The sequence below is a fragment of the Nelumbo nucifera genome, chromosome 7 (genome assembly GCF_055504915.1).
Source record: "Nelumbo nucifera cultivar China Antique chromosome 7, China Antique-T2T, whole genome shotgun sequence".
Taxonomy (NCBI): Eukaryota; Viridiplantae; Streptophyta; class Magnoliopsida; order Proteales; family Nelumbonaceae; genus Nelumbo; species Nelumbo nucifera.
Genome location: NC_142655.1, coordinates 45,443,403 through 45,515,491, shown reverse-complemented (window position 1 = coordinate 45,515,491; position 72,089 = coordinate 45,443,403). Strand labels below are relative to the sequence as shown.

The window sequence follows — 72,089 nt, the reverse complement described above, 5'->3', positions numbered from 1 at the left end:
TCAAAGTTGGAAAAATAAATTTTCCTTTCTCATCTTATTCTTTCTCAGCAATCAAATAGACCATAAATTTCTCCGTACTTTGGACTCCCAAGGAAATGTATAAAAGATTCTTATAAAATAGTTTTTTTTTTCCTAAGGGCTACACAACAGGGTAGCCCATCCCCCAACCCAGGTGCAGGTAGGGTTGGATCCTAAGTCTCTGCTACCACCAGCGACCTTACCAACCAAGTAGTTGGCAGCTTGCCTTATGTAATAGTTATGTGTGGGATTATACATCTTTAAACCTCGAAACTACCCTATATATATATTAAAATCGATCCTGCCATGTCAGCAGCCCTCTCCTTTCAGGAACCCCCCATTCTAATTTTCTGTTTTTTTTCTTATTTTTTTAATCCACATAATTATCTCACAACCATCTTTTGTGAAATAAAGTGGAGCTAGAGATGTTTGGACTTCCCAAGCGTCTCCCGCCCATGTATGCCATTAATTCCACTTATAATATGCTATTTGAAATTTCATATTGGAGTGCTTATTTGAATTCCAAATTTAGTCAAAAATCCATTAATTTTTGGCAGCTTTCTCCATCAATCTCCTTAGGGCCTATTCATTTCTTCTTAATTCTTATCTCTTAAGAGGAATCTTTTAACTTTAAAAGAAAATTGGTTGTTTGTTTCCTCTTATCTCTTATCTCTAAAAGTGCAATCATACAACTTTTTGTTTTCCAATGATACCCCCAAAAAGATAAACAAAAACTCTCATATATGGTGTCAAAATGGATATTTGATAGTTTTCAGAATTCAGAATTCAAAATTCAGAGGAAAGAAAAATTCACCAATACCAATATACCTTTTAATGTAATTATTACACCTTAAGATGTCAGACTTCAGAACAAATGAATAGGCTTTTAATTTGGGCTATAATAGGCAAACCACAAAATATCCATGAATTTATGCGATCTTCGTTATCAATCCCATTAAATTAAACCCCCTCAAATAAACCACAACGCACAAAACTAATATTATAATACTCTATTGGAAAGGATGGAATCCTGCTCAATGCTCACCTGATTGCCCTGATTGATCCTTAGCATTCAATTTGTTGCACACAAACATCAACGAGTCTTTGTTTCCATATGAATTTGGATGCAAAGATTCAGATTCGTTCTCACTTCCATATCTTATCTTTCACACTCGACCCTTTATAGATTAGAGGATGAGCCAAAACAAGGTTTACTGAAAGGGAAGCATGCATGTTTGTAATAATAATAACAAAACCATTTCTCCTTCATTTCTCTACTTTTTTTACAAAATGTTGAAAAATAACCAAAAAGAGTAAAACCGACTCATTAATAACAAAAAAATAGAGAAAACAGCAAAAAAAATAATAAAAAATGAAAATAAATAATCAGGTCGTCATAGAACCCGTTTTAACGGTCGGGCAAAGAAGATGATGAAAACGGGTTTTGCATGACTTGTTTTTGATAGTATTACCGAGTTCATCCGAACCCGAACCGTGTTTCGGATGGTTCACACCAACCGTGAATCATAAGGTATATAATATCAGTAACAGTAATCAGTTAATCAATAATAATAGAATTAACAGTAATTAATAAAAGTTATTATCAGAAAAATACAAAAGTCAAGTGTAGGTCTGTACTTAACAGTAATTCTAATTAACAGTAATTATTTTTAAAAATTACAATTAAATAATTACAGTATTTTTAATAATTAACAGTATTTTAATAAATATAGTGTATACTAATTAAGAATTACAGTATTTATGAATTAACAGTAATTTAATAATTACATTATTTATGAATTAACAGTAATTTAATAATTACAATATTTTTCATAATTTTTAATAATTCTAAAAAAGGCAGCATTTGTCAATTAACAGTATCAATTACTGTATTTAATTCAATTAACAATATTTTCAATAAAACGGTATTTTGTTCATTACAGTATTTATTTAAAAACAATGTATTTATACTATTTTTAAAAACAATGTATTTACAAAAACCAAGCAAATTAACAGTAATTACTTTCTAAACAATACATTTAATGACATTTAAATAATTTAGAGTATTTTACTAATACAGTATTTATTAATTACAAGTATTGATAATTACAGTATTTATTAAAAATAATGTAATTATTAACAGAAATTTAATAAATACAATGTTTTTAAAAACTAAAGTATTTTTCATAAATTTTAATAATTTACATTATTTTAAAAAATATGGTATTGATTAAATAACAGTATTAATTACAGTATTTAATTAAATTTACAGTATTTTCAATAAATTAAGTAAAAATAATGTGTTTATTAAATAACAGTATTTTCAGAAAAATAGCCAAAAACAAAGTAACAAAAATAAACTGTAATTATAAGTAATTATTAAAAAAATAACAGTAATTATTTTTTGTAATTAACATTAGTGTAGAAGATTCAGTATTTATTAATTAACAGTATTGAATACAGTATTTAATTTACACTATTTAATTATAATTATAAGTAATTATCAGAAAATTAATAGTAATTATTTTGTATAATTAACAGTAATAATTTATATAATTAACAAAAATCAACATATGGTAATTGTATAATTAACAGTAATTATTATTAATTAACACTAATTTACAGTATTTTCAATAAATACAGTATATATTAATGACTGTATTTAATTATAATTAAATACTTTAAATGGTAATTATTAAAAATTACAGTATTTATTAATTAAAAGTATTTTCAATAAATACATTACTTAGTTAATTAATAGTAATTATTAATTAATATTAAATACAGTATTTAGTTATAATGAATGGACAGTATTTTTTTACTTAACAGTATTTAATTATAATTAACAGTAATTATCAGAAAATTAACAGTACTTATCAGAAAATTACATTTATCTGCATTTAAATAATTAACAGTATTTACATTTATGTAATTATTTATATAATTATCAGAAAATTAACAGTAATTATTTATAGAATTAAAAAAAAATCAACATATGGTTATTTTAAAATTATCAGAAAATTACATTTAATTACATTTAAATAGTTACTGTATTTTTAGTAATTACAGTATTTATTAATTATAAGTATTAGTAATTACAGTAGTTATTACAAATAATGTATTTATTTTAATAATTAACAGTATTTGTCAATTACAAGTATTGATAATTAGTATTTGTTGAATATAATGTATTTATTAATGAACAGTAATTTAATAATTACAATATTTTTCATAATTACAGTATTTAATTAATTAAAAATATTTTCAATAAGTACAATATTTTTTTAATTACAGTATTTGTTTAAAAATAATGTATTTATTAAATAACAGTATTTTCAAAAAAATAACCAAAAACATTGTAACTATGTTTCTGAAAATATGAAAATATGTAATTAATAGTAATTATCAGAAAATTAAAAGTAATTATTTTTTATAATTAACAGTTATTATTTTATAATTAAAAAGATCATAACATATGGTTATTTTATAATTAACAGTAATTATTTTTTAAAAATCACATTTAATTACATTATATGTTATTTTATAATTAACAATAATTATTTTTAAAAAGTTACACTTAATTATATTTATATAATTACAGTATTTTTAATAATTAGGTATGGCAATTCATGCTTTGATATAGTGACAAGTGAATGCAACATTTAAACTAGGGATGGCAATTTCTACCCTACTCGGTGGTACCCATCCCTACCCTCCCCAACAGCAACAATGCAGCAGGTTTTTTCGGCTTGAAGAATGAGTTTTGAGGTTCTACAACCCAGTACGGTACTCATTGGTTTAATTAATAGTATTTTTCATAATTATAGTATTTTTAATAATTAAAAGTATTAATTAATTATAATTTTGTGTTTAAAATGCTTGGCGTAGATTATTTGTGTTTTTGTCATTGCCATCTATTTGAAAATACTTGCTTTATTTATGTGATTTATGTGATTGAGGTGTTTCCAATTTGTTGTTGCAATTTTGTTAGATACTTTGTGTTTTTTGATGTTGCCATCTATTTGAAATTGATTGGATTGTTTATGTTATTTATGTGATTGATATGCAATTAAATTTTATTTTGTTATTTTCATTTTTTTGTTGCAATTTTATTTCATAAAAATAAAATAATAATAATAATAACAACAACAACAACAACATTATTAATTAATTAACAGTATTAGAAAATTACGGTATTAATTAACTAAAAATATTAATTATAGTATTAATAGTATTAAAAAATACTATATTTATAGATTAATAGTATTAGAAAAATTCAGTATTAATTAATTAGCATTATTAATTATAGTATTTAATTAAAAGTATTTATAATTGCAATATTTTTCATAATTTTTAATAATTAATAGTATTTTAAGAAATATTGTATTTATTAATTAACAGTATTAATTATAGCATGGCATGACTTGCAATTTGACCAGGCCACATGCGGGTCAAGTCGTGCCAACCCAACATAACCTATTTTACACCTCTACTTGAACCCACCCGATACTGGGGACGCGGTAGGGAAATTTGAGGATTCCCCATCCTTAATGAGGAGTGGGGTGCCTTGCCCCTGAACTCGCTCAACATTGATGAGTGATTAGCTTGCTTTGAACCCGCTTGACACTGGGGACAGGGCAGGGATAGGGTAGAGTGTCTTGACTATGGGGCAGGACAGGGATGGGGTGCCCTACCCTAAACCCACCTCGTTGTCATTCCTATATAATTGTTAATTATTAGTGTAATTAATAAAAAATGTTAGCTTTTATAATTATTTTATTTATTTAAAGTTAATCAACATTTCATTTAAAAATAATAAAAATCTTTAAATTACTATAAATTATTAATAAAACTAAATTTATTAAAAATATTTATTCATATTCAATTAACAATAATTATTTTCTATAAATCAACATTAAATGAAAAATAAAATTATTAAAATTTTAGATATTAATAATAACTTTAAATACTTTTAGTTAATTAACAACAAATTTTGATTATTAATATAATATTAATTAATAATAAATAAAATTATTAAATCTTTTAGATTTTCCCGTGCATTGCACGGGTCCCCGCTAGTATACTATATATTGCTTTTGAAGACCATTGGGTTCTTTTAACCAATGTTTATGATTCAGATAGGACTGAAAAAATCAGAATGCCTAAACGGGTCCCCGTTTTCCTGGTTAATTGGGTGGTTTGCCCGTTCAGCCCATAAAAAAAACTGTCATTTAATCAGGACCAAGGCTTTTAAAACTGAACCAGACAACGAACCGGTCAAGGATTTCCCGAGTTGAATGGTCTGACTGTTTGAACGGAACAAATGGCCCGTTCTGACAAAAAATAAAAATAAAAAATGGCTAAACCGTTGGATGGTTTGAATAGTTTGACTGCCCGGATCAACAATTTACTGACCAAATCAACGTTTTTTAGCAAAATAATGGTTTTGGGGTAAAACGAAACCGGTCACCAGTTTTTTTTAGTCCTATCATGTGGTCTGGTCCGATTTTAAGAACCATGTTCAGAACTTGAAAAGGTCTCCAATTCCCGGTTTTCACAATCTGACCGTTTAGTTCAGGCCAAGTCTTCAAACATTGCTTTTAACTTGTTTCCAGTGAGAAAATAGCTTCCTTTTCCAACCATGAGATTATTTTTTTCCATTTTTTTTCTAACCATGTGAAAATGCTTTAGCAGTTTTGCATTTTCTTCAATCCAAACCATATGGAAACACCGTAGCCTAGTAGTTCATTACAATGGGTGTTTTCATAGTTTTGATCATTATTGCTGTCAGCCCAAGGAATCTCGAATGAATAATTTGGTAATTTTGGTCACATTAACTGATCAGGGGCAAAGTGTTGGAATCCAAAAGTATAAGGGGCCAAAGTTTGAGGGGTTAAGCATCATGACCCCCAAGTACATGATTGTAATTTCATAATTTTGGGATTAAGAATTCACACTAAACAAAGCTTCCAAAGGCTATTAGACTTCTTAATGATTTCAATAATAGTCTCGCTTATATACATGAAACACTAGAATGTGTTCCTCTTAAAAATTAATTTTACCATAAACTCTTGATAATTTAGGAATTATGTCATGGTCATTCATTTCCTTTTCTCATATTATATATTCTACTTTTGACTTTTTTAGTATCTGCATAAACATGGCCATACACAAACCACAAATTTTTTCACCGGTGATTGAAGCAGGTTCCTTTTCATAAATGGTGTCACCCTAACTATCAGTTAATTAAAAAGTTTTTTTTTTTTTCTTTTGCTATTACGTTGAAGTAACTTCTTATTGGAAGTTATAGCACATCAACTAAAGATTTCATTCGCCTTTTCATATGGGATGTATTTGGTTTGGTCTATGAATAAATGAAGCATGCCCAAAATTCATAATTCTCTACAATAAATACTCAATAGTTGTAAGCCATCAATCTAGAAGTTGTATTATCTATATATCGATACTATTTTAAAAAGCACGAATGGCTTCTATAATATTTTGGAATTTTCTAAGGACAAAATTTACTCCTCTATATTTAAATTTATTGATAAAAAAATGAAGGCAAATAGGGTAATTGGTTCTTGATATTAAGTGAATTGAAAAGAAGTAATTTAAAGATATTCAATTCATTCAATTCTCCCTCATTAAATCCAACATTTAAGTTATTAACTTGCATTCATATTCATTGACTCATTCTATTAATTAAATCCACACAATAAATTAATAATTTCAATAACATAAAAGCTTATACTTTTAAAATCTACCTAGAAAAAATAGTGTTTTCATCTAGGTGGTGGTAAGAAATTAAATCATTTTGGGTCAAATGGGTGAATCCATGTTTCCACGACTAAACAATAAATTTAAAAATAGATAAAATGAAAAAAAATAGAAATTCTGAAAAAAAAATTCAGAACATTTTTAACATGCATATTAAACAATAATAAGTATGATACATAAGAAATGTTTTTATTAATGATGGAAATATAATGTAAAATTTAAAACCAATTAGAAATAAAAATATTTTCCTATTCTCTCTCATTAAGTCCTATATTTAAGATATATTTTTCTCATCATTAAATTCTTCTAATTAAATCCACAATATTAATTTTAATAGTATAAAAATAAATATTTTGAAAATTACTTGAAAATAAAACCATTTTCTTCACTCCCGGTGGTAGGCAAGCAATTTAACCATTTGGCTTCAAATGGATTAATAAATAATGTCATAATTAAATAATAAAAAATTAAAATAAATAACTATGAAATGTAAGAAGAATTTTTATTAATGATAAAAATGGAATACCAAATTTAAAATCTACCTAGAAATTAAATGATGTCAAAGTCAAATAATATAATTTTTAATAATATAAAATAAAAAGAATCACAAAAATAAACATAAAAAGATAGAGAAAAGTTTAGGCACATATCTAATGTTATATATTTATAAAAAATAAAATATTGGGTACATATTGTTATTGTGCATTCATTATATTAAACAAAAATAAGTTTTATATATAAGAAATAATTTTATCAATGATGGAAACGTAATACAAAATTTAATGTCAACCTAGAAACAAGACAATTTTTATTTTTAGATGGTGGGTTAGTGGTTTGAGTCAAATGATACCATTGACAAACAAAAGTTGAGTGTGAAAAGTACAAATATTTTATATAATGTAAATGAAATATATAATTTAAAGGGAAAATTATAGTCAAAGTCGGTCGTACATTTAAAATTAGGTTGCAGGTTGGTTTAGAAACCAACAAAACTCTAACAACCAGCTCTACATTTCAAATTATTAAAATCCCGGCCATGTCATCGGAGGCTTATGTGGTTGTTGCCAACATGGGACTTTTAGTCCATGTTGGACATAACAAAAAACCTATACCAAAAATAGGTTTTCAGTTTCTCTCACACTCCCTTTGTCTCTCAATCTCCCTCCCTTCTCTCTCACTCTCACATCCATCTCTCTTTCTCATTCTTCTCCCTCACTCTCCCTTTCGGTCAATATCTTCTTCTCCCTCAATCTCTTTCGCTCTCCAGTTGGTGTAAATTTCATAGCCAAGAGTTTCTTGTAAATTTTTATCAAATTGGTGTAATAATTTTTGAACCAAACCAAGTTGGTCTCATGCTCTTTTATAGAATCTGATTAATACCATACAAGTGTGTAAGAAAATAAAACAAAAGAGAGAGAAGGCGGGAGAGAAACTGAAGGAGAACAATAGAAATTAAGGGAGAAGGAGAGATCGACCAAGAAAGAGAATGAGAGATATTGAAGGAGAACTATAGGTAGAGAATGTAAATACAGAAACCAAAATCCATTTTTATTTATTTTCAAATCACTAGTCATTGAGTAGATAAAGATGAATGTGAGTCAGATGGTGAGAGGGAGATAAAGGTTCAAAATATTGATACGCCTGATATGTCGGTAGGGGCGTATCAGGCGATATTGATACTTTTTTATTTTTTTCAAAACTGGTACAGGGGGCCGGTTTAAGGCTCCTCCACCCCCTAAACCGGTTAGAACCCCGATACACCCTCTGTAGGGGCATATCAGGGAGCTCCCGAAACGATACGTATTGGTCGATACAGGCCGATACTTTGAACCTTGCTCTGTTTTGCTTTATTTGATCAATTTTGTTTTTTATATGAATAAGTGTTAGGGGTACTTTTGGAACAAATAACCATGGGTTCATGCCCTTTGAACAATTTTCACTCAATTTAGGTGATCATATTAATATTTTCAGAGGTGGTGCACGAACCGAGGTTGCAATCAGATAATCCTTGCCAACAGGGCAGAGCCGAGGTGGAAGGACGAAGCCACGCTCCAAGATCTATGATCAAGAGAAGATATCAGAGGCCCGTAAGCACTCTGACGCTCAAGTCAGTAGGAAGTGGTGGGTGGTCGAGCCGAGCAATGAGACTGCTGGTCTAAGCAAAGTAACAGTATGGGTGTCGAAATTTGGAATCCCTTACCTTGAGCGGGAGATACCTTTTTATAGCCAAAGGTCTGCGTCCTGGTCAGATTGGGCTTCTAGGGTTGTCAGGACGAGGTTAACCGTTGAGGTCTTTGGGATAGAGTCCTATTCCCCAGTGGAGTTGTCCTCCTCCCTCCTCCTATCCGTAGTTGTGCTTATCCGTGTGACGTGTAGCTGACGTGGCTAAGAGGATAAGATGAGGGGCTACAGTAATAGCGTACCGCGGCCACAGCTGTGGAGCTGGCCGGGCCATGCTGACGTGGTCGGGGCTGACTGGGTGATGATTGGGTGGCCACGTGTCATCTAAGGCCAGCTCAACCATGACCCAAACACCACTCCCCCAGTTTTGAAGTCGAGGAATGAAGTGCTCGGCCGAGGTGTAGCATGGCAGGGTGCTTTGTTTCTCGGTTGAGGAACTCCAAGTTGAAGTCCTGGTTGAGCGTTTTGTCCACCTCGCATTCCTCGGCGCTTGGCGAAACTCATCACCCGCACAATGTGGGTTGTGGCTGAGGAGTTCTTCGATCGTTGGCTACGGAACTTCGAGAATTCTGATTTCAGAATTCGAACACCACTCCCCCAGTTCCGAAGTCGAGGAGAGGAGTTCTCAGTCGAGGCATTGCGCGGTCGGAGAGGAGTGCTCGGCCGAGGCATTGCATGGTCATGGGAGGAGTGCTCAACCAAGGCATTGTGCGGTCGGAGAGGAGTGCTCGACCGAGGCATCACACAGTCAAAGAGGAGTGCTTGGTCGAGGCATTGTGCGGACGGAGAGGAGTGCTCGATTGAGGTATTGTGCAGTCATTTACTCCAGTCAGGTGTCGAGGAAAAAACTTGGACTCAGAAGTCTAGGCCTCTCTGATGCTTGGCTATGCTGCATCGCAAAAGGGAACTTGTTCTTCGGCTGAGGAACTAATACCCGACATTTCGAAATCCGAACACCACTCCCCCAGTTCTGAAGACAAAGAGTGGAGTGCCCGGTTGGGATGCAACGCGGGCTCCTTTGGTCAGGGTCCGTCGTTTCTTAACCGCAGAACGCATGCTCGACAATCGCTCTGGTGGATCGCCTTTGGGACCTGCGGAGCATGTATGAGAGAGAGCGCTCTAAATACTTGAGCTTGAAGGCTCAACTAGCAGAGCTTCGGGCGGCTGGGGAGTGGACAGCCACACTGGAAGCAGAGGTGGCTGAGCTAAAGGGCAAGATAGCCGAGCAGGCAAATGTTGTTTGTAGCCTGAAGCAGCAAATCGCCAAGATGAAGGCAGAGAGGGAGCAGCTGAAGCAGGAAGCCGTCGAAGCGATGGTGGCTCAGTTCAAGGGCTTGGTTGAGTACCGGCAAGAGATGGACGAGTATGCCTCGAGCTCCTATGAAGCAAGGCTCAACGCCTTCTAGAGGAGGGCGTTGCGTCACTGTCCACACTAGGCTGACATTGCACAGACTTGGGGTGCATATGACAACGAGGCCCCACCTGCCGAGGACAACCTTGTTGCTGATGAGAGTGATGGGGGTGAGTACGGTAAGGAAGGAGAAGAGGCTGCTGATCCCCCTGCAGAGGATTGAGTTGTCGTGGGGTTTCTTTTGTTTCTCTTGTTCTTTTTGTATTGGCTCAGTATGCCGAGCTTTGAATCATGTACTGATGATGTTAACTTAATGAAAATGTACTCTTTTTGTTCTGAACTTGCATACCACTTCTCTCTCTCCTTTTTTTTTTGCCAGTTGGGTTCCTCGGTCATGTCATGGTCGAGCTCTTCAGTCTCTGGTTAGTGGGGCCAGAGTATGTTCCAAGCTCTCATCTTCAGGACGCTTAGTTATTGGTCTTGGGAGCTTTTTGGCTCTTTGAGGGCTGGTCGTTGCTCGGCTAGCTATGGTCTGACTATTAGTTAGTGGATGTGTGGAGTTCAATGATCGCCCTCCGGCCCTGATGGGCGGGGGCGTTCTTCTCTGCTTTAGGCTCGGGCTGTGAACAGCCGAGGCAGTTTACTTGGTTGGCGATACGCCGCCGAGCTACGCGTCATGGGCTCAGGTTGTTCGAAGATCAGCCAAGTCAGTGTTGTGTGCCGAGCTACGCGTGTGTTGCGCGACCTGTGTTGCATGGCGGGTGTTACGCGGCAGGTGTTGCGCTTCGGCGTGTTTTTGGTTCCTCAGGGCGAGGATCATCCTTCGTACGCGCTGGAGTGTGAGAGGGAACGGTCGGGTTGGGCGATGCCGCGAAACCCATCGCCAATTTGATGCTGCTCGATCCAAGGTGGTGCACGAAATGGAATAGTAATCAGATAGTCCTTGCCAATAGGGCGGAGCTGAGGTGAAAGGACGAAGCCGCGCTCCAAGATCTGTGATCAAGAAAAGATGTCAGAGGCCCATGGAGTTATCCCTAGGTAGGCACTCCGATGCTCAAGTCAGTAGGAAGTGGTGGGTGGTTGAGCCGAGCAATGAGAATGCTGATCCGAGCAAAGTAACAGTATGGTTGTCAGAAGTTGGAATCCCTTACCTTGAGTGGGAGATACCTCTTTATAGCCGAAGGTTCGTGTCTTGGTCAGATTGGGCTTTCGGGGTTGCTAGGATGATGTTAACTGCCGAGGTTTTTGAGATAGAGTCCTATTCCCCAGCGAAGTTGTCCTCCCTCCTATCCGTAGTCATGCTTATCCGTGTGACGTGTAGTTGACGTGGTTGAGAGGATAAGATGGGGGGCTATAGTAATATCGTAGCGCAGCCACGGCTGTAGAGTCGGTATATGCTGCAGAGCTGGTCGGGCTATGCTAACATAGCCGAGGATGACCAGGTGATGATTAGGCGACCATGTATCCTCTAAGGCCAGCTCAACCATGAGCCAAACAATTATTATTGTTATTATTATTATTATTATTATTTCTAAGAAATGCTTCATAATTGAGTTCTTTGTTTGATGCATCTCTAGTTCGATATGGCAAGGATTGGCTGCACTTGATGGTGGTGTTACGGTCTATTTAACCAATAATAATATTCCACATCAACCCTCAAGTATACACTCTCATCTCTCATCACCTTGAGTGCATGAATGACGTGGGGTGTTATTATTGGTTAAATAGCCCCCAACACAGCCCTCAAGTGCAGTAAGCAACCTTTATCTCATCAAACGAGTGCACTGCTCAAAACTATCTTATAGGAATACAAAACAAATGAAGTTCCATGGTTCGTTACTTCGTTAGGTAACAACTGACTTGGATAACTGAAACGTTTATTGCTTTGTCCAATTCATAGAATAAGTTTAAGTTTTCAAGGTGGTTGTGAGTCTCTAATGGCTGAACCGAAACTGGGTAGATTATTATACCATTTAATTTGCGTTATTGCATATTATTTTTATTTGATTATTTTAGCACTTAAAAATAAAACAATAAGTCATGAGTCGTTCAATCTATCAGTTTCGGTCGTTATCAAATGGCTTTCTATTGACTTGTGGGTATGTTTAGTTTGACAGAAGATAAAGAAAGAAATAGAAAGTTAATTTCTTCAAAATTCTTTAACAATTAATTTTCCCTCAACTTTCAATTTAACTTATCTCTTATTTCTTGTCAAACCAAACATAGCTTACGTTTCAACTTTCAAATTCTCCGCTCAGTACAGTCCACTCCATGTGTTCAATGCAAATAATGTTGTTGTGGGACTTACCGAGTTGAAAATTAGCTCATCAAGTACAACCGCCTTTTGGTGACTTTTCTCCGAGGTGAGATTTAAAGAAGTCCTTATCTACTCGACTAAAAGTCTAAAACATGCATGATTTGCAAATCAATAACTTATTTTTTTTAATCAATTAATTTATTGGATTTCGGACCTTGATACCAAATAATAAAATCCTTACTTAAAAAAAAAAAAAGATTTCAAGGGTACGGGATCATGATATGGGAAAGATAGGATATCTGAAAATTTTTTGACCAATCAAATGGTATCATAAACGATAGTCAATTAAGTCTTATTTATCAAAATTCATAATTGGGTTTTGATTAGTTAAAATTCTTCTCATACTCCTGTATCATAGATTTTCTCTTAAGGTTGTGTTTGAAAACTGATGTGGCGCGACCCGGACACTCCTAACTGGCGGCTGATTGGCTCCTTGTTGGCAACGAGCGGCACCTGAGAAGATGAAAGGAAGGATTCCCGGGGATTTGCCCGGTGGGAATACTCCGATGCTTAAGTTAGTACTGTGTATGGGGAGTAAAGAGAGAAAACGAAAGCTAAGAGTGGAGGTCATGCTTTATTCTATATTCGAGAGGTTTGAGGTCTCAAGAGAGAGTTTCTCCTCTGCCCTGAGGGCTTTTATAGGAGCGCTCTTGCGAGATCGGGCATAACCGCCACTGGGTCCCTGCCAAACCCGTTACCTGCCAGGGCTGTGCAGGTGGCCGTTGGGACGTACTCCTTACTCGAGCGAGTGACACGCCCCCAAAGTGATAGGCACGCCTCCGTCTACTGAGAGACGTGGGCGCAGACTGTCGAAAGGACAGGGACTGCGCCGTCAGTTAGGGACGTGGCCCAGTCTGACAGGTACGGCTCATTAAATAGAAGCTTCCTGAGGAAAGCTCGTGCGGCCCATTCGCGAGGTACTTTGCAACGAGCTTCGAATACTTCAGAAGTACCCTTAGTAGAATTGGTCCTCGGAATATCCCTTGAGGTAGCTCGGGAAACTCGGAGCTCGCATTGTGGCGAGCCCCTTCTTTATCCCGCTACCATGTAGCGAGCTGCTTTATGGGCCTATCACTTAGCCGTACCGGACCACAATGCTGAGATGTCGCTTACGCTGAGTCAGCGTCCACGTGTCACCGTCTCATAGGTTGGGTCAAATCATCCTTCATCAATTGCCCCCCACTCCTCGGGTTAAGAGTGCCGCCTTAGCGCGGGGAGTTTATGAGGTGCGATGGACTGATTTGACCGAAATTCAAACTTGATTGACTGTCTTCAATAAATGCATTTGTGGGAATCAAGAGATCTTCTGACTTCTCAGATTCCGAAAATGTGCTGAGGTGGCCTTTAATTCTGAATGTCGTGCGGCTGCGACTACCTTAATCGTGGAAGATGTGCCGCCAATCGCCTTCGGTTTTCAGAAGGCGTGCGGTCAGGGCGCCCGCGTGCCGTTGGATTTGTTTTGATCCGGGCCGTTGGTTTGAGAGGGCGAGGGCTATAAATGGGGAGCCCCCCTCGGCCGTACCTCCGTCCACGCCATCTTGCTTTGGATTTTGAGGTTGCGTACTTCGCCTAGTCTACTCGAGTTTCTCAGTCTGCTCCGTTCCATCTACTCTGGTGAGTCCCAATCGCCGTCAGCCATGTCTGGGTACCCACGCCATACCTACCACAAGGGCGGTGGTCAAGATGATGACGATGCTCCCTTGAGCTCGGGGGGAGCCTGGGAGCATATCCCAGAGGCTCGGGAGGCCTCTGGCGACATGGTGTCCACTTCTAGGGGGAGGGAGCCTGATACCTTTGGCCCTTCCTTAATGACAGCGGAGAGACTCAGGTCTCTGATCCGCTACTTTTGCCTTCGTGAGGACCTAGTTTACATCCTCCCCACTGGCAACTTCCCTTGGGAGCATGGTCCCAATGACATAGTGATCTTTTAGGAACAGCTCGAGGCTGGCCTACGTTTTCCCCTACACCCCTTGATAGTGGAGGTGTTGAACGACTTCAACGTCACTATTGACCAGCTTCACCCCAACGCTGTTAGAAACATGGTTGGGACAATATTCCTATGTCACGAGTATTGCCTCCCTTTGGACCTTGACATTTTCGCCTCTATCCTTTATATAAAGAATGCTGCTCCTAGGGTTCCTCCGGAGAGGCGCTTTTATTACCTCTCCCCCCGTCACGGCTATAAGCTATTATACGAGCTGCTGAATAGGATTCCCGCGTTGGAAGCGGGACTACTTTGTGGTCTGTAATCCCGAGGGGTGGCCCTTTCCCACCGCTTGGAGGGGCGCCATCCAGGACCCCGGGGCCGAGCTGGACCCTGAGATTCGAAAAACGATGCTGTCCTGGGCGTTGGTAGGCTTCCTTTGCTCGGACTACTTAGCCAAGGAGAAGCTCGTGCAGGCAGGCTTGAGCCCGGGTAGGTCGGTCTTTTAGGTCGCGTAGTGCCTTGTGACTATTGTGTACACATGCATTTTGTTTCTTGTTGGACTAATATCTTGTGGTCTTTTGGTAGCCATCACGTCTAGTGCCGATTCGGGCCGCCTTCTCTCGGGTAGCCAGAGACGCCAGGTGAAGAGGACGCGCCCCGATCGGACCCCTCCTTCGGGAAGCACTGAGTTCGGGTTTGCCGAGCCGGTCCTGCCCTCTTCACCCGAGGTTCCGACGCCCCCTCCTGAGGGGACTAGTGGGATTAACCTTGGGGGAAGCGAGCTCCCTCAGCCGGGGGAGGTACCCTCTAACCCCCTTCAGCCCCGTCCTTACCCCCGATTCCCAGTGGGAAACTGGGAAGGGGTAAATGATTATCTGGTGGCTCGTCGGAGGAGTCGGAAGGCAATCACTAATGATGAAATCGCTCAGTGGGGAAACATGGAGCCCGGGGATCTCTCCGCGTTCGCCTCTGCTCACTGCATGGTGGTAAGTGGCCTTTTTCCCTTGTTCTCTCTTGTTCTGCCCTTTTCCGCTGTCTTTTGATCTTTCTTTTTCGCTGATAGGTAAATTCGGCCATCCATGCCATGGCTCTCCAGACGCGCATCCATCGCGTCAACGCCCACGACCAGCGTGCTGCCAACCAGAAGCTCCAGGTCGAGCTCGACCGGATCCGGGGCGAGCTCCATCACACCCGCAAGGGGAGCGAGTCTCAGGAGCTGCTCATTCACGACCAGGAGGCTCAAATCGTTCGGCTTACTGAAGTGAGTGCATGCTAAAGGGAGGAATCGTCGAGGATGGCGGGGGAGAGGGAGCTCCTCAGGCAACAGGTGCGGGACCTGGAGTCCACTCTTTTGAATCGGACCCGAAACTTTGACCAGATGGTGGAGGCCAAGCAAGAGAAAGCAGTCTGGGATTTTAAAGACTCCCAGGAATTTCATGACCTCTAGGTGGAGTATGGCTCGGGTTCGTACCATTCAGGGTTTAAGCTCTGCCGATGGCTGGTTCGGAAGAAGTTCTCCGGGCTTAACCTCGACGGTATTACTATGAAAGGTCCATCCCCTGAGATAGCAGACCAAGCGACTGAAGAGGAGCCTGACTCTCCGGAGGATGAGGAGGCGGATCCTTGAGGTGGCGTTTCTCTAGGCTTCTGTGGCTTCCAGGTGCCGTGAACCCGGTCTTTCACCAGTTTTTCGGTTGGGCGGTTGTGCCCTATGATGATCAAAACCTTTCCCGAGCTGCTTAGCTCGGTTGCTGCACTTGTTATTTTCCTTTGCTGCATTTGTTTGTTGTTTTTTTTTTGACAATGAAAATTTCTCCCCTCTTCTGAGCATAATGAACTCCTTTTATTTTTGCTAAAGCGATCTCATCATTTGGGTTATTGAAGTTACCTACCCAAAGTAGGGCTCTTCGGTAGGCGTTTTCCCTATTTGTCACGTTTAGGGCCTTCGTGGCATACCGCGAAGTGATTACTACGTACGTTCGAACTAAGCATTGGTTGGTTATCCCTTAGATCGACCGACGTATCGAGACGAGCTATGCTTCGTAGGGTTTGAACCCGTGCTGCTTACGCCTTTAATATTTCATACTTTGCCTTCGCCATTGAGGTAACTGTCTTTCTTCACACCGAGGTCTTTGTTAGCTCGGTGTTTTGGCCCTTAAGCTTAGTGAGGGACCCGTAGTCCGCTCTTGGATTCTCCCAAGCCGAAGTGGCGATTGGGGTCTCCTTGTGCCGAGGTCATGTTAGCTCAGTATTTTGGCCCTTAGGCTTTGGGAGTAGCTCGTGGCCTACTCCCTTCTTACAGATAATATTGCCTCAGATTGACAATATTCCATGCTCGAGGTACTTGTTTCCCTTCGAGGGTCTCGAGCTCGTATGTTCCTTCCCTGAGCACTCGTTTCACTCGGTAATGACCTTCCTAGTTGGACCCGAGTTTGCCAGTGCCGGGTTCAGGTACCATAACTTTACGAAGGGTCAGGTCGCCAACGCGGAGGTTCCGCTTCTTGACCCTGGCATTGTAGTATCGAGCTACTCTCTGCTGGTAGGCTGCGGTCCTAATGTACGCGAGATCCCTTACTTCGTCGAGTAAGTCGAGGTTGGTGCGTAGCTCATCTTCGTTTGTTTGATAACTATATGCTTCTAGGCGCAACGTAGGTACTTCGATCTCTGTGGGGATCACTGCTTCGGTGCCGTAAGTGAGGTTGAAGGGTGTTTCTCCCATTGCGGTTTTCTCCGTGGTCCGGTAGGCCCATAGAACAGTAGGTAGTTCATCTGCCCACAATCCTTCAGCTCGATCCAGCCGTGCCTTTAGTCCGCGGAGGATGGCTCTGTTCGTGACTTCTGCCTGACCATTTGCCTGAGGGTGCGCGACTGAAGTAAAGTTCTGTTGGATCCCCATGTCTTGGCACCAGTCTTGAAATTTGATGTCCTCGAACTGTTTGCCATTGTCGGAGATCAATACCCGAGGTAATCCGAAGCGGCATACGATGTTCTTCCAAAAGAAGTTTTGGACATTTCGGGTTGTTATTGCTACGAGGGGTTCAACTTCTACCCACTTGGTAAAATAGTCCACTGCTACCGCTAAGAACTTCCTTCCACCCGTTGCTAGCGGGAATGGCCCGAGTAGATCAATGCCCCACTATGCAAAAGGCCACGAAGTGGTGAGGTATTTGAGGTCGGCAGCGGGTTGGTGGTGAACATTGGCATGTCTCTGGCATTTATCACATTTTCTAACGAGTTCACTGGCATCTGCCTTCATCGTTGGCCAGTAATACCCTTGTCGAAGCGCTTTCTGGGCGAGGGCCCTGCCCCCCAAGTGTCTGCCACACAGACCTTCATGAGTGTCGCGGAGTACGAGTTCGGCTTCGGTAGGTCGCAAGCAACGCAGGTAGGGGAGTGTGTAGGATCTCCTATATAGCCACTTGTCTATCATGACGTATTTAGTTGCTTGACGTTGCACCCTTTTGGCTTTATTGCGCTTTGCAGGGAGGGTTCCGTGTAACAAAAAGCTCATGAGTGGGTCAATCCAGCTCGGCTCTGCTTGAACGACGGGAGCGACCTCCTTTGCCCCCCCCTCCCCCCCGAGAATGTTAGGCCGAGACAGGTCCTCTATGTACACGGTTCTCATGGTGATGTCGCTAGTGCTGGCTAACTTGGACAGGGCATCGGCCTCGGCGTTGTCCAACCTAGGGATCTGTCTGATAAAGTGTGACTGGAAGTTGGGTAGGGCCTCTCTGACTTTGGCTAAATAGGCGATCATGGTTGGCTCGCGAGCTTCATACTCGCCCGTGACCTGGTTTACCACGAGTTGGGAGTCGGTGCAGATAATGATGTGCTTGGCTTTTACTTCTCTGGCTAAGGCTAGCCCGACTATCAACTCCTCGTATTTTGCTTCATTGTTAGATGCCTCAAACTCGAAGCGTAGTGCGTACTCCAATTTCATGTCGCTTGGGCCTTGCAGAACTATTCCGGCACCGCTGCCCTATTGATTTGAGGAGCCATCTACGTGAAGGATCTAGGGCTCCTCATCCCAGCTCGCGGTTGGCCGAGCTAGGAGAGGTGCCACACTGGCTACTACTTCACGGGGATCGGACTCGACCGACCCGGGAGCTTCGGGCTCACTTGAGGTGGGAGCCTCACGCTCAACCGGCCTGGGAACTTCGGAGCTGAATGTGCATTCGGCTATGAAATCTACTAAGGCTTGGGCCTTAATAGCAGTTCGCGGCTTGTACTGGAGGTTGTACTCGCTGAGCTCAATGGCCCACTTCGTCAACCGACCGGAGATCTCGGGCTTAAGCAATACTTGCCTCAGAGGTTTGTCGGTAAGGACGATAACAGTATGAGCTTGGAAGTACGGGTGGAGCTTCCGAGTTGCAATTATCAATGCGTATGTTTGTTTTTCCATCTCTGGGTATCTTGTTTTTGCTCCCTGCAATACTTTACTAACATAATAGATGGGTCGTTGGACCCGATCTACTTCCTTTATTAGTACCGAACTGACCACCTCGTCGCTTGCCGAGAGGTAGAGTTCTAAAACATCACCCTCATCGGGCCGGGTTAGGGTCGACACGGTAGTAAGGTATTCCTTGAGCTCGTTGAACGCGAGCTGGCAATCTTGGCCATTCGAACCCTTTGCTCTTTATTGCCTTAAAGAACAGCAGACAGCGGTCCGCTGACTTAGACATGAAACGGCTCAAGGCGGCTATGCGGCCGTTCAACCTTTGAACCACTTTCGGCTTCCGGGGTGGTTTCATGTCTAAGATGGCCTTAACCTTATTTGGGTTGGCTTCAATGCCGCGCCGGTTAACGATGTACCCTAGGAACTTACCTGAGGTTACACCGAACACACACTTGTTTGGATTCAATTTCATATTGAACTTACGCAAAATTCCAAAAACAGAACGCAAGTCTTGTATTAATTCATGTGAGAAATAAGTTTTGACGACCATGTCATCTACATAGCATTCTACTTTTCTGCCGATTAACGGCGCAAACAATTTATTTACAAGCCTTTGAAAGGTTGCCCCTGCGTTTTTCAACCCGAAGGGCATAACCTTGTAACAGTACAGGCCGAATTCAGTGATGAAGGCAGTCTTTTCTTCATCCGCCGGGTCCATCTTGATCTGGTTGTAGCCCGAGTAGGCGTCCAAGAAACTTAGCAACTCATGCCCTGAGGTCGTGTCCACCAAACGGTCGATTCTAGGGAGCGGGAAGTAGTCTTTCGGGCAAGCCCGGTTCAGGTCGGTGTAGTCGACGCACATGCGCCACTTGCCGTTGGCCTTCTTTACCAGGACAGGGTTGGCTACCCAGCTTGGGTAGTGGACTTCTCTTATGAAGTCCGCCGCGAGGAGCTTCTCGACTTCCTCGTCGACCGCTTTCCACCGTTCTGGGGCTAGGTTGCGTTTCTTCTGTCTAACGGGCCTAACTACAGGATCAGTGTTCAACTTGTGAGTTATGAGTTCGGGGTCTATACCAGGCATTTCTGCCGCGGACCATGCAAAAATATCTAAATTTTGAAGTAAAAAACTTTCCAGTTCGGACCGTAGGGGCTCCTGGACGGAAGCGTTGATTTGGAGCGTCCGAGCTAGGTCTACTATCGAGGTCGGGACCGCGACTGTTTCTTCCGTGGGCGCGGCTCGTTCTTCGCCTTGCTCCGTGGGCCGTTCCAGTTCAAGGTCATCGGCCACCTTGGTTTTTCCCTTTAGGGCGGCAACGTAGCACTTGCGGGACTCAAGCTGGTCGCCCCGCGCTACTCCCACACCGAAGTCTGTTGGGAACTTCATAGCCAAGTGGTAAGTGGAGACCACCGCCCGTAGGACATGGGTGATCGGTCGACCTACTATGGCATTGTAGGGAGAGGGGGTCGCTACCACTAGGAAGTTGTGTTCGATCCTGACCACGCAAGGCCATGTGCCGATCTCTACAGGTACTGTTATTTTCCCAAGGGGTCGGACTTCTTCTCCGCTGAAGCCTACCAAAGGAGTGTCTGCGGGCTTCAGGTCGCTTTTCTGCAACTGGAGCTGGTCAAACGCGGCTTTGAAGAGTATGTCGGCCGAGCTGCCCGAGTCGACGAGTATGCGCCTAACCCCAAAGTCGTTGATTCTCAGCTTTATTACAAGCGCGTCATCGTGGGGGTAATGGACCCCTCGCGCATCGTCTTCTGTGAATAAAATTGGCTCTTCCGTTCTCGGCCGCTTTGGGAGGTTTTGCTCCTTTCGGGTGACCTCGCGAACCGACGTCCAAGCTGCCGTTGAGGTGCACCCTGCAACGATCGAACCTCCCACTATCATGTGTATGGTTCCCCGAACTGGCCTCTCCTCTGGAGGCTGTCTCTGTGGTTGTACAAAGTTTCTCAAGTATCCGCGACGGATGTGCTCCTCTATCTCATCGTGGAGGTTTTTACAACTCTCGGTACTATGACCGTGGTCCTTGTGAAAACTGCAATACAGACTCCTATTTCTTTCATTGGGATTCCCCGTCAGGCGGTGCGGCCACTTCACGTACGGGGCGTCCTTGGTTGCCATCAAAATTTCGGCCTGCTTTGCGTTCAGTGGAGTGTAGTCAGCCGGTCTGGTGCAGGAGCTCAGAACAACTGACCCGGCTTTGCACCCCGAACTATTTCCTTTTTTCTTCGAGTGTCCTCTTGACTGGGAGGTTCCCCTTCTCTCTTTCTTTTTTCGGGTGCGCCCTCACCCTTCTGGTTGATCTCCTCTTCAGTAGCTATGAACTTATCCGCAAGCTTTAGAAACTCGGTTATGGTCGCGGGTTGGTTGACGACCATGTGCCACTTGAACTCTTTGTGCTTTATGCCCTTCTTGGCTGCTGCTAGGCATACGGCGGGGTCCAGGCGCAGTATTTGCATACAAGCGTCGTTGAACCGCTTGATATAACTTCGGATGGACTCTCCTTCTCTTTGGGCTACGTTGAAGATGCTTTCTTCAATTCGCAGGCACCGTTTGCTGGTGACAAAGTGGGACGTGAAGGCTTGTGCGAACTGCGCCCAACTTCTTATTGACCCGGGTGCCAAGTTCCGGTACCACATGCGGGCTGCTCCCCTGAAAGTAGTGGAGAAGGCCACGCACATGCATGACTCACTGGCTCGCGTCAGGTGCATTTGTGACTGAAAGGCGTCTATATGATCATTCGGGTCGAACGACCCGTCATACTTGTCAAGAGGGGGAAGCTTGAAATCCTTGGGCATCGGGACTGCCAAGAGTTCGAAGGACAGGGGGGACGGAACCGAGAGGAGGGGAGCCTTGGCCTCGGCCGAGCCTACCTCTTCTTTGCCCAAGAGCTCAGGCAAATCGCGGGTGACAAATCGACGAGCTCGGCGGCGGCATCTCTGCTTCTTGGTGGGCTCGGCGTTTGTGCTGCTCACCTCCGCGCTGTCCAGAATGGTTTGCGTCAGGAGTAGCCCGGTCTGCTAGTGATGGTTGCGGACAGAAGGGACCTGCTTAGAGTATGTTCCCAGGATCTCGAACCGGTTTTCAAGGATCGGGGTTCCGAACTTCGATTGTCGAGGCGACGTTGACCTGCCGAGCCGGGGTCCTCCCGACTTGTCCACCCGTGGCGAGATCGGGGTAGCCGGTCTCTCCCGTCCGCCGTGGGGGGAGGCCTGGTTTTTTGGGAGATTTTGGGGGGCCTCTCCTTGGCCAGAGTGCTTGCTCTGGCGGCGAGATTTGGCTTGCTACGAGGCCAGGTGCTGAGGCTGGAGATTAAGCTGTTGAAGCTGGGGTTGGGACAGTTGGGGGAACTGCTGTTGATACTGGTACTGGGAGACCTGGTGCAGCACGTGCTGTTGATAGAGCTGAAGTTGTTGGAACTGTTGCATTTGGGCCTGCATGGCCTTCATGCACTGCATCAGGTCCTCCAGTTGGTTCGGGCTGGCCGTTGGGGGCACGACCGAGGGTTCGGTGAACGTCGTTCCGACTGTAGCGGGGAGTGGGGCGACGACAGGTGCCATTGTGAGAGGCACGTTCAAGCTGGGAATTCCGTCCGCTAAGAGGGGGGCGGTGAACTGTCCGATACAGACAGTAGGAGACTGGGGTTGCTCCCTGGAGTTACCCATTTTTGTGCTTCGTCCGACGTTGCTAGAGGAAGCCATGAGCGCTGAGTTGTTTCAAGGAAGAAGAAGTAACTAAAAGAATTTAAAGGGGAAGGCCATTTGAAGCGTTTCCCACAGACGGCGCTAAATGATGTGGCGCGATCCGGACACTCCTAACTGGCGGCTAATTGGCTCCTTGTTGGCAACGAGCAGCACCTGAGAAGATGCAAGGAAGGATTCTTGGGGATTTGCCCGGTGGGAATACTCCGATGCTTAAGTTAGTACTGTGTATGGGGAGTAAAGAGAGAAAATGAAAGCTAAGAGTGGAGGTCGCACTTTATCACTTTATTCGAGAGGTTTGAGGTCTCAAGAGAGAGTTTCTCCTCTGCCCTGAAGGCTTTTATAGGAGTGCTCTTGCGAGATCGGGCATAACCGCCACTGGGTCCCTGCCAAACCCGTTACCTGCCAGGGCTGCGCAGGTGGCCGTTGGGACGTACTCCTTACTCGGGCGAGTGACACGTCCCCAAAGTGACAGGCATGCCTCCGCCTACTGAGAGACGTGGGCGCAGACTATCGAAAGGACTGGGACCGCGCCGTCAGTTAGGGACGTGGCCCAGTCTGACAGGTACGACTCATTAAATAGAAGCTTCCTGAGGAAAGTTCGTGCGGCCCATTCACGAGCTACTTTGCAACGAGCCTCGAATACTTCAGAAGTACCCTTAGTAGAATTTGTCCTCGGAATATCCCTTTAGGTAGCTCGGGGTACTCAGAGCTCGCATTGTGGCGAGCCCCTTTTTGCCCCGCTACCATGTAGCGAGCTGCTTTATGGGCCTATCACTTAGCCATACCAGACCACAATGCTGAGCTGTCACTTACGCTGAGTCAGCGTCCACGTGTCGCCGTCTCATAGGTTGGGTCAAATCATCCTTCATCAGAAACTATACAAATGGAGTGTAAATCCCAATTTAGGACAAATTTGTACTCTGGTTCACTTTTTTCTATGTTTGGCAACATTACATTTATGCTTTGATAAATGACAGATCAATGCATATTTACATTGACAGTAGGATGTAAAAGTATATCAATAAAAAAGAAGTAAAATTGCATTCAAATGGGCTTTTGATAAAAAAAAAAGCATATGATTTATTGGAATTCATATTTGCATCTATTACAGCTAAAGTCTGTTTGGTGAGAAGGTAAATTTGTCAATACAAAACTATTCCAATTTTACAATTTATATAAACCATTTTACACTTTACATATTTGCATTCACACTTATTTGCATCGTTTCCAAATGCAGCCTAAAGTACACAAGACTACTTAGAGTCCTTCAGAGTTGGGTGAGAATTGCTTTTTTCTTAGGGTCTATTTGATTTGGAAGAATAGGGTCCAAAATCTGAATTGGAATTAATGGTCCATTATGATTCCAACTGTTTGATTTGATGGAATTAGAATCCATTCCCACTCCTAATGGAATGGTGATTCCCTACCCATCCCTTGGGAGTGATAATCCATTCCAGCTTTGATTCCAATTTTGATTTCGATTTCCGTTTGAATGAAATAGACAAAAGGAATAGACCATTCCAATTCTGATTCAAATCGTGAATAGCAAATGGACCCTTATTCTTGATAAGGGTGTGTCATAGTCTTTGTCCTTTTACGAAGTAAAAGGTGATTAACTTTTTTTTTTTTTTGAGATGCAAGTAAAAAAGCAAATCCAACATGAGTCTGAATCGGTGTATGACAGGTGTCAATTGTCAAAGGTGTTCTATTATGGAGTCTAAAGGTCAATGGATCTCACCCCTTAATCGTCCTTTATAATGTGTGACATGCAATAACGAAAAAGAAGTCTGTATTAGCTTCACTTGATGTCGTTGTTAAAGACTGTTTAACCAATAATAAAGCCCCACATTAGCCTTGATGCAAAATGGAAGTCACATCTGCCCTTCATAGAATGCGCTTAAAAATGTCACACAATACATCCCAATCGTGTATTGAGAACATCTTCCGATGACAAATATGGGAGATAATATCAGTGCACGTTGAGATGCGCACATGGGAAGTTTCTGGGGCGCGTTTCATAAGAGAGATATTGGAATGGCTGTAGGACATTGGTGGTTGACATCATGACATGAAATAAGTGTTACTAATGGCTAAATAGCCCCTAACACAGCTATTAAGTTCAGCTAATCATCATTGAACTAAAGGTTCAAATATGATATTAGAAAAAGCTTGTAACCAATGAACCTGTACCATAAAAAAATGGTAACTAATTGGGTGGTTATTTATCAAATTAATGAAGGACTTTGATTGATCAAAACCCTTCCAGTATCATGTCTTACCAGCAGCATAGGAGGTGGAACTAGGATTTTTTTTTTTCTTGAGGGGCTAAAAACTAATAAATATGGATAAGGGGCCCTCAAAATCTTGTAAACATTGGTAGGGAAACCAAAATATAGGTAAGATTTAAATGGGCATTGTGAGGATAGGGAACCATTCTGGGGTCTGGTTCTTGGGTCGAACGGTCCAACTGTCTGGTCCGAATGGATGACCTGTTCTGACAAAAAAAATAAAAAAAATAAAAATAAAACAAAAAACAATTAATAATCATTGTCCGGGTTGATGGTTCGACCACCCAGATCAGCAGTAATCATATACATTTTTTTGACCAAAAACAGCTTTGGGGTGAAACGAAACTAATCAGATGACTGATTCGCAATTTTTCCGGTCCAAACCATCCGGTCTGCTCCGGTTTTGAAAACACTGGAAGAATCTCCAGTGACAAAAAAGTTGGAAGTGAAAGTGCAATATGCAACTCCAATTACAGAAATCTTTGAATAAATAGTGAGAAGATGGCTTTTTTATTCAACGGAAGAAACAGACCGCACAGCCGAGAAAGCTTGTAAATGGCTGTGGATGAAAGAGAAGTGCGCGAACGGATGTGTAACTGTCAACTGTCAACCTAACTACCAAAATTCAATGGTCATGCGCCATGACCATGTACACAGTACATTCCAGAATATTTTCTCCACCACCAACATCAACGATATGACTCTTTCCGTGCTAAAATGGATCCCTCTTATCTTAGTAAACACGGAAACCAAGGCTCAATAAGTACCATACAACATGTTTCAGTTTTTAGGGTCACCAAAACGTCAAATAGTGATGAGATTTAGGTCATTTTAATAGATTAAAATATTGGTAACTTCTCTTGTCACTTCTCGGGAGTTTCTTGTGGAGTTTTGCTTTATTGGCGTTTATTCTTGTACCGTTTGCAGAGCGCTTATAAGAATTCTTCCTGGTGCTCAGGATATGTTGCAATCCGTTTAGGTTTTTTGTTTTTTGTTTGCTGTTTATACTCTCATGAATTGTATTTGGATTTTTGAGCATTATTAATGAATTTAGCCATTGCCTTCAAAAAAAATATTGATATTCATCCTATATGTTATATATAAGTGAAAAAATTAAAATTCTTTAAAAAAAACAAGAGTGAGTATATATGGATGGTTGAGACTTTAGATATCTAAGGGCCTATTTAGCAAGTCTTTTTGGGAAGCTTTTCTGATAGTCTGACAGTCAAAAGATGCATTAAGCTTTTGCATGAAGATCTAAGTAGCTAGAAGTTAGTTTGGTGTATATATGTGTTTCCGTGCATCTTTTCGCATGAGAATAAAATGCTAAAGACGTGAAAAGGAATTTCTCTAAATCAGCCCAAAATGGACTTTTTGCATTTTTTCGACGCTCCAACTTTTAGCGGCTAGGTCTTTCACGAACCAAACAGGAATAGACTAAAAATTGGTTTACATGACTTGTAAACAACTAAAAGATAGCTCGAAAGACACACCAAACAGGCCCTAATTTTTTTGGAGTTCACATCTGCCTCCCACACACAACCTGCCTCAAATTAAAACACCCCACATGCACATCTCAACATCCATTGAGAACATCTTTCGTATTTGTCATTGGAAGCATAGGTACGTTATTTGTAGAATGAATGCTTGTTTTCTTTTTCTTTTTAAGACATTACAACCAGAATCCTTGTCATTGGAAGCTTGTAGGAAATGTAAGAGTTGCAATCAAATAATTTTGTGCAACTCTTTAATTTTTGTTGCCCTACGTTACATGGTGGAAACCCGTTTAAGAGTTGTCCATAGGTGGAAGAAACAAAGAGTTGCATAGAATTGCTTTAACCATAATATGAACACTAATTAAGACTAAATTAAAGGTTCTAAAAAATTAACTTTATCTACTTGATTAGCAATTTAAAAGAAAAATATTGAATTTAACTGTTGGTCATCAAGAAAAAACAAGGGTTGTATCTTAATCCAATCCTTTCCTTTGGATTATCACTTTTACTTTTTGAATTTTCAATATCATACGTTATATATAGAAAATGGGGACTGATTTGGGCACATCCATTTTGGATATATAAATTATAAAATGACAAAGAAACCACTGTAAAAATCATGAGGTGTTTTAGCCTTTTAAATCATAAGCATTTGTCCATTTTATTGAAAATGAGATGTGCCCAAATCATTTCCCTACAAAATTTCTTTTTTAAAAGCATTGCAGGTCCATCTCACTTCTTCATACGGGGTGGCTCAGGGTAAATTTGGTCCCCAATTACTCAACCAAGGTTCTAAATATCGACATGGGCGTATTGGTCTGTGTCGGTACTTTTTTTATGTTTTACTTTTTTTTTTTCAAAATCGGTTCAGAGGGATCAGTTTAAGGCCCAGCTACCCTTTGAATCAGTGGCTGAACCGATACAACCCCTGTAGGGGCATATAGGGAAGCCACCGGCAATACGTATCGGCTGATATGTGTCGATACTTTGAACCTTGTACTCAACTAATAAATAAATGCAAACCCGGTTTGACCTTGAAACAACCCTATTATTAATAGGTTTTCTAATCTCACAGACAATTTTATAATGAAATCTAAAATGTCTTATTATCCCCTATAAATTAACTGAGACAAACATTTTATAGGTAGCTATTGCAAATAAATCATGATAAACACACTAGAGTTAGTTGGGACTTGTGGGAAGGGATATAGCAGTGTGCACGAGTCGTGTTGGATACTGTGGCGAATTCATGTTCCAACTAGTTTTGAAACGCACCACATGCATTTTTCGTGACTCTTAAAATGGTTATTTCTCGTATTATAAAACACATCACATTTTATTGTTTCAAATATTATTTAGTTGATGCATTTTACTTGAGATTGAGAACGACCACATTCAAATCCCACACCACTGTAGTATAGAGCACAACCAAGGGTTTGGTGAGTTCCAAAATGACAATTTTCTTTTTTGGTAAAGAAAAAAAAAGGAGTTACACAACCTCAAACTTCATCAATAGAAACAATAAGATTTAAATCTCTACAAGCATGAAGGTTAAGCAAATTGACAAAAAGTATCTAAGTGTCTTAAATTTACAATCTGAGCCAAGGTTTTTAAAACCGAACCAAATAACGAACTGGTCAGGGTCTGGTTCTTGGGTTGAACAGTTTAACTGTTCGAATCGAACGAACAGTCTGTTCTAACAAAAAATTAAAAAAATTAAAAAATTAAAAAATTAAAACCATCAAATGCATTGGACGGTTCGAATGGTTTGACTGCCTGGATCAGCAGGTTGATGACCAAATCAATGGTTTTTTGGTGAAATAACGGTTCTGGAGTAAAACGGAATCAGTTCCCGATTTTTCCAGTTTGACCATCCAATCCGGTCTGGTTTTGAAAGCCATGATCTGAACAGCCGCTTGGTTCAATTCGCCTCTCTGTAAATGTGCTTATAATTTATCTTCAATTAGTCTTCTTTTACAATCTTGTGGAAATCTTTGAATAATGTGCTTATATTCCAAAGGATTTCATACTTTCTACATAAGCCTTCAATTATCAAATTGGGATCTCTTTTGTAATGATGTTACCATCTCTCCACTCTTTGCCCATGACATGGACTTCTCTAGCTGTTAACGCTTTTGTTACATTGATAGATACTCTTTCAGTTAGTGTTTTCAACCCACCATTGACCTAGTTGGTTGAACTGTTTGAACCATCACTCAGTCATGATTTTGGGTTTGGTTCTAGTAAGTCCTGGAGTTTGTTCAAGAACCGTTGATCAGATCAAAAATCATTTGACCCGATTGGTTGGACTGTTGACTCATTTGACTTGGTGATCGGGTTATGGGTTGCACATTAAATATGTATGCAAACTTACAGAGGCCATAACTTTATGCTCTAATGTCCAATTAGGGTGATCTTTTGTTTGATTTTGGGTAACTTTTCAAGATCTATGTGTCTATGTAGAATATAATATGTTATATGTAGAATATAATTATACATTATTTATTGATAAAATGTGTGTTTATACACATTTACATACATATATACATACATACATACATAATTATAATTAAATATGTAAAATGCTTATGTGGCACAGTTTGACCCATTTGTCTTGGATGGTCAAACTGGCGACCTGCAACCTAGAGGCAAAAATAACTTGGCATCCAGGTTGATTTTTAAAACATTGTTTCCATTTACATGAGCAATTGCATGAACAAATCTTGCCCTCGGCATTCCTAGCAATACAACCAATCGTAGTATCTCCATTGTCCTTTTCCGAAGCATCAAAGTTTATTTTGATAGAATGGTGTTTTAGGGGGGGGGGGACCAAACAACCCAAATTTGATTCCTCTTAAGTTGCTTACTTGGATTGATTGAGTTGACTCCAAAAACTCCTTGAATTGGATCCAAGCTTTTTCAATGATATGAAGAGGGCCCATAAATTTGATTTGAAAAGTATTCTCATTCCTAATCTTCCAAATGGACACAGTATAAAGGCACACTTTTCCAAGTTTGGCTTGCAATGGGGTAAAGAACAAATATGTAAATCTACTTCACCACATTTCCAACAATTTTCATTAACATCAAATCCTTTATCAAGGAGACTTTTTCTTGTGGGAAATTTGTAATTTAAAAGGAATCAAAGGAGACTTTTTCTTAGGGATTCCAGAATTTTGTTTATGAGTGGTTGGTGAAAGACCCAACAGACCTTGGACTCTTCAGTCAGCCCTCGACTCAGAAGCGAAATTATGATATTGCCCTCAGCCCATCCTAGACAGCAACAATATAGAATACATCCTTAATGGTGTTGAATGATTATCTTAAATAGGGATGTCAATGATCGAGTTGGGTTGATATGGGAAATTTTCCATCACCAAACCTGACCTAAATCCACCTCATCCCAATTAATCCTATAATTGTATCAAATATGGAACCACCGCTCTTATCAGTCTAATATAATCCCATTTGATTCAATTTAAATATATGCTCGTATATTCGCAAAATTTATGTTATATCTACCAATAAAAGTTGATTAAAAATGTTGTGTTTTACTAAATTGACATAGGCTCACGTTTTATACAAGCAATGGCGGAGCCAAGAATTTTGTCTTGGGGTTGAGCTATTAGGGATGGCAATTTTTGTCATCCCACCAAGCATAATTCAGCCTCCCCGGGTTGAATATGAAGATTGTTCTAGAAGGATGGGGAGTGAAGTTCTTGCTTCAACTCACATAAATGTTAATTAAGTGCTAAATCAATTTAGATTAATAATTTTTTTTCTTTCTTTTAAGTAAATCTTTTTCCAATCACATATTTTTCAATTAAAGTAAAAGAAGTTAGGAATTTGGGTCCCCGATGGGGTATCCATCTCCATTGTGGATTGGGGATGGAGGTCCATTTTCGTCGCCCATAGGGATTGGGTAAGAGGATGGAGAGTTACGTACTTAGAAATCGGAAATGGGTATGCGGAGTATGGTCCTGCCACAAACCCGCCGTCATGTTGCCATTCCCATAAGTTATACATTTTTTTGGCTTATGGTAATGGATAAGTTAATTAAAGGAGTCACTGGTGAGTGGTGACCTATAGTGGTGTCAAATTCGAGGAAGATGTTGATGTTGTTTGGAGAAGAAAATGGGATAAAAAATATGAAGAAGTATACAGATTTCTGATTTTTACAGTAGAGTTATAAATATTTAAAAGGTCAAAAACTCATACTTTATGCATTTATACCTGCTCGTGAATTGGCATTAGTTCAGATCTGGCACCTACCCCAACTGTACTTTGAACCTATAAATTCTGACCTTGGACTGAATCATCATTCTCCCTAGAAAATATGCTGTTCTTAGGGGTTTGAAAATTGAAAAAGAAATGTTTCAGCAAGCTAGTGAAGGGCTTAAAAGTTGACACCCATCTTTTAGTTCACCCACGAACATAGGCTTCAATTGTGTGTGGGATAGGTAGTGGTTTGTTAAAAGGTTATTAATTTTGTCACCACTAACTAGTAGATCAAGATTATAATTTTTTAAGGTGGTGTTTGGCACGTCTTTTGGTTTGCGGGAAGCTTAAATGACAAGACCCCAAAAGCTCAGTGCATCTTATTGTCTACTAGATTGTTGAAAGATCTACACAGAAAAATTTACTAACCCTAAAAGTTTGGGGGGGTAGGGGGTAACTAGTCAAAAACCCCAAAAGCTTAGTGCATCTTAAGTGATGTGAATGCTAGCTTTCATTTCTCTATAGTTTACATCATCATGTTTTGCTAATATAGATGTTGTTCCTAATGCTATCATATCCATCTCTAGTTAAGTGGATATCTCCTCCACCCACATGGGTCAAATTAAATGTTGATGGTGCTATTGGTGCATCCTCTTTAGGTGCTGGTTTTATCATCTAAGGGTTCGTTTGTTTGGTTTGCAGGAATAGGGGTCTGGAATCGGAATTGGAATAGACTATTCCGATACTAACTGTTTGGTTGGGCAGAATCGGAATTCCATTCCTATTCCTGCTGGAATGACATTCCCCAATTTGAGGGAATGGCCATTCCTTGCCCTTCCCTTGGGAATGAAATCCCATTCTTGCTGATTTTAGTTCTCATTCCTATTCCCATCTGAACCAAACAAATTATGGGAATGGACCATTCCGATTCTGATTCTAACTATGAGCCAAACGGACCCTAAAATCATTCAGGTTATTTGATTTATGCTAGAGCCATTTTGCTACAAGCATGTTCATCATTGAAAGCTGAGGCTTAGAGGGCTTTCCTTCTCTTTGGATATGGATTTCTCCTCTATTATTAGTTTGGTTCATAGTCAAAATCGAAATTGGAATTTTCTATTCTTATAGTCTGTTTAGTTCAAATAGGAATGGGAATGAGAATTAGAATCAGCAAGAATGAGATTTTATTTACAAGGGAGAGGTAGAAAATGAATGAATGACATTCCAACAAGAATAATAGGATTCCAATTCCGCCCAACCAAATAATTGGAATTAGAATAACCCATTCCAATTCCATAAACCAAACGAGACCTTAAAAAACTAGAATGATTCAACACCTGAATCAAGGACGATTTTAAAACCATATTCAAATTCGAATATAAAAGAATCAAAATTGGATCTACTTATATCCGATTTGATCCACCCTTGTGCAACCCTAACCCTATTGACAACCATAGTCTATATACACTGTGTAGTTGAAAATTGAATTTGTAGGTATTGCTATTGCCAACTAGGCTTTCTACTATTTATGGAATAAATCCAAAATCCCCAACAGAAATAGTATTCTTCGCTATTTACAACCAAGCCCTCCAAAATCTTTTTCATATATAAAAATTTATATTTTTTCTATTTTTTCCACGGAGAGATTTAATGTGATCTGACGACATCAAATCTGAACCGTTAAAAAAAAACCGTAGTCGTTATATGGGCCCAGCGATTTAACATCATTCACAAACAAGCTGGTCCATCGAAACGCATCTCTTATGATGCGACTTGGGATTAAGCCATTAAGGTCACTATCATCGACCACCGTCCGATCGGACCTAGAAGCACCTAAGTCAAACATAATCCGATCGGAACAACGGTCGTGATCACCTGATCATTTTCATATTTGGCCTTTCAAAGAAAACGATGTGTTGGATTCTACTGGAATCTGATTTGTTTGACAATTTGACCATTCGGTCTGTTAGCTAGGTGCAAAGCATCCGACGGCAGAAATAATGGGGGTCTACCAAGTTTTCGTGAGTAAGATGGTCATTAGGTTTTCCCATTTTTGAATTAAAATATTATGACAAAATTCCGTTATTAACAAAAATGGAATATATGAAATAAAAATAGAAAAATAAATAAATAAATACGTTTTTGCCTTTTTGGCGCCCATACGAACCCTCGGTTTGTGTACACGTTGTCTTAACTGCTTTTGCGCTCGCTTTCTCTTTCATACTCTTTCTTTCTCTCTCTCTCTCTCTCTCTCGCCCGCGCTTCTTAAAGTAAACTGAGAGACCACATTTTTTCTCTATAAAAACTTACGTTCTTTCTCCCTAAAATCTCTCTCATCTTCTATTAACTTCTCTACCGCCGTACGGGAAAGGATTTATAGGAGTTCAAGCGATTACAGAGAGACTGTTCGGGGCTCTCTTTTGCATTCGTTTCAGTGCTTCCATGGTTTTCGTTTTTTGAATTTAATAGAAAGAGAGTGTTGGTCTGAGGTTGTTTCGTCTGATTGTTGACCGGAGACGTCGAATCGACTGGGAAACTTTCAGTTCTGGAGTGAAAAATTCTGTAGAGGACTGGAAGTTGGGGTCTGGGTTTGGTGGAATGGATCTCGAATCTGCTTCTCAGAGTCGGGAATCTATTTTGGTGGGTTTAATTTCTTCCCATGTTTGTCGAATTTCGATTTGAATATGGATTGCCATGTTGGCTGGTATTTTAGGGTTTTGGATTCCTTTGGACTTTCGATTTTTATGTTTGAAGTGTTATAGTTATTCGGCTTCGAAGTACAAAGGAATTAATCTGTATTTCCACTAAAATTTACACTAAAATTTACACTAAAATCCAGTTTTCTGCGTTTCCGCTTAGTTAGAATTTAGAGTAACGCCACTGTTACTGGAAGAACATTTCTTAATTTTAATTGGTTTTCATTAAATGCTTGCTTTTCTTTTCCTGTTATTGCCGCTCTGTTGGTCGCTAATGTAAAAAGAATTGATGCTCTGTTATTCTTTGGGTTCTATTTTTTTTTCTATAAGAAATTTAATTTATTGGTCCCTCTTGCATGTTTGGTTTTGGACTTAATCTTTTTATTTTATTGCTTCTGCTTGTTTGTTTGCAAATGGTTTTCATTGAATTTATTTTTCTTTTGAATTGTATGTTTTATGCATGATGTTTGGAGGAGGATTTAGCCAGTGGGTTGTTTTTACTGAGTTACTCGATTGGTTTTTATGCAATTTTAATCCTTTTGCAGTTTCTCTTTTCCGGGGCTACGTCTGTAGAATTCGTACTTTTGCTCTTTTTCATTGATTCTGGATTTGTTTCCTTACTTGGTTTCATTTTTCTTGTTCCCTTCATACCGTATTAAAATCTTCTAAACTCAGGACCATAAATTGATTTTTAAGGATTTTTCGCCATTCCTTTTTTATTCTTTTTAGCTATTCTTAATTTTGAATTCCTACTCGTTTTCGGAAAAATGACATTATCTAATTTCCAAATTGTTATTATAATTAATTGTATGTAGCACTTTCCCCGTCCTTTGTGGGGTTACTATATTCATTCCTGTCGTTTTGATTCGTAAAGGGTTAAATTGTGTCATGGTTTCCTTCTTTGCAGACAGCGTACAAGACAACACTTTTTCTGGCCTACCAGAGTTTTGGGGTCGTGTATGGCGACCTGAGCACATCCCCCATCTATGTCTACAAAAGCACTTTCTCAGGGAGGTTGCGCCTTCACGAGGATGATGACGAAATTTTTGGGGTACTTTCTTTAGTTTTCTGGACTTTGACTCTGATCCCTCTATGCAAGTACATTATATTTGTATTAGGAGCAGATGACAATGGTGAAGGTACTTCTAGAAACCCATATGGTTATTTCTTTTTTTGTTGTTTTACATGTTAGGAATTGTGGCTTGTTTCTTTTCAAACATAACAGAGTATTCATACTACAGGTGGAACGTTTGCATTATATTCACTACTGTGTCGGCATTCAAAGATGGGTCTTTTAAACACATTATATGCTGCAAATGATCATCCATCAGCTTATGATCTGGAATCTCCTCATAAGGAGACACGGACCAGTTCAGTTTTAAAGGAGTTCTTTGAGAAGCATCGCAGTTCTCGGATTGTCTTGCTGCTGGTTGTTCTTCTAGGAACTAGTATGGTCATCGGTGATGGTGTCCTGACCCCAACAATGTCTGGTATGATGTCTCTTGCCCTTTGAAATCATGAACAGGTTTCATGATACTTCCAAACTTTAAGTTGTTTCATTCACTAGCGAAGCATGGATTAGGATATTATAACCTAACGACTTTGTGCTGGTTCTTATTATCCACCTACAAGCCTTTTACTGTTTTACATGTTCTGGTCTGAATTAGAATTGTGAATACATACTCAGATTGTGTATAGTACATAGTTGTCGTTGGTGATGCCTAGGTCAGTACCTAGGAGTTAAGGTTTTTGCTTCATTATCATATTGTGCCTTGGTTTGGTTCTTCTATATGGTGGTGGAATAATTTAGGTGTGCTACTGCTAAGCTGCATGGCCTGTGCCTATTGAATAAAGAGTGTGTTTGTAAGGCATCATAAAAGAGCAAATTTCAACTTAAAGAGCCATAAAATTGGCTTTGACCTTGCTTTTCTTCATTTTCTTATATACTTTATGATTAGAATAACGGCTACTCTCTCTCTCTCTCTTGCAAGGTTCAAAGTATCAATACACCTCTGTGTATCGGCAGAGGTGTATTGGTACTTTAACTGATATGCATTTTATTTTTTTTATTTTTGTTTTCAAATTTTAGTTTTGAGTATACTATTTAATATAAAAAGGGTTTTGTAAAAACACCTGTAAATAGGTGTATCGGGGCCCAAAGATATGATACGATACATCCCATATTGGGCGTATTGTGTCAATACTTTGAACCATGGTTTTTAAAACCGACCTGGAGACCGAACCGGTCAGGGGTCTGGTTATCGGGTCGAACGGTCGGCCCGTTCTGACAAAAAAATAAAATAATTTTAAAAAATTGAAAAATGGTCAAAACTGTTTGAATGGTTCGAACGGTTAACCGGCCGGTTCAGCGGTTTGCTGACCAAAATCAACGGTTTTGGGGAAAAATGGAACCGGTCAGGTGACCGGTTCCCGGTTTTTCCGGTCTGGTTTTGCAAACCATGCTTTGAACCTTTCTCTCTTGTTGAATACATAAGGTGTTTATAAGGCTTCATAAAAGACCAAATTTCACCTTAAAGAGTTACAAAATTGGTTATGCTCCTCCTTTTGTTCCCTTTGTTCCTTCTCTTAAATCCTCTGTGATTGCAATAAAAGACCAAATTTCACCTTAAAGAGTCACCAAATTTTCTTTGTTGATAAGGTCGTTGGTTCTCAATGGCCAATATTCTATCCAGATTCCAGAACAGTAATCCACATGAAGAAAGAGACTTTCAATGGTGCATGCACCCTTCACATCCTTCTCTAGGGAGGCAGAGTAGCTGATTCCTAAACACTGCATAAAAAGACCTGATGAAGAAGTTACCACTTGCCACTTCTGTCAGCCCTTCAAAGTTCAGCATCAAGGCTAATTCTCTTTTATGTTTTTAGTTGCTTTGTATCTTTCTATGACCAGAAAGGGATCTGCTCTTTCATTGCCCCCCTTTCTTCTGCAATTAAGTCACATGCATATCTTCTTCTCTATATCCTTGTTGTATTCAAAATATCAAGGGCTCCATTCCTTCATATATCTGCTTCCTTTCTATTTGTTTAGTTAACACACATATTTTCTCTCTATATTTCTATCCCACATTAGCAGAACAGAGATCCATTCCCTAGTTTTTTTAGGCTACATAAACATAAGGGTAAATTGCTAAAATCGCCCCTGAAGTTTCTGGCTGTTGCTGAAACTTTCCCTGAAGTTTGATAATTGCAATCACCTCCCCTGAATTTTGTGACATAGTTGCAAGTAGATCCCCTTTGTTAAAACCCTCTAAAAAGAGGCATGGCAATGGTTATTTTTCAAATTTTCTCATCATATGAATTGTTAGCCCAAACCCTTCCAATCTCTTTTCTAAAATTGATTTATTTTCCAAATTTTCCCTTCATAACAATCGCTCAAAGGTAAAGCTGCAACTTTAAAATCTCTTTTTCTTCGTATTGTTATTGTTTTCTTGTAGAAATCAGACTCAATAGTAATTGCATGGGTATTTTGGACATTTTCGTACCTATTGTTAGCTGATTCTAACAAAGGGGGTCTGCTTGCAACTATGTCAGAAAGTTCGGGGGAGGTGATTGCAATTACCAAACCTTAGAGGAGGTTTCAGCAATTTACCCTAAAAATGCTGTCTCAATTCATGTTTAGTTATTTGCTATGCTTTCTAGTTTCTACACTAACTAGGGAAACAATCTGAAATTTCCATTTTTATATAAAAAGGCCTAGGCAATGCTTGGGCAGGCACTTAGTTGCCTAGTTGGCAGGGTGTATGGCTGTCAATGAATTGGATTGGATTGAATTATAGTCATTTTGATTAATGCCCACCTTGTATTGGATTGGATTTGAACATTTTGGATTGGATTGCTTTTGGATTCGGATTGGATTTGTCCTGTGCATAGAAGACCATGTCCAAAAAAAGAAAGTAGACTAAGAAAGATGGTTTGGTCATGTGCATAGAAGAACATCAACAACACCAGTTAGAAGAAGTGATTTGTTACAAGTTGAAGGGGCTAGAAGGGCTAGGGTAGACCAAAAAGGACATGGGCAGAAGTTGTAGGGAGTGAATTAAGCACTCACAATTTCACAGTGGATATGGCATTAAATAGAACGGATTGGCGAAGCAGGATTCATGTAGCCGGCCCCATATAGTTGGTATAAGGCATGGATGATGATGATGATGATTATGATTGGATTGTACTGAACCTGTTCCACTGACAACCCTAACAGGGTGCTTGTGTGTTGCCCAGCCTCAACTTGGTACCTTGACAATTACGATCTAGTACATTATTTCAGCAAGTTGGCTATTTCAGTTTTTCTAAAGGTGTTTGAGCCAGAAGCCTTGACAGAAGACAAATTCTGAGGGGCACAGGTGTGGAGACAATTTGATCATCTGGTAGTGTGCCATTGGGGGTTATAACTCACCTGACGAGCACAACAATTTTCCCTTGTGTTTTTCACCCCATAGGTATATCTTGTAGTCTTAACGCAAAACATAAATGTGTTCTTAACCTAAGAAAACTTGAGATGGTCAAGTGGGAATACAAAAAGTTGCTCTATTTTTCATATTTTCTTTTAGAGAAGTTCTGTTCATGATTCTTATGCCTTTGAGAATCTTGAGGTTCACTCCTCATGAATTATGATTCAGGTTAAATGCCTAGATTCATGCCTCAAAATTACAAAAGTTTTATCCTTGTTCATTGTGGTAATTGTTGTATTATTGATGCCTCAAAATTACAACAGTTTTGTCCATGTTCAGTATGGTGATGGTTGCATTATTGATACAGATATCCAAAGAGTATAAATCCAGATTGTTAACGGGTTGGAAACTATTATTTTCAAATTTCCCCTCAAAAGGGTATTGAGAAGTCAGCGAGATTTATTTTAGGTCTCTGTGGTTATTGAATCTGCCTAAGCCCTCAAGTTAGAAGAAAATCGACAATGGTTTGGGATTAGGTGTCTTCTGTTACAAATAGCAAGCTATAAAATAAGCAGAAAGCTATGGGTGATTGGTGCTAGGTCTTTTTTTGGAAGGACCATCCATAAACTGCCAACTTTCCAGACAAAGGAAACTATAATCCATTTACTTCTCAAGAAACATCACTTGGGAGATCGCAACAGTCTCCAAATACTTGAAGGATTTGATGACTTGTTCTGGGATAGAAACACAAGTCTAAGTGAAGACATATGGTGACTGGTGGTATATATGGTAATGAGAGCCATTGAGGTGGTTATAGGGTAAGTTTCAATCTTTTAGAAATTCACTAGTGTCAGTAAAATTCAAAAATCTGTATAGTAACTTTAAACCTACTATTTATGACAATTTGTGTAATTAGTTTTTCTTATTAATAGTAATTTTGATCTTTCACCAATCATAGTAAATTCTCTACAAGATTGGAACGTAAACCTGCAGTCACCTCCATGGTTTTTATTCAATTGAATCTCCTTACTTTGAGATTAAAATACCATGGATAGGGTTAGATTTCAATCTTGTAGAAATTCACTAATCTTAGTAAAAAACAAAATTATTATTTAAATCCAAATAATTACCATCTTATGTAAAATTGCAATTTATTATTTTACTGGAGAAGTTATTTTTTTCCCTTTTAATAACCAAATCAATGTTTAAACACGATGGCATGACATGAGGCATTCCAGCATAGTTCGAAATGTAAGAGGCATAACCCTCCTTAAGAGGAAGGGGATGAAGATGAAGAAGGATCTCACCTTATTTTTGTATTTTTTTATGAAAGATGTCTTATTATTAAGAAGAATGAAGATTCTTAACCTAGCACAAAATAGTAAATTGTCCCTTTCTTTTCTTCCTTTTGCTTTGCTTTGCTTTCCTTTTCTTTCTTTTCTCTTTTTTCTCTTTCTTTCTTTCTTTCTTTCTTTCTGTCTGTCTGTCTGTCTGTCTTTTTGCATGAGGCATGGCATTCCAGCATAGTTCGAAATGTAAGAGGCATAGCCCTCCTTAAGAGGAAGGGGATGAAGATGAAAAAGGATCTCACCTTTTTTTGTATTTTTTTATGAAAAATGTCTTATTATTAAGAAGAATGAAGATTCTTAACCTAGCACAAAATAGTAAATTGTCCCTTTCTTTTCTTCCTTTTGCTTTGCTTTGCTTTGCTTTCCTTTTCTTTCTTTTCTCTTTCTTTTCTATTTTTTCTCTTTCTTTCTTTCTTTCTGTCTTTTTGCATGAGGCATACACCTCAGAGGCATCAATACCTCTGGCATATCCCTCTGGGAGTTTTGGAGGTGCCTTGCCTGGAGATGGCTCCCATGCCTTTTAAAACACTGCACCAAACTATCACAACAGCCTGAAATTCCATGTACCATGAAGATCTGTTAGTTCCTAAAACTTCATATGAACTGACCTGTGCCATCTCTAACTGAAAACACTTCTGCAAGTTGATCCCACCATTAGATTTGTAATTTTCTTGATTTTCACAATAAGAAAACTACATAACAAAAAGCCCTAAATTCAAGTTTTAGCAGAACCTAGGGTTAATTCTTCATGTAGCCATCCATGCACCTGCTGATGCCTTCTGTATGGTCTGCATGACTTGTGCAGGGCCTCATATGTGCAGCAGTGAGCAAAAACCAGTTCGATAGCTCTGGTGCTAACGTGTTATACTGGATTAACCAGAAATAAGGAAATAGAGAAGAATGAAAAGAAAAAGAAAAGAAACAAGAGAGAAAGAAAGAAAAGTTGAAACCCAGAAACATGAGTGATCTATCTGTCCTCTCTAATAACAGTTATGTTATAAAATGAAATGAGAAAAAACTCCTCTCTGGACATAATGCATTGGTGCTGCAATATTTATATATTTTCGGAAAAAAGTATTGCTAAGGCTGCTTCATAAATTTGTTAATGGTTCTTCTTGGTCATACAGCTGAATACCATAAATTTCTCTGTTGTTGATTCTACTTATTTATTTTCACACTTTTGATCACTATTTCAAAGATCCGCATAGTGCATTTCAATAGCTACTATGCTAATAAATTGTGCTTGCTTCTCTTTGCAGTCCTTTCTGCAGTCTATGGCATCAAAGTTAAGGTTCCACATTTACATGAGAGTAAGTGAAAAAATATTTTTCTATTTTAATACAGAAAAATAAAATGGCCATAGGATATGCAATCTTTTATATCTCTGTGTTGGGCATGATTTGACAGAAAACCCATGTCTGGCACAAATTAGGGAACATAAGGGTATATGCATCTGTTCTTTTCTTTATGCAAATATAAGTGTGCTATATGTTTTAGTTATGCTGATCCCACTATACTTAATGTACTTTGAAATGCAGATTATACTGTACTCATTTCCTGTATTATATTGGTGGGACTCTTCGCTCTTCAGCATTATGGGACTCGCAAGGTTGGAGTTACCTTCGCTCCAATATTGATAGCTTGGCTCCTATGCATTAGTGGGGTGGGCATTTACAATATAATCAAATGGAATCCTCGAGTTATCAGTGCTCTGTCACCATATCATGCATTCAACTTTTTTAGCAAGGCTGGAAAAGATGGATGGAGTTCACTTGGAGGCATTGTTCTATGCATTACAGGTAGGTTGATATCCATTATGAAACTAGTGTTACTGAAGTTGCTTCTTTTACATTACTTCTGATAAAAGTTTTTTTGCTTCCTTAGGGGCGGAGGCTATGTTTGCTGATCTTGGCCATTTCTCCCATCTTTCTATAAGGGTAATACTAATCACCTATTTTTTTTGGATGAATGTTTTGCAAAGTTCGGAACATAAATGTTCCATCTTATATGAAGAATTTTCCTTATCCTTGGGTTGGCAGCCAGAATTCATGTCATTTCCTAATAATTTATGTAGACCTTATCACCATGTGCTGTTTATTGCAGATTGCATTTACATTGGTTGTTTATCCTTGCTTAATTTTGGCATACATGGGGGAAGCTGCTTATCTCTCCAAGCACAAAGATGACCTTCAAAGGAGCTTCTACAAGGCCATCCCAGGTAATCTTTAATATCTACTCTTCAATAAAAAAGGTAATCTTTAATATCTAAGTATTCATCATGTACAAGGAACAAGTTTCATTTATAACTTGGGCATTTATTTTGATCATGTTATTCCCCTCTAAATTTTCCATTTCTTAAAGGTGAGAAACTGAAAGTCCTCAGACTATAAATATATTACTTTACACCCAATAAATAGTTCATTGATATTTTGCAATTTTATGTATATTGCTTAAACTTTCAACTAGTTATATTTAGATGTTCTAAATTTCAAAAGAATAAAAGAAAAAGAAAATTTGTCCATTTTGCAATAACCAGTAGGAAATGATTATAGGTTTGAAAAGCACCTATATTATTTCAGCTTTTCTTCCTATCTTTTTTTTTTATTTTTTTGTAAAATGATTTGTTGTTTTTTGAGCTTGAATTGACAACTCCACCTCGGCATTTTAGAATTTGAAATTTTGAATAGATACATAATTAATAATATTAAAATATTATGAATTAACAAACATACATACTGTATTTGATTTCTGTTTGAAATAATATTAATGATGTTATATATTAGGTTGAAATCATATGCTATTATATTAATTCAAAATTGGTCTATTTATAAAAACAGTAAAAAGAAAAATAAGAAATAAATTTCAATAGTTAGTTTACATTGCATAGATATGTGATTTAGGAGTCCAATTTAGCCTCATTTGATGGTTGTGTTAGGGGCTGTTTAACCAATAATAATGTTCCATGTCAGCCATCAAGTACATATGCCCCTCACTCAAATATCAATTTGCATGCATGACTGATGTGGAACATTATTATTGGTTAAACGGCTCCTAACAGAGCTATCATATGCGACTCATCCAGATTCATGATTAAGTGAATGGTGATTGTTTTGGTATAGTTTGGTTGAATAGGGTTGAAGCGTTGTTGATGTTTTTATTGATATCTTATCACCTGAGAGTGTATCTTGTTCTTGTTTTTTGCTTTAATAATATTTCTCTTTTACTAAGTGTATGCAATATTATAAAACTATTATATATGCACATATAATATTGAAGCAAGCAAAAATGGTGAATGAAAAAGATGATTAAGTTCTATTTATGGTATTATAGCTGCATCTTAAAACATGTTTAGTGAATGTTTTATCAATGGGTGTACAAGCTTATCCCTAAACGAGTTGTATACACCATTCAACTTTTCATATCTGTCTCACTGAATTGATGAGTGGGGATACATTGCCATTGGTTTGTCACATTTGTACTCATATATTGTAGGATTATCTCTAGAGTTTCATTTGTAATATTCCATATTTCCCTTTGAAATTCCTGATAATATATATTTTTTATCAATAACTCTAAAAAGATTTCATTAATTAGAAAACATTAGGATACAACAAGAAGTTGTGAAAGAAATCAGCTTTAATAAGCTGACCCGGGACAGAATTACAAATGTGCCCAAAACATGTGTTCTTTGAACCCCTTGCTTTGCTAAACCATCTGCCAAACTGTTCACAGATCTCCTAACCCATCCCACCTGGATTGACATGTTCCTTGACATCCATTTAAGTCTTCGGGTATCATTCTTCAACTGCCATGTCACCCCTTCCCCTTTCTGCAACCATTTTATCACTGTTTTTTGAGTCTCCCTTGATGATCAGTCTATTAATACCCAACTCTTTAGCCTTCTCAACCCCATATGCTGCAGCTAGAAACTCTGCCCTTGCCACATCACCCTGCTCCACCGGACCGGAATATAGAGCAATAATGTTTCCATTTTCATCTCTAATGGCCCCCCCAATGCCTGAAGGGCCTGGATTACCCACACAACTCCCATCAAAGTTCAGCTTCTTCCAACCATCTGTTGGAGGAGACCATGCCTCAAAAAACTGTTGTCTCGTAGATGAAGAGGCAGCAATAAGTCCCCAAACCCTAAAAAAGTCTTCGACCTTAAAAGCTGGAAACAACTTCAAGCTTTTTACCCAATGTGCCACCCTCAATGTTATTGTTTCGACTAAAGCTTCCTTACATTTTTCTTTTCCTTCAAATATTCTATCATTTTTTTCCTCCCAAACAGTCCAAAGTATTGCTGCTCTAGTACACCTCCATAGAATCCTACCCCTCCTTTTCATGCCACTAATACCATTAGGGCTGAATAAACCTTCCAACCTGTCAGGAGAAGACCACCTGCACCCAAAAAGGGAAGTAAACCAATTCCAAATAAAACTGACAAAAGGGAAAGGTATTAGAAGGTGGAAAGCAGTCTCACCACTCAACTTACACAGGACACACCAGTTAGGGGACAAGCACCGATTTGGTCTTTTCCTTCGAAGTACATCAAAGGTATTAATACAACCATGAAATACTTCCCAACAAAAAGCACTGATTTTAGGGGGAGTAGGAGGGCACCAAATTTCTTTGACTGGGAAACCATGAAATTCTTGATAATATTTCCTTGATCTCTTCCATTTTCCCACATTTTCCAAATACCAGTGTCAGGCATTGTGAAAACTTCTATATTTTCACTGGAAAAATATCTAGTGAGATCAAAATCTTGAAAGGTATCCTAGTGGGAAGATTCATATATGCTATTTTTATTTTTATTTTTTCTGGGTGAACATATAAATGCCACTTCTACAAGCTTAAAAATTTTCACAAATTTTTGTTATGCTATGATAAATTAAATGACTTTTGTTTACTTGATCAAATCTTGTCGAGTTGTTAGTTATAACAAAAGTGCTGCTAATTCACTTTTGTTGCTTAGATGGGATGCATTGAAGTATCTATTCGTTAAGTATAACAAATGAAAATCTCTTGTAATTTACCTCCACAAAATTTCTGAATCATGTTGTAATCTTTCTTGTTAAATATTTCAAGCTAGACTTCTAGATATGCTTACTTCTTATGGAGATTTGTATCGAAATTTAGAACATTGAAAACCTTGTTTGTTTGCATGGCAATCACTATTTTAACATACAGTTAATCCTATCATATTGGGAATCTTTCCCAAGTTCAGTTATTCTCAGTTTTTACTTGATAGTTGTTTCTGATTAAGTATTTCTGAATGAATCACAAATTTTGCTTTTCATGTTTTTGTATTATCTATTATCTTTTCTTTCTTGTTTTCCTTGGACAATTTCTCAAACTCTTCTTTTCCTTTTTTCTCAATGCAGAGGGCATATTTTGGCCTGTATTTATAATAGCCACTCTTGCTACTGTTGTGGGAAGTCAGGCTATAATTTCAGCTACTTTCTCAATTATCAGTCAGTGTAGGGCACTGAAGTGCTTCCCCCGTGTGAAGATAATACACACATCAAGCAAGATCCATGGTCAGATTTACATACCAGAGGTGAACTGGATTTTGATGGTCTTGTGCCTTGCTGTTGTTATTGGCTTTAGAGACACAGACATGATTGGCAATGCATATGGTATGCTCTGGTTTTTGTCTCTACTGTCTATAGACATGCACATAAGTTTTAATGAATATAATAACATAATTTGTTGAAGGAATGAAGAATTGCTTTGGTTTTTTATTTCTAAAAGTTAGATTTACTTTTAGTTATTGTTAAAGCATCATCATCATCCAAGTCTTATCTGAACTATATGGAGTCGGCTAAATTAATCCATTTTGTTTAATATCATATATTCATATCCATTGTTAAACTATTGGTGCTTATGTAAATTCTTACTATTTTTATGGTCTACCCCAAGCCCTTCTAGTCCCTTCAACTTGCAACAGATAACTTCCTTATGGGTGCTGTTGATGGTATTTTAGTCTTGCCAGCATCTCAGGTCACTACAATTAAAACCTTTTCTTACCAGCATCTCTTTGGTGAGGCATTTCTCTAATGCTGCCCCCCATACAAAAAATTTTACTTCGGAGGGAGCCACAGTCCCTCAAATGGCCCGGCTTGGGAAGGGAGTTTCAGCATCTCCCCTTATGGCATTGAAGAAAGATTTAACTGAGAACTCCCCACTTTTGTTCCCTTTCCATACTAGACCATCTTCAGATCGCAAATTCAAAACCTGGGACTGAAGCAAAACCAAGAGGTTCCCCACCTATTCAATTTCCGAATCACTGAAGTCCCTTCTGAAGGTAGGGGCCCAGCAAAAAACATTATCCCTTAACAAAAATGCATCTGCAACCACTGCTTCTTTGTCTTCATCCACATTGAACAGGGTAGGAAATAATTCCTCAAGGGAATTTTCCCCTGTCCAGGCATCCAACCAGAACTTGATCCTTCTCCCATTACCAACTTTAAATCTGACTTCTCTGAACAGGTTGGAAACTTTGCTTATATTTCCAAAGACTGCAGCCATAGGTTGGCATGGGTGGACTACTACCCCAACCCCTTTCATCCAGCCCATATTTTTCTGCTATGACTGTCCTCCAAAGGTTGTCAGGTTCAGTAGCAAACCTCCAAAGCCAACTTCCTAGCAGAGCTAGATTAAAAGATTTTAACCTCCTTAACATCAACCCCCCTTGAGATAATGGTTTACAAATCTGCCCCCATTTAACAAGATGAAATTTATGAGAGTCCTTCCATCCCACCCACAAAAAGTCTCTCATCTTTTTTTCTAAAACCTCTGTCACTTCCGAAGGAATGGAAAAAGGGTCATTTAGTATGTTGGTAAGCTTGCTAGGGCACTCTTGATGAGTGCTACTTTCCCTCCTTTGGGGAGATACCTTGCTTTCCGAAGACTGCAGCCATAGGTTGGCATGGGTGGACCACTACCCCAACCCCTTTCATCCAGCCCATATTTTTCTGCTATGACTGTCCTCCAAAGGTTGTCAGGCTCAGTAGCAAACCTCCAAAGCCAACCTCCTAGCAGAGCTAGATTAAAAGATTTTAACCTCCTTAACATCAACCCCCCTTGAGATAATGGTTTACAAATCTGCCCCCATTTAACAAGATGATATTTATGAGAGTCCTTCCATCCCACCCACAAAAAGTCTCTCATCTTTTTTTCTAAAACCTCTGTCACTTCCGAAGGGATGGAAAATGGGTCATTTAGTATGTTGGTAAGCTTGCTAGGGCACTCTTGATGAGTGCTACTTTCCCTCCTTTGGGGAGATACCTTGCTTTCCAAGTGGCCAACTTCTGATCCATTCTTTCTATTATTGGGTTCCAAATGATTTTTGAATTGCATTTGGCTCCCAGGGGTAACCCTAAATACTTTGATGGTAGCTTACCAATCTTGCAGCCTAACAAGTCTGCCATACCTTGAATATTAGCAACATCCCCCACAGCTATTAACTCACTTTTAGCAAGGTTCACCTTCAGACCTGAAATAAGCTCAAACGATTACAGAATGTACTTCAAATTTAGAACTTGCTCTTCTGAAGCCTTACAAAAGAAGAGAGTGTCATCAGCATATTGTAGGATTGGGATTGCAGTCCCATTGGGCTTCACCTGAAAGCTTTACAGCAGCTCCCCCTCCACAGCTCTATCAACCAATTTACTCAAATCTTCCATTACTATTAAAAAGAGCAGAGGAGACAATGGGTCTCCTTGCCTCAAACCTCTAGCACTACTAAAATTTCCTTTAGCTGTCCCATTTACTAGCACTGAGAATCTAGGAGTTGAGTGGCAAACCTTCATCCAATTTCTCCACTTGGAGCCAAACTGCATTCTTCTCATCAAATAATCCAAGAAGGACCAATTAACATGATCATAGGCCTTCTCTAGGTCAATTTTGCAGATTAGACCACTCTCCCCACTTCTTAGTCTGGAGTCTAGTAGCTCATTTGCTATGAGCACTACATCCTGAATGTGCTTGTTGTGGACAAAACAGCCCTATGATATTTAGAAATTAAAAAGTCCATCACCTTCCTTAATCTGGTGGCCAGAATTTTTGATAGGATCTTGTAGACACTTCCAACCAAGCTGATTGGTCTGAAATCTTTCAGCTCATTTGCTCCTTTCTTCCTAGGGATCAAGGATACAAAAGTTGCATTTAAGCTTCTATTGAGGACAGTAGAATCGTGAAATTCCTCCAAAACCCTTAGCAAATCAGCTTTCAAGAATTCCAATAACTTCTTAAAAAACAACATTGTGAAACCATCTGGCCCCGACGCCTTCTGCCCTTCCAACTCTTCAATAACTTTCTTTACCTCTTCTTCTAAGAAGGGTTTTTCCAGATTTGAAACCTGCTCCTCAAACAAGCAATTAAAGATCAAACCATCCAGCCTTGGCCTTATCTTGCAAGGTTCCTTGAACAAACATTTGTAGAAACAAACAAAAGCATCTGCTATATCTTTCTCTTCTTGAACTACCCCTTCTTCCATCTCCAATTTTTGAATAGAATTAACCCTATTTCTAGCATTGGCCACCTTGTGGAAAAAAGCAGTACTATTGTCACCTGCTTTCAGCCACATAGTTTGAGTTCTTTGCCTCCATTTGGTGCAGCAAAGTATCTATAGTCTTCTTGGCAGTAAGCCTTCTTCTCCTCTTCTCCTCTTCTAAAGGTCCCCTCTCCTCCGCATCAATGTTTGCTATTAATTTCAAACATTCTTCTTTTTTTTCACTCTCCTTCTTTGAAGTCACCTTCTGCCATTCTTTAATTTTTTCTTTCAACCATTTCAGCTTTTTGAAGAAGATGTGACTGGCTGAACCTTCAAAGTAACATTCCAACCACCACCTTTTGATGTTTGTCACTAAATCCTCCGAGTCCCGCCAGCAATTCTCCAGCCTGAAAGGATGAGGGTTCTTTTTTAATCCTCCTGTACTCAGATTAAGGGAATGTGATCAGAAACTACCCTCGTTGGTGCTTCTTGATTTGTGAGAGGGAATAATTCCTCCAATTCAGGTGAAATTAAAAATCTGTCCAGCCTAACTAACGAAGGGTTTTCCTGATTGTTGGTCCAAGTAAACTTTGCTCCTGTTAATGGCAGATTTATTAGTTCCCACCTTTGGATAACACCTCTAAAATTTCTCATTCCTCTACTCAGACGATTGCATCCCTTTTTGTCTTCAGGGGGGAGAATTTCATAAAAATCACCCCCTAACACCCATGGACCTTCCCATCTTCCTCTGACAGTGTTTAACTCATCCCTGAGAGCATTCTTTAAGTTGTAGTCAACCGACCCATACACCCCTGTCATTGTAAATTGAATATTCTTAGCCTCCCAAAGCAACTTGGTAGAGATTGAGAAGTTCCCCACAAATTTGTCTACTAGTTTGAAAATGCTATTGTTCCGTATCAGAGCTACACCCCCCGCAGTGTTCACAGCAGGGATTTCAAGCCAATCACATGGATCGAAACCCCACACACTTCTCACTACTCTGAAAGATAATTTTTGAAGTTTTGTCTCCTGTATCAGCAGCAAAACCACTTTCTTGTTTTTCAGAAAGCCCCCAATTACCATTCCTCTTCTCCCCGAGCTGAGGCCCCGGACATTCCAAGATATTAATTTTAAGCAATCCATTTAAAAAGATTTGGAAGAGTTAAAACTTTTCCTTGCACTTCCCAGACTGTCATTTAGACCCCAAGCTAGTTTAAGCAGTTCCTTAGATCGCTTTCTGTTTTTCTTCCCCTTCTCAACTAAGAACTGGTTTTCAATGGCGACGAAGAGGGTTTTCAATGGGGAGTTTTCAATCCCCCCAAAACTCCCAAAAACTGAGAAATTTATACATAACCCAATTAGAAATTTTGCTATCATCTGCATACCTTAAGATGGGAAGGCCTTTAACTCTACACTGGTTTCTGCCTCCTCCACTGACACCGCCATCTCCAAATGCCTAACTGAATCTGTGGACGAGAGAGATGATGTGGGTTTCTCCTGATTAATCTCCTTCTCAGAAACCTGGTTCGAAGTTTGCACTTTGATTGCATCAAGCGCCACTTTGGCTTCTATCTAACTCCCTATGCTTCGGCTTGGTGGAAGTGAGGTCTTTCTGTTCCCATTTCTATCCTTTTGCAGAGAGGTGATGGTTGAGCCTCCTTCTCTGAGAGCATCTCCGAGCACCTTTCACATGTCCCTTGCCTATCTTCCCCCCAAGGATCTGGAAAATTGGAGCTTTCCCCTTCCATTGAGTCTTCAATATCAGTCGAGGATTCGGAAGAAACCTCAGCCAGAGCCTTGCCTTTTCCTCTGCCTTCTACCCAGCCCAACTTCGGCCCAAAACCACCTCTCCTATCTGGGCTTTTAAAACGTATAGGGCCTGGTTTCTTTTGAGCTAAGAAGTGGGTCCCTCTTCTATTACCACACTCCTTTGAACCCACTAGAGACCCATCTCGGTTCAATTTCAACTTTAAAGCCATTGCCTCAGCTAGTTTATTTAGGACCGCCACATCAATCTGTTTGGATATCGAACCATTTGAAATTTGTATTAAAGTTGCTCTCTGCCCCCCTTTGACATAACCCCTTTCTGGCCATTGGATTTTCCAGTCAATTGACGGTTCGGAGGTCGTCTTCTACCTTTCCTACGTTCAACTATAGTCCAGGCCCCCTCCTCAGAGGTACCAGTGATCGCCTCCCTGAAACATAACTATTCCTTCCGTTTTGCCTTCTCTTATCGGATTCCAGGTTGTGCTTTGCCTTTGCCTGCATGTGGAATCCCTGTTAGCACTTGTTGCACTAAATGCTGGTCGACTAACACTGCCTCCTTGAAATCTGACGGTGTCTTCATCTTCTCTGATTTGATTTCAGGCCAGATAGTGACCACAAACATTTCTCCCCCCATCACTATGTTAACCGCTTGAGGAGGCACCCCGTTCCACTGCACCTTGATTCTTACACATTCGAACGACTCCCTGTAGATCTTATTATTGTCCACTTCCAAAAATCCCCCACAGAGGTCCCCTATCCCTTTTATGATTTTTTTTTTTGGAAAAAGGTAAAGTAATTTTGTTCAATGAGAAAGCCAATTACAACAAGACTCAGGCCAACTAGGCCTTCCTGGGCCCAAAACATATTACAAGAACATCCATGATTTAGTACAAAGAAGGAGAGAAACATTCTGACTTTTAAACTCCTCTTCACCAACACCCAGGAGCAAATCTTCCCCACCACTTTCTGCACAATCGCATCTGGACTTTTTGATTGATTACAGAATATTCTATTGTTTCTTTCCATCCAAATGGACCAAAGAATAGCCTGCGGAATAGTATTCCAAACAAGCCTGCCTTTCTTGCTAAGACCCTCCAATCTCCAACTCATAAACAGCTCCTTCACAGACTTAGGCATAGCCCAACACACCTCTAGTTTCCTGAAGAAATGTCCCCAGATTGAAGAGGAAATCGGACAGTGAATGCACAAATGATCTATAGATTCAGCACCCATGCCACATAAAACACAGGAGGGATCAGGAATCTGAACACACCTTCTCTCCAAGTTGACCCTAGTTAAACATTTATTCAAAACCATTGTCCAAACCAGGAAGTTAACCTTGGAGGGACAGGTGGGGTTCCAAATCTGCCCATCCAGGAAGTTCTCCTGACCTGAGATGCACATCTTAAGGAAAAGGGATTTAACTGTGAATCTACCATTTGCATTCCACTTCCAAGTCCATTCATCTTCCATACTCATCAATTTTCTGATTTTGAATTTGCCTCAACAGACCTACATACTCCTCCACTTCCCAGTCTAGCAAATTCCTCCTACGACTGTCCAAGTAAAGGAGCCCCCAGAGGTACTAATGTTATCAGCAACTGAAGATTCTTGATTCACTGCAATTTGGAACAGCCGGGGAAAAGCATCAGCCAAGGGGCCTTCCTCACACCAGGAATCCTTCCAAAACTTAATTCTATCCCCTTTTCCAACTTTAAACTTGACCCCGTTCATGAAAAGAGTACTTACCTTAGAAATACCAGCCCAGAGAGAGCATCCCCCAAATGAAAGGGGATCAAGAGTTTTCCAATTTCCCCAATCCACACCGTACTTAGCCGCAATGAGGCAACTCCACCAACCATTCCTCTCATAAGCAAATCTCCATATCCATTTGCTAAGAATAGCAGCATTGAAATCTTTTACTTTCCTAACTCCCAAACCACCCTTCTCCTTAGGCTTACACACATGCCCCCACTCAACAATGTGAATTTTCTTCTCATCCTCCCAACCCCTCCATAAGAAGTTCCTTTGAAGCTGTTCCAACCTCTTTGCAATTTTATTTGGAATTGGAAAGAGAGAAAGAAAGTGTGTTGGGAGGTTGGACAGGGAGCTCTTAATCAATGTAACCCTACCACTAAAAGATAAATATTTAGCCTTCCAAAGAGCCAACCTCTTCTCCATTCTCTCAATGATTGGGCACCAGATTGAAGAAGAGGAACATTTTGCCCCAAGAGGCAGCCCCAAATACTTAACCGGAAGGAGCTCCATATGGCAGGCCATTATCTGTGCACAATCCTCCAAATTTACAACTTGACCCACTGGGATGATCTTACTTTTGCTCAGATTGACTTTGAGACCCGTAACCACTTCAAACCAACTCAGAATTCCAAGAACTGTTTCCAACAGAGGCAGAGATGCATCCACAAAGCAGAGGGTATCATCAGCAAACTGAAGAATATTTATTAACTTTCTCTTTACCTGGAGAGATAGCAAACCCATTCCATAATCCCGATTCTACAGCCTTCTTACTAAAAAGAGTGAGGATTTCCATAACACAGATGAACAGCAAGGGTGACAGAGGATCTCCCTGTCTCAGCTCCCTAGAACTACCAAAGAAACCCGTGGACTGCCCATTAATTAGGATTGAAAATTTAGAGGTTTTAGTACAAACACTAACCCAGTTTCTCCATTTCTGGCCAAAATTCATACAGTCCAACACCCTATCCAAACAATTCCAATTGACATAGTCATAAGCCTTCTCAATGTCAAGCTTACAAACAACCCCCGGAATACCCTGTCTTCTCCTTGAGTCGATTAACTCATTAGCAACTAAAATTGAGTCTACCATCTGTTTGCCTGGAATAAATGCACTCTGATTATTTGAAATAACATTACCTATCACCCCTTTCATTCTTTCTGCCAAGACTTTTGCCAAAATTTTATAGAAACTTGAAGTAAGCTAATCGGCCTAAACTCCTTAATATTCACAGCCCCCTCAATTTTTGGAATAAGGGAGATAAAAGTGGCATTTAGACTTCTTTGTAGGGACGCATTTGCATGAAACTCCTGGAACACCTTCATCACATTTTCTTTCACAAAGTCCCAGCACTTCAGATAGAACAGATTGGTAAAACCATCTGGCCCAGGGGATTTGTCACCTTCAAGCTTCTTAATTGCTGCACTGACTTCATTTCTTTACTCCGTAGCTGCAACGACAACCTGAAGATTCTGACCCAGAGGAAACCTTGAATATCCTCTTTTTTATTCCACACTTCTATTTCTTCCGACCATGGTTCCAGGTGTAGCAAGGCTCCTTTACAACATCTCGCCCATGTGTTCAAGATTCTCCTCACTTCCTTTATAGAGGATAGGAAGAAAAGCCATTTGTCTCCATCCAGCTTTCTCACATTGACACCCTGTGGTCACTTCCAGAACTTGTCTTCCCAGACTGACTTCCTCCATCTCCAAACCCTTCTTGTCAAATATACCTACCAAATATGTCTGTAGAAAGAGCTTCCCCTCCTTCACCTTTCCTTCTTCCACCTCCAGGAAGAATGATTTATTGTTCGCCTTTAGTCTAACCTGCTCCCCTCTGCTTTTTCCGTCTGCTGGGTGCCTCACCACCTTCAAATGTTGGCCAACATAGTCTGTTCCAAATAACTAAAAGGAGCTAAGAAACTAAAGGTTATAGAGGAAAGAATAAGTGCTGAAGTTGCCCTATAAACCTTAATATTTAGTGCTTCATGATAGAATGAGTTAATTTTAAATTTAAACATAGAAAATGTAAATGGTTGTAATATATCGAGAAAATTATCTATTACACAAACAAAAACTAATTTGACTTCACTCCGCATATCTACAATACTGTCACCAATATTGTACTCCACATGGTTCTAGTAGTATTGAATGGGGAATATGTCAATTCCAATAAAATTTCATGTTCCTACCCATGGAAGTGGAAATCAAAATATGTTGTGGAAACTATATATCTTGTACTCCACATAGTGCTGGTAGTGTTTATTGGGGAATATGTTGATTCTGATTTTCGTGTTGCAACCTATGGAAGTGGAAATATGTTGTAGAAATATTAGGGAAATTAGGAACATTTTAAACCAAGATTAGAAATATGATCTGATTAAGGTGATCCAAACTCAATGGAAATTTGACAGTATTGCAATATTATGCAGATGCCTAAGGGCCATTTGTTCACTCTTATTGTCTCTAGTCTATTTTGAGAAGATTAGTAATTAAAAAAGAGGAAAAAGAAGAATATAAATGAGAGGTGGGAGTTGGAATGTTGACCTATCTCGTTTAGTTGACCAAAAATGCTATATTTGTGGAATTTAATTGCCCTTACATGGGTACATCAAGTTGAGCATGATAGATATTTGTTATGCCTAGTTTGCATAATAAACCTGTAAGTTTCTATTACACTGTACATTTGATAAGTATGTTTGTTAGTTCACGCTTGGATTTTGCAAAAGATAAACAAACCTCTGCTGCTAAGATCATATTATACTGCTTGATACAATTGTGGATGTAGGACCAATTGCTCTAATATCATATGATAATGTAGGACTGTTTGCTGTAATACTGATTGATGTGGAACCAAGGTTCAAAGTATTGATACTCTTCTTAGAATCGTGATTACTGCTAACAGATACCTCTCTGACAGTCACCAGAATGAATATCAACTTGTATAGGTTATATTAACAATTTCATTAAAGAAAAAACACAGGGTTCATGAGGAGATGTACAGCTGCAACAATGACTCTCCAATGGAATTACAAGGGTAACATGCAGTCAGTAAATAAAGAATCCCTATGAACCCCCTAACTTTGATAGACTGCTAGCCATTGCATTTAGTTCTCTAGGGATCCATCTAATCCTTACAATCATCTGAGCGATAGTATCTCTTGCTTCATCAAGATGTCGTATCAGACACCAAGGGCCACTGTCCTTCCCTAACCATTTGATAGTGTTTGCAGAGTCTCCTTCAATGGTTAGGAGGGAAACACCCAAATTCTTAGCAATTTGGAGACCTGTTAGAGCAGCCACAATCTCAGCTTTTGCAGAGTCCACAACCCCTATTGGGCCGCTGAATGCTCACCGAGTATTTCCATCCTCCTCCACCTTCTCCCTACCTGGTGGAGCCCGAACAGCAGCTGGATTCAAGGTAGAGGAGTGTAAAATTTCCACTAAGTTCCTTTGTAAGTCTGAAAGGTTATGTAGGAAATGAGATCTTCAATGGTTCTTTTGTTGTTTTCAAAAGTTCACTTGTTTCTTTCTTCCCACACTCCCCATAGGCTTTCCCTATGGGTCAATGTGTTCCAGTAGGCTTTCCCTCTCTGGCCCAAGTCCCTACCATGCCATTGCGTAAGAAAATCCAAAACATGTTCAGGGGCTGCCCAGCTGTAACCAACCAAATGTAGTTAATGGTTCCATATTTTCCTCGTCTTGGCACAATGAATAAGGAGGTGCTCAATAGATTAACTAACTATCACGGAGGCTCAAGATGCGGACATGTGGAGAAATGCATAATCTTTCTTTGTTCTTTCTTTGGATTAGATCACAGGTGTTTATTCTCCCTAGGCAAGCCTCCCACACAAAGAAGGAAACTCTTGAAAGAGAAAGGGTGCTCTGAATCTTCTTACAGGAAACAAGTTGTTTTACTAACCTGAAATGAGAGTCTTGAAGAAAGTCTTGGTTGAGAATTTTCCGGCTGGGTGAAGGATCCAAATATGGCTAAGGAAGAAGGGGAGAAGTTGACCTCCTGTATGGGATTGGAGGAGGTTTGTGATTTTCAGCATACTCCATGTCTCTTAGAGGTCTTTGAAGCCTAAGGTTCCAATGAATCCCAGAGGTGGAAGGATAAAAACAAGAGGCAATGGTAGCTCCTTGAGTTTGGCTAAGTCGAAGCAAGCCGGGTAAGATTCAGCTAAGGTTTGATTCCTCCACCAGAGATCAGTGCAAAACTTAATCCTATTTCCATACCTCATCCAATATCTAGTAAATGAAATAAATTTAGTGTAACAAGAGAAGATGCCTTTCCAGGGGTTTGCTGCATTCTCCCGGATCAACTGGACTTTACTATCCCAACTGTTGGAATCATAGTTGTCAAGGCCAGGGGCAGAGCTAGGATTTTCTTTTGAGGGGGGCCAAAATGTAATAAGCATGAATAGGGGGCCAAAAGTTGGTAAATATAGGTAGAGGGACCAAAATATAAATAAAGTTAAAATGGGTATTATAGGTATTTTCAAGGCATAGGGGGGCCATGGCCCCCCTCTGCCACCCCCTGGCTCCGCCCCTGGTCAAGGCAATGCTTAGGCGGGCACCTAGGCAACAGGGACCCCTTAGGGGCTTGCCTCACCTAATTGCCAAGCAGTTTTGTACAGTGTTATAAAATACTTTTATATTCTTATTTTTTAGGTTATAATTATAAAATAGACATTATTAAATTAAAATATTCATTTTGTATGTTTTTATACTAATTTCTTTTTATTATTTTCTTATTTGTAAGGGTTTAATCAAGACAAATATTGCTAAATGTTGTATTGAACCCTCAAAGACTTCAAAACCTGAAACCAACAAGGAAGAACTTAAAATGTTGTCTTATCAACACATTTTCTTCTTCCACCTTTTTTTCTTCTTTTCCTTTAACAAAAATAGGGGTTCAGTCCCTATATTTTTTGAAGCTTCTTTTCTTTCTTCTTTTTCTTATGAATATGTTGGAATATGTTGATTTTCTGTACTTTAACATGAAGTTTATACTTTTCTTATGAAAATTATGGATAATTGTTATGGAACCTTGGGAACAACCCTGGAGTACATGTTTTTTACTTAAAAAAAATCCATCGCCTAGGTGACTAGGTGACAAGGTGCCCCCCTGTTGCCTAGCCTTGCCTTGGTGCCTTGAAAACTATGGTTGGAATCCATAATTGCTTCTGATGATGGCTGTCCAAAGTGTATTTGGTTCAAGAGGGAACCTCCACAACCATTTGCCAAGAAGAGCTAGGTTTCTTTCCTTAATATGCCCAATATCCAAACCACCTTCCTTCTTTGGTGTGCAAACCTGTTTCCAGCTTATTACAAGATGACACCTTTTTTCTCCACCACCGTCCCACAAAAAATCTCATTAGAGCTTCACAGTTTGACATTTTACCTTTGAAGGGATGAGAAACACCGAAAGGTAGTAAATAAGTAGGTTAACTAGAGAGGCCCAGGGTGAGTTCCCCCCCCCTCTCCATTTTGAGAGGTAATTTTTCTTCCAAGTAGCTAATCTCTTTTCACACTTCTTGGTCACTGGATCCTGGAATGAGTGTTCCTCGGATTCCTTCCTAGAGTCTTCCCCAAAATAAGTTGCAGGAAAGTTCTCCACTTTACACCCGAAGGCTTCCTGAACACTATCCAACTGTGCTCTATCAACAATGTTTGTTCCCACTAAAGTTCCAACAACTTGAAAGACTGAATAAATGTCAATACCTCCTCCTCTATTAGCTTTCATACATGGAAACCTACACTTATAGGTTTCAACCCCAGAAACAATCAAAGAAGATGGACACTAAGGTGGTGTTAATATTAAGGTGGGAAAAAAAGGCTCGAACACCGTCAGTCTTGTTTATAAGATTCTTCTTTTTACACTTCATGGATAGAACATTGTCTCTACAAGTCAAACAAAGTAAAGAAGCCAGATCTATATTTGTTTTTTGAAAATTGAATTAAAATTATAGACAAATACTACAACTAATCCAAAACCTTGGCTTCTTATAAAAAATCTACTAAAACCACACATGATTGGGTTGCGTGTGAGAGACAATCAAGAAGAAGACCTTTATGATCTCTGATACCAACTTGTGTTATCTTGTTTGATGTTGAGAGGATTAATAGGAAAAGGGAGAATACTTGCTTGCCTCAATTAATAGACCAAGAGTGTTATGTGTGCATGTGTGTGTACGTGTGTACCCTTAAACAGAATTAGTTTGGTTATATGGAAAATTCTAGTACTCTGATGAAAAGGAGATTTCTAAAAGCAAATAAAAAGTGACTAAGAAACTGCTTTTCTTCTTATTTCTTTTCTTTTTCTCTTCATTCTTTTTTTATTCTGCACCTGAGTTCAATTCTCGACTTTTTCACTAGTCTTGCCCCCTGAGGAAATTATTGGCCAAGTCATTGATCTTAGTATTCATACTAGTCAGTTTTGCTAAAGCAACAGTGGATCAAAAGCCTCTAAATTTGTCTGGGAAATTTTATTACTATTTTATGAAATCCTGTTGAATCAATCTAGGTGATCGAAGCTTCCATGATGATGGGGTTGCAATCATGTGAAACATGAGACCATACGGTATTAACTGGAATCACAAGGCAAGCATCATTTTCACTTTTGGCATTAGCTAATTGAATACCTACAGTAATCATCTGGCTCAGTGCACATCTAATGTCAAGAATTCCATTTAAATGCATTTAAATAAATTTCTCTATACAAAAACACTTTTTAATATTTTTTGGTTCCCTTTTTTCCAGGTCTTGCTGTGATCACTGTAATGTTTGTTACCACGTGCTTGATGTTTCTTGTTATTGTCATGGTATGGAGGCGCACTGTTCTGCTGGCAGCTGTATTTGTGATTGTTTTTGGATCCTTAGAGCTGCTCTACTTATCTGCGTGCCTTGCCAAAGTTCACAACGGAGGCTGGCTCCCTCTAGTCCTCTCTTTGGTTATTTTATCTGTCATGTCTATCTGGCATTATGGGACTTTGAAGAAAAATGGCTTTGAGTTGCAGAACAAGGTCTGCTTGGAGAGGCTTCTATGTCTTGGACCAAGCCTGGGTATAAGTAGAGTCCCAGGAATTGGTCTAATATACTCCAATGTGGTCTCTGGGGTTCCACCCATGTTTGCACACTTCATTACAAATTTTCCTGCTTTTCATCAGATGCTAATCTTTGTTACCATTGAGTCTCTGACAATTCCAAAGGTTCCTCCCAGTGAACGCTATCTCGTCAGCCGTATTGGCCCACAGGAATTCTGCCTATTTCGATGTATTGTTAGGTATGGGTACAAGGATTTCAGAAGGGATAGCTATGATTTTGAGAATCAGCTCATTGCAAAGGTGGCAGAGTTCTTGCAACATGAGATTAATAATGATGTCAAATCTGGAGGAGAAATGGTGTCAGCTGGAAAGCAGTCAAGCTCATTATTGGATGCAGTGGTAGACGGACTCGAATGTGGAGCTGGGAGAAGGAAAAAAGTGGGATTTCGAGGGGTTGGACTGAGGGAAGAGGTGAAGAAATTGGCCGAGGCTAGGGAATCTGGAGTGGCATACATGATGGGCCACACATGTGTTGTGGCTAGTGAATCATCGTCACTAGTGAAAAAGTTTGCAATTGATGTTGTCTATGGGTTCTTGAGGCGGAACTGCCGGCGCCCAGCAGTAGCTCTTGGTATCCCACACACGTCATTGATCGAAGTGGGTATGGTTTATCATGTGTGATGCAGTTTGGTCATTAGATGTTGGATTATCCAGATACCATCAGAAGGTTAGGATTATTATTGCACTGAATCATGGAGGGGTAAAGAGAAGTCAGCAGTTTGTGATCACTTGTGAAGGCTAAATTTACCCTGTCAGCGCCGTTTCCTAATAACAGTAAATGATTCCAGGCAACTCTTGTTAATTTAGGTGGCGAGTTGGGTTGCAGTCGAAGGCCAGAAATAACTAACACGTATGGAAGGACAAGAAAAACCGCTTGCTTTTAGCTCAAAATGATTATGTAGATGAGACTGAGTTTACTCTTCTTGACAGTAGATGGGCTTCAGTCTACTGCTGAAGGATGGTTAGGGTTGAAGGATACAGAATCATGAAGTAGCATTAGCACCTGGGTTATGTATCTACTTTTCTGCAGCACGATACATACCCTCTTCTCCCCAGAAAACTTGTTCTTTTCATAAAATTTCCCTTTTCTTGTACAGTTAATGGAAAAATGAATTGATTACCACACTTCTCATATTACTAAAAATATTGTAAGATTTATCCTTTTCTTCAACAGGGACTGATGAGATTGATCCATACCATGAATTGCAGTTATTTTGACACTGAATAGTCTGATTTGAACAAACCATTGCAAACGTTGTTGAACCTCAGTTTGGAAGGAGTACAAGTATAGATATGTACAGTGTAAATACAAGGTTTTGCGTTCCACATATTTGTATTTGTACTCCTTCCAAGTGGAGTCTCAGTTTGGAAAGAGTATACAATTCTGTTCAGTACAAATAATACAAAAATACAATGCTTTGCAACCTGAAAGCATTGCAAACACATGCAGGTCCAATCCCAATGAAAACTGTAAACCGATGCCAGTTGGATTAGATGTACCTCTATCTGTCTATTAGATTTAGAATTTTAGATTAGTCTCAGGATGGATTTAAAATTGAACAAGCGGGGGCCCGTGTGTTGCATGGACTTTCTTAATAGGGTTTGACTATGATATGGAATAGATATGGTATCGGAAAAACAACTGACCCATAAATTCAAATCATAAACATGGTAGCCAATCAGGTGTTATTTATCAAAATTCATGGGTGGGTTTTGATTGGTCAAAATTATTTCTATATCATATCTTTTCCGTATCATAGATTTTTTCTTGTTATAAATAGATTCTTCTTCCGAGAATTCTCTTGCCCGTTGTCTTCCGATCTGTTGTCCACCTTCACCATAGCCTTAGCCCTAGCACTTAGCCCCCCACCCATTGCCTGTTTGCTTAGCCCCGACTAAGCTAGTTTGTGGCTTTAGCCTCCACCATAGCCTGCTTGCTTAGATTGTGGCCTTGGATACCATGACTCCTCATTTCCCACCCATGGCCTTACCTGCTTTGGCCAACTCGGCCCTTCCCATGGCCACGGCCAAGGCCACCTAATCTGAGATCAAATCAGCCCCCCACAAGACTGCACCCCATTACATCCTACAGCGCATCCCCACCATGTATTGGAAACATCTCCCGATGATAGTACCAGAAATGATGATGTCATCATTTGGAGATGTTTCCAATACACGGAGGGGATGTGCTGTGAGACAATGTGGGGCAGCTTCTTGTGGGGGGCTGATTTGAACTCACCCAATCTAGCCTACTGCAGATCTACACTCACCTACCAGAGTCAGCACCCAGCCAGCTCGACTTGAACCCTGTGTCCTTCCATCCAGTTTATGGCATAGCAATCCCATATGGCTCATGCCACTACAACCTCGTCATAGCTCGTGCCACAGCAACCTTGACTTAGCCTGCCCTACCCGTGCTCTACTTCTGTATGCACATGTCTATGACAACCAGCCACAACCGTAGACCTGCCTATCACAACTCACCAACCTTTGCCACCTACCGCAACCACCTAGACAACCCATGCACCTACCTTTGATTTAGGCCCAATTAGGAATAGCAACGGGGTGGGGCATCCCCTCTCCATCCCCGCCCCCGGTGGTGGGGTGGGGCATTCACTCCCTGCTGGGGACGGGGAATCCCTGAATTTTTCCCGCTCCAAGGTAATTACTTAAAAATTGTCTATTTTATGGATAATTTACATACAAGATATAGGAATTTGGGGGTATTTTAGGAATTAAGTTATAATACTTTAGGGGTAATTCAAAAATAGAATTATGGGATCATAGGATTTTAAGAATTTAGGAAAAACTTAGAGATATTTTAAATATCAATATTAAACTTAGAGATATTTTACTAATTTACCTTTGAGTTCGGGGAATTATATACAAAACCCGTCCCTGCCCCGTCCCCCGTTCGGGTAAAAAATATTTTCCCCATCCCCGCCCCATCCTTATTTAGGGTCGGGGAAAACCCGCCCCGTTTGGGGTGGGCCCCCGGTTTTACGGGGAAATTGCCATCCCTAGGCCCAATCTCCGAACTACATTCACTCAGATTGTCCAAAGCCCAAACCATGCCACCTAGGCCTTGTCCTCTGTTGCACCAACCTCAGTTAACCCAGCCCGCCTTATCTTTGTCCACCTAACTACAGACCTACCCTCAATCCACTTAAGCTATGTTTTGAAGGAAAAAGTAGGGAAAGAAAGGAAAAGGTAGGGAAATCTATACAACATTTGTGAAGGTTTCCCTACCTTTTCCTTCTTTTTCCTTCAAACCAAACACAGCCTAGTTGCTCTCTCTTAAAGACCCTTGTCCATGGCTTAGATTGTAATCCTCTCTTGGCTCCACCTCGACCCTAACCCATAATAACCTAGCCTGTCCACGCCCACGCATGTGCCCAGAACTAGGGAGAAGTACCAATCAGCCCAACTCAGAACTTACTAACCACGAAGTACAGGGGGAATGCATCCTGACCTGAATTGATGCCAAATTCACGGGCAGGATATGGTTTATAGGGGGGAAGGAGGCTAGTGGTAGGGGGTGGCTGAAATTCAGAATTCTGCATCATGTGTATTCGTACTTTTCCCCCCAGAACTACTGTTTGGGGTCCGAACCTAAGTCTTATCACTTTTGAGGCACCTAACTACACTTAGCCTAAGACTTTTTTTTTTTTTGTTGTTGAAAAAATCTTCAATATCAACATGCTCACTACATATAGTTACGGCTTTTGAAATCAATAAATTTGTATAATGGCATCTCTGTTGATCAAACTGCTTATGATTATCTCTATTAATTAAACATGCTCATCAACTAATATAAAACTTTAGTTAACTCGAAGTTGTCTCGTTTCAGCGTCCTTTTCAAAAATATATGATTTTAGTTTGGTTACCATTTATGTCTCTTCAAACAGGATTTCAAAAATTTTATTACAATATTAATTTCTAAAGTCTTGGAACTTCAATATATAGCCATTGGCTAACAATACCTCAAAAGTGTATAATGATTTTTCATCTTCATGTTTGTATCTACTGAAATTTACAAAATAAATACATAATGTTCATAAGTAGCTGCACTATATTTTCACAGATGGTTTCCCTACCTTTTCCTTTAAACCAAACACAACCTTAAGTTTTATTGCTATGCTTAGAAACTTCTTTTCTTTTCAAAAAGGTTCTCTCTGAAATTTTAAATGAACATATGTATACTAACAATTACTGTAATTAGGCAACAATTGCAGGGCCTTGACGGCTTCGGTCTCCCACAACCTAAATCCTGATAACTCTAAGGGGCTCTAGAATCCTATGGGTGCAAAGTCTCAGCCCAAGGGGCTTGCCTCGATGGTAATTGATATAGGCGCTTATGGCAGATCAGTAGCACACCCACACGTGATAAAATGGCAACGTACAGCGCAAACCCAGTAGGCACATCGTGCAGAGTAGAAGCTGGCATGTGATGCGGGCTGGACTGCATCTTAGCCATTTGCATGCACCTACCTCCAGGCGGTTTCAAGTATAAATAGAGAATGAGCCTCCTAAGGTGAAGAATCTAGACTTTTTGCTACTTGGAATTCAATCGCTCCCCTCGCGATCTCGTTTGAGCTATCCCAACTCAGGTCTCACCCACCTCCCATCGCACCTTTGCTAACTTGACTGTTGGAGTCCCCGCCTCGGGTTAGCACCTGGGGCCTCTAACGTGTTCTCTTCCTCCATAGGACTGAGCTACAGGACCTCGGCCATAGCGGACCTCGGACTCATTAGCCAGCCCTCGTCTCAGAAGCATAATTACTTTGTTGCCCTCAGCCCACCCAAGGCAACAACAATTGGCGCCATCTATGGGAAACGTTGCTAAGACTTCATTGGATTAAAAAACACACCTTAAAATTAACCTCTAAGCTTCTGCCGAGATGGCAAGAAACACAAAGAATTCTCAGAACTTGGTCGTGATGGACCAATTCCAAGCAGTCCTCGATCGGCTTGACAACATTACGTAGAGCCTAGACGAGGTGGGGCGCCCGACAAGAAGCCGCCCACATGGTAGCCACCCCGTTGGGAGACTGGGGCACCATAGCGGATGATCACCTCCAAACCCTCTATCTTTACGCCCAGTCGGCCTTGACAGGGCCGACCTTAGAGTCCAACAGCAGCTGACACACCAGTCAGCTGTTGAGGACCTCTGACCCCCTAGCCGATGAGTGGACGACTCAACATGGTCTCGTGATCACCGCCGAGATCAAGGACATCACTGTCGATAGGAAAGCCCCTGGGACTAAGGCGGGTGATTGGGCCACCACAGCATGCCTCCGAGGGTTGAGGACCGACATCGCGCCTCTCCCTCTTGTGTCTCAGACCTCTGAGAGCTTCTGAATGACTAACGGGCCAAAAGGAACCAAAACACGCCCGCATCGAAATACTAAGGGAACAGGGTCAACCCGTTTTGTATCTGGGAGGACCAGGACGAGGCTTAGGCCCCCATCGACCAAAAGATCGTCGACTTACAGGCGGAGCTTGGTGCCGTCAAAGATGAACTCTGCTTGGTTAGGGAGAGCCGAGGTGACGCCCCGGCAAGTTAGAACCCTTTGTCTGGGAAAATGGACGCTTTCACTACCGATATCACCTCGGAGCTCCTCCCGTCGCATTTCAAAGCTCCAGCGCTAGAGATGTACAACGGAATTTTTGACCCGGACAATCACTTGAAAAGCTTCAGGGTACTCATGCTCCTCTATGGGTACTCCGACGCCTTGATGTGCCAGGCCTTCTAGGCGACCTTCAAGGGGGCGGCCCACCAATGGTTTTCTAGGCTCCCCCTTGACCCATCAGATCATGGGAGCAGTTTTCCGATCTCTCCCTCGCCCACTTCATCAACAGTTGACGGTGCTAGAAGAGCATCATCTCACTCATGATCGTTCGACAAAACCATGGCGAGAGCTTGTGGTCCTACATCGACCGCTTCAAGAAGGAGGAGCTTGAGGTCCGGGACCTCAACCCTCATGTGTGGCACCGAGAACCGCTACCCTGAGGTGGAGAAGCTAGCTTTTGCCCTGGTGGTCTCGGCTAGGAAACTCAAACCATATTTTCAAGCCTACAGCATTGCAGTTATGACCAACCAATGACCAACCAACCCCTCAAGTCTGTCATCGCCAAACTGGAGACCTCGGGACGGTTGACTAAATGGGCCATCGAGCTGCCTTAGTTTGACCTACAGTACCGGCCGAGGCTTGCAATCAAAGCATAGGCCTTGGCTGATTTTTTGGTAGAGTGCACCTTCAGCGGACCCCTCGGCCAGGCCCTATAAATGATGGTGGACCTCGGCCTACTTGGAAGTTGTTTCTTGATGGATCCTCCAACTCCAAAGGAAGCGGAGTAGGCCTTAGACTGCTCACCCCGGATGACAATGAAGTGGAGTATTTGTTGAGACTTGACTTCTCAGCCTCCAACAATGAAGCTGAGTACGAGGCCTTGCTCGCCGGTCTACAACTTGTCAAAGATCTCAACATTGAACACATCAAAGTTTTTAGTGACTCCCAGCTGGTGGTGAACCAAGTGAACAACGAGTACGAGGCCAGAGAACCAATATGACCAAGTACTTGGCCAACGTGCAAGAACTTGCCCACCACTTCTAGCGCTTTACCCTTTTGCAAGTCCCACAGGTTGAGAATATGAGGGTCGACGCCCTACCCAAATTGGCAAGCACTTTGGGTCCATCCCTTGGCCACACCGTCCGCATTGAAAAGTTGGCACGACCCAATATTGCAGAAGTCCAGGTGCTCCCTGTAGAAGCCAAGCCCTGTTGAATGGACCCTATCATTTCTTACCTGCTACATGAGCAACTACTAGTCAACAGGAATGAAGCTAGACGAATCCAACAACAGGCAGCTCGTTACATCCTGCTTGAAGGAAAGTTGTACAGAAGATCTTTTACCTTGCCCTACCTCCGATGCCTTCGTCAAGAGGAGGGCAAGTATGTGCTCCGAGAGATCCATGAAGGCATCTAAGGCAACCACATTGGAGGCAGAGCCCTGGCCCAAAAAGCACTTAGACAGGGTATTTTTGGCCAACAGTTTAGTAGGATACAACTGTTCTAGTACAGAAGTGCAACTGGTGCCAAAGAACCTCCAACATCTCCCATTGGCCAGCCACAACTCTTTCAGCTCTTAGCAGTCTGCGACCCTTTGCCAAGTGGGGTATGGATCTCCTCAGCTTCTTCCCTCAAGCCACTAGAAACAGAAAGTTCCTCATTGTCGCCATTGATTATTTCACCAAGTGGGTTGAAGCCGAGCCCTTGGCTACCATCACAGCCATGATGATACAAAACTTTTTCTAGAAGAACATTATCTACCGCTTTGGTATCCCCTACATGTTGGTCACTGACAACGAGTAACAATTTAATGATGCAAGATTCAGAGAATGGTGTGCCAGCCTCAACATTAAGCAACAATACACCTCAGTAGCAAGGTTCAAAATATTGATATGCCTGATATGCCGGTATGGGCATATCGGGAAAATTGATACCCCTTTTTTTATGTTTTATTTATTTTTTTCAAAGTAGGTTTAAGGGGGCCAGTTTAGGTCTCCTCTACACCCTGAACCGGTCAGACCCCTGATACACCCACTATAGGGGCGTATCGGAGGGGTCCCGGAATGATATGCATCTGTCGATACGGGCCAATACATGTCGATACTTTGAACCTTGCTCGGTAGGCTATCCACAAAGAAACGTCCTAGCCGAGGTTACCAACAGGACAGTTCTGGATGGATTGAAGACCAAGCTGGACAGAGCCAAAGGTCTTTGGGATGACGAACTATACAACGTCCTATGGGCCTACCGGATGGCAACTCGAACTACCATGAGAGAGACCCCATTCAACCTAATTGTTGGCACCAAGGCTATCATTCCAGTAAAGATCAGCTAGCTGATGCTTTCAACCGAGTCATACAATGAAGTTGAAAATGATGAAGAGCTCAGAAGCAACCTAGATTTGTTGGAAGGAGTCTGAGAGCAGGCCCAACCCAGGGTTGTGGCCTATTAGCAGAGGGTAGTCCTCTATTACAACTCTTGGGTGAAGGAAAGACATTACAAAGAAGGAGACCTTGTTCTCAAAAAAGTCATGGTGCTCGAGCCCAGTGTTGGCAAGCTCCGCCCCAACTGAGAAGGTCCCTATAGAATCAAGCAATTCGTCAGCCCCGACACTTTTCAACTCAAGAATTTGAATGGAAGATCGGTCCCTCGGACTTGGAATTCAGAAAACCTCCTGATATATTATCAATGAATGTACTCTTTGGTGGCTAAACAATGAATAAAGTGCAAAGTTCCTCCCCCTCAGCTCCAACTTTAGTGTATAAGTTCTTATTTTGCTAACTACTAGGACCCCTTAGCCGTGTGACCGTCCAAAGCACACAACCTCCTTTAAGGTTATATGCTCAGATTGGACGATGGTCTAGGCACATGATTCCTTGTGAGGCATATGCCTACTTGGCTTTCTCGCTAAGGCAAGGAATGACGGGGACCTCGGCTATAAGCGTCGGTTGATGACTTTAGTCTATCATGAACAAAAACACTGAAAATAAATTAAGTACTTCACTAGCACAGGAAGCACAGTCTAACCTCGGCCAGGTACGCCCCTACGGCCTTGGCTTCCCGAGAGATCACACCCCTAAATACCCTTAAGGAAAGCCAAGCTAGGCCAGCTAAGGCATGATCCTCACCCTGACACCTCGGTGGCAACAAGCAGCCTCGGCCAGGTACGCCTCTACGGCCTTGGTTGCCCGAGAGATCACACCCCTAAATACCCTTAAGGAAAGCCAAGCTAGGCCAGCTGAGGCACAATCCTCACCCTGACACCTCGGTGGAATCAAGCAGCCTCGGCTTAGCTTCCTTAGCGGGGATGAGAAACAGGGTAAAAAAAGTTAAGGCTTTTGCCTCCCTTTCCTTACCGTTAAGGAAAGGAGCCCCGAGCCCCTCGGTGGCATAGTTTAGCCTCGTCTAAACAATTTTTGGTGGGGGTGAAGTGCAAGTCAAGAATGCTAAGGCCTTTGCCTCCCTTTGCTTCCTGCTAAGGAGAGGGCCCCCGACCCCCTCGGCAACATAGCTCGACCTTGACTGAACTCCCTTAGCTTCCTAAGTGAATATCCAAATAATGAGCCACTTCGGGTAACTTCTTTGCTACTTGTGGCCTTTTGAAAGGGGGCATCGGCCCCCCAAGAAAAAAAAGGAGGGTTGTAAACAATAAAGGCACAAGTTATGCAAAAAGGTATTTCATTGATTGTGTTCATTTAGCTTTACAAAATTTGGCCTTGGTTGGGGGAGGTCGAGCCACTTACAAAATATACACAAAAACAAAAGACAAAGAGAAGAAAAAAGGAGCAACTCATGCGATGTCCTCGGTAGGAGTAGGAACCTTGGCGGAAGGAGGGACATCAGTAGTTGGGACCTCGGCAGAAGGTACTTCAGTAGGAGGGCCCTCGGCAAGGAACCCTAACTAGTGGACCATAAAGTCAGGCATTAACTACAACACTTGGAGCTTGGTGTCCTTGATGCCTTCCAAGTAAGACTCGGCCCCATAGTCGGTAAGCGCCATCTTGTACTTGATCTTCGTCTTCCAAACCTTGATGGCGTCCTTGGCCTTCTCCTTGGCCTCCACCACCTGCACTTGTGCAGCTGCCAGAGCCTCGTCCAGCTGAACACGCTTCAGCTCGGATTGCTTGAGCATGTCATCAGCCTTCTTCAAGGCTTCCTTCAGCTTTGTAGTAAGAGCCTTCTTCGCCTTAAGGTCCTCCTCCAGGACCCTCCTCATCTCCTTCTCCTCGTTCATGGCTAAGACAATTGAGTCTCGGTCTCTCTCGACCTCAGCAACCCTTACCTCAAGCTGCTCTCTCTTTTTCTCAGAGTTCCTCAAGTGATGTAGATGAACTTCAATCTTGTCACAAAGGCCGACGACTTACTGGGATGACTGCAATGAGAACACTTTTGTCAATAACTTCGAATCAAAAAGACAAAAATTCACTAAGAAAACGAGGCAAGAGTGAAACATACCTCGGCCAAGTGGTCCAGAGAAGCATCGCGGAGGTCCTATAGGCTCTGGTTTGTCATTGCAAGATGATCCTGTTGAGGGATCATTCTAGCAACCAGGGCCCTCCCGACGCCCCTTTTGTTGAGGGAGTCCCCCTCTTTGGTGCTCCACTAAGGGCGGAACGTGTACCGTGTCACTAGCTGCCCCTCTCCCCATGACTTGGGTGACGATTGAGGGTCCAGAGGATGAGACCGCCTTGCGGCCCCCTTGGCTGAGAGCCCCTTCGATTGGGAGCCCCCTCGGCATACTGCCACCAATATTCCCTTTGTTGCCGCCCTCGGCTGGGGCGGTCCTTGTGTGCCAAACTCTTCTTAGCTAGGGGTTGAGGTGGATCAGATGGCCTCTTCTGGCCAGGCTTTCATCGCCGGTCTCTTTCCTCGGCCAGCTCCAACACTGGTGGGCAATGGCGGCCGAGGCATTCTCTTGGCTGGCACCACCTCCCTTAGTTCTTGTCTATGTGATGGATTGTCGCCTTGCGTCGTCTTCAAGGACTTAGCCTTCTCAAGCAGCATTTGCTTGGCGTCGAGAGGCATCTCTACAAAGAAATAAAGCAAATATGCCAGTACTCATGCACAAAGAATAAAGCCAATGTGTTAAAGCTGAAAACAGGAGTTCTCCTACTGAGAGGCAAAAGGAGCTGAGACCATCCAACACTAAAGGTAACTCCTCCTTCACCAGGGCCTTGGCCTAGATCTTCCTCGCCACTCTGATGCGGGTAATAACCTCAGCTTCATCATCCCGAAGATAGGGGATGCCTTCTTGACGGTCAATTCTAGCTCCCCCCAACCTGACATGAACGACCAACCCTCGGGGATGGAAACAAAGAAGAATTTCTTCTTCCAGTTGTGCACGGATGTAGGGTTGGCGACAACTCGGCCACAATGAGCCTGGAAATAATATATGCCTGACTTTTGAGGGTGTGGCCTTAGCACAAACATGCCTTGGAAGATCTTTTCGATCAGCTCAACACCTCGGAGTCGAGCCATCACTAGCACTACTATTATGGTCCTGAGGGCGTTGGGGGCTAGCTGGGTTATTATGATGTCGTACCACCTCAGCAGCTCGAGAATGAGGGGAGGAAGAGGAAACCTAAGGCCAAACTCTAAGTAATGTTGAAAGAGATAGATTTCGCCTTCCTCTGGCACATACGACCGATCATTGGTGTCTAGGACCCTAAGCCTATGGTTCTTAAGGATATAATACTTTTTGGCAAGGGCCTTAACTTTCTCAAAACCGAGGATTCTATCCATCTTGGAGAAGGGAAGATGCCCCACTGTCACCCCTCGGGCCGCGTCCACCATCCTTGGACTAGGCTTGGGACCTTCCTCGCACTCGACTACCTTGGGCGACCCCAAGGATCCCTCAGCTTCTCTTGGCCTCGTGGATCCAACGCTTTCATTGGGGGAATCATCGCCCCTTTGGCTGCACTTGGTGCCTACAGGGGTAGTCCTCTCCCTTGGCACTTCGATCTTGGGCCTTGAGCTCTCCAGAATGGCCTTTGCTACTACTGGTCAACATCAGGGTGTGGAAGGAGTTCGCTCTCGATGGGTCAGGGAGGTCATAACACTCAGGGCCAAAATCTGAGTAAGACACCACTACATGTCAAAGTTCTTTACCTAACAAAGGAAGTCTGAAAAAGCTAAGGGAAAGAAAAGAGGAAGGCTGAGGTCTCTGAAGTCTAAAGCTCTTGGAAGCAAATGGTGAAGTAGAGCTTGACAAAGTACCCTATTTAAAGGAAAATGGATGGCCCAGATCGCCTCCCTAGCATAGTTGAGGCCGAGGCTGAGGCCCTCGCCAGTATGAGCCACTCAGCACCTCCCAGCAAATATAACACACTCTCTTCAGCTGAGGCCGAGGTCACTTCACGAACCCTCACCGTTGCCTTGAGAGTGGGGGGCAAATGATGTAGGCGCTCATGGCAGACTAGTAGCACGCCCACACGCGGCAAAAGGCAGTGTACAATGCGGACCCAAGAGGGACATCTCGTGGAGTAGAAGCTAGCGTGTGATGCGGGCCCAATGGCACGGCCACACGTGGCAACCTCGGGTGATTGCGTTGATGCATATTTTCTACACTAGCAAGTGCAGTAGCCGCTCAAGTAATAAAGTGATGAATAGAGTATTGTTTTCCATGAGGACTTATGTAGCAACTACTAATAGTATATCAGCCTAGTCTTATCTGATTAGCCGAATTGTAAATCTAATGCAAAACTGAAATCCTAACTACAAAACTATCTCTAAGGAATTGGATCAAACACCTTGCATGCAAATTGAGAAGACAAGCTAACTATGCACAGAATTGATTCAACAATTAGATCTCTAGGTCATTCGATTAGATTTGGATTCAACCTTGGTTTGGTGAAACCCCAAGGCAATGAACAACCTCTCTCAAGCTTATGTTCATTCTATGCATGAGTGATGATTCTTTTATCTCTAGCAAGAATCTAATCCCCATGTATGCATTAAGATCTAGAAATTCTAGGGCATCATTTCAGATTGAATGATCACCAACTGAATTGTGCAAGTTTTCTCTAACCTTGCACTCAATTCGGTTCTTGATTAGCAGATCCGAATTTCTAGACTTTCTCAAGCAATCTAAAAACTCCAAGAAAGAATAACAGTTCTGCCAAACAGAATTGAGATTGCCTAAATTCTTTCTCAAGCAATTCAGACAATGCAAAGATTAAGATCAATTCGGCTAACAGTTCTAACAATTAAATTTCTAATCAAGAAACTTCAAAATTGAATCTAATCCATTCGAATAACCTTAGAGAACTAATTACATATCTGAAATTACATGAAACATCATTCAATTACAGCAAGAAAGATTGAATTAATGGAGAAAAGAAACATGAAAGCCCTAGTTGAATTCGATTGCCACTTGTGTAGAAATCAAGGAAGAAGACAACCTAGACTGATCTCTTCCAATGGCTTCTTCTCTAAATTCGAAATCAGCTTCTTCTTCTCTTGAATATTCTTGAATCTTCTCCTTTCTTCTCATCTCTTATGCCTATCTTTCTCTTCTCCCTAAAAGGAATTCGCCCCAAAAGGTTTTTGACGCCCCTTTCCCCTCATTCTCTTCTCCTTTTATAGCCTTCTCTTCAGCTCCTTTCTCTCATCTAGAAAGTTCTCTCATTTAGAAAGTTTGGCACCTTTAGCTTCTCTTGATCCTTCTAGAAGTTGTCACCCCTAGCTTCTTTTGGGCTGCAATTTGGGCTACTCTTGAGCTACAATTTGGGCTGCTCTTGAGCTGCAAATGGGCCTCCTCCTTGCTGGGCCGAATAGGCTCCCTTGGAAGGCTGCGGCTGGGCTCTCTCTTTGGCCTCTCCTAAAGAGTGTTGCATGGGCTTTAAGGGCTGAATAGCCCTCCTTTGACCTTTCGACAAGGCCTTGCTGCCAACTGGGTTGTATCACCTTCAATTTAGCATCCTTTAGCATGGTTTTATGCTCTTTTTCCTTAGACTTGTCCCCTTTGACAATTTCCTAAAATCAAGCTCAATTGGGGTAAGAATTCACACAAATTAGCATCTAAACCACGCATAAACACTAGAATTTACATGTAAATTGTGCACACATCAAAACACCCCCACACTTAAGCTTTTGCTTGTCCTCAAGCAAAGACATAACCCATAAACTGATCATGCCCCCCTTATTATTACCATTTACCGGATTAATTTTTGGATGAGAATGCATTGAGTGGTCAGGAAACTTGTGTAAGTATTCTGCTCCATTCCTATGAACTACCATTCTTATCACATACA

General features: G+C 40.8%; 1 protein-coding gene across 1 annotated transcript; it reads left to right on the top strand.

The window, feature by feature from the left end:
* The first annotated feature begins 32,858 nt into the window (after positions 1-32,858).
* Positions 32,859-59,119, top strand: LOC104609485 (putative potassium transporter 13). The gene is made up of 9 exons (XM_010275819.3): positions 32,859-33,320; positions 34,284-34,515; positions 34,618-34,866; positions 40,394-40,444; positions 40,673-40,933; positions 41,019-41,071; positions 41,238-41,352; positions 44,522-44,776; positions 57,922-59,119. Exons 1-9 carry the CDS (start codon positions 33,279-33,281, stop codon positions 58,884-58,886), a joined length of 2,223 nt encoding a protein of 740 aa, XP_010274121.2. The 5' UTR covers positions 32,859-33,278; the 3' UTR covers positions 58,887-59,119.
* Positions 59,120-72,089: the final 12,970 nt, after the last annotated feature.

Bases quoted from the DNA above. Each gene is read 5' to 3' on its own strand.
- LOC104609485 (XM_010275819.3), top strand. From the start codon at position 33,279: ATGGATCTCGAATCTGCTTCTCAGAGTCGGGAATCTATTTTG. The intron at 40,934-41,018 runs GTAGGTTGATAT...TTGCTTCCTTAG, and splicing joins CATTGTTCTATGCATTACAG to GGGCGGAGGCTATGTTTGCT. The intron at 44,777-57,921 runs GTATGCTCTGGT...CCTTTTTTCCAG, and splicing joins CATGATTGGCAATGCATATG to GTCTTGCTGTGATCACTGTA.